The 70,286-nt window shown below is 41.6% G+C and overlaps 5 protein-coding genes across 16 annotated transcripts; 2 read left to right on the top strand and 3 right to left on the bottom strand.

The window, feature by feature from the left end:
• Positions 1-10,734: 10,734 nt before the first annotated feature.
• Positions 10,735-21,499, bottom strand: slc46a3 (solute carrier family 46 member 3). The gene is made up of 6 exons (XM_050040475.1): positions 21,373-21,499; positions 19,761-19,970; positions 15,999-16,878; positions 14,160-14,243; positions 13,754-13,910; positions 10,735-12,770 (listed from the first exon to the last, which is right to left on the bottom strand). The coding sequence occupies exons 2-6, from the start codon at positions 19,947-19,949 to the stop codon at positions 12,650-12,652; spliced, it is 1,431 nt and encodes a 476-aa protein (XP_049896432.1). The 5' UTR covers positions 19,950-19,970; positions 21,373-21,499; the 3' UTR covers positions 10,735-12,649.
• A 302-nt stretch (positions 21,500-21,801) lies between these two features.
• synj1 (synaptojanin 1) lies at positions 21,802-48,745 on the top strand. 8 transcript variants are annotated; one of them, XM_050038596.1, is made up of 31 exons: positions 21,802-21,870; positions 22,880-23,036; positions 23,212-23,298; positions 23,738-24,005; positions 24,268-24,493; positions 25,693-25,776; positions 28,495-28,556; positions 30,717-30,813; positions 31,322-31,497; positions 31,577-31,658; positions 31,782-31,934; positions 33,299-33,455; positions 33,853-33,876; positions 34,370-34,561; positions 35,162-35,246; positions 35,767-35,907; positions 35,996-36,188; positions 36,272-36,430; positions 36,559-36,715; positions 36,855-36,981; positions 37,165-37,377; positions 37,460-37,538; positions 37,754-37,919; positions 38,046-38,228; positions 38,361-38,396; positions 39,096-39,218; positions 41,126-41,167; positions 41,966-42,018; positions 42,121-42,310; positions 42,680-42,990; positions 45,004-48,745. In XM_050038596.1, the coding sequence occupies exons 2-31, from the start codon at positions 22,913-22,915 to the stop codon at positions 46,021-46,023; spliced, it is 5,010 nt and encodes a 1,669-aa protein (XP_049894553.1). In that variant the 5' UTR covers positions 21,802-21,870; positions 22,880-22,912; the 3' UTR covers positions 46,024-48,745. The 8 variants fall into 8 exon arrangements, with proteins under 8 accessions (XP_049894553.1, XP_049894545.1, XP_049894561.1 ...); XM_050038588.1 differs by having other exon boundaries at positions 33,290-33,455; XM_050038604.1 differs by lacking the exon at positions 33,853-33,876 and having other exon boundaries at positions 33,290-33,455.
• Positions 48,746-50,224: 1,479 nt separating this feature from the next.
• cfap298 (cilia and flagella associated protein 298) lies at positions 50,225-55,189 on the top strand. 2 transcript variants are annotated; one of them, XM_050041216.1, is made up of 8 exons: positions 50,225-50,364; positions 50,588-50,754; positions 51,044-51,211; positions 51,856-51,923; positions 52,016-52,174; positions 52,399-52,530; positions 52,628-52,723; positions 52,811-55,189. In XM_050041216.1, the coding sequence occupies exons 2-8, from the start codon at positions 50,616-50,618 to the stop codon at positions 52,919-52,921; spliced, it is 873 nt and encodes a 290-aa protein (XP_049897173.1). In that variant the 5' UTR covers positions 50,225-50,364; positions 50,588-50,615; the 3' UTR covers positions 52,922-55,189. The 2 variants fall into 2 exon arrangements, with proteins under 2 accessions (XP_049897173.1, XP_049897172.1); XM_050041215.1 differs by having other exon boundaries at positions 50,585-50,754.
• Positions 55,190-55,306: 117 nt separating this feature from the next.
• On the bottom strand, positions 55,307-62,818 carry eva1c (eva-1 homolog C (C. elegans)). Of its 4 annotated transcripts, none has more exons than XM_050041210.1 (8): positions 62,323-62,818; positions 59,809-60,008; positions 59,389-59,512; positions 59,004-59,156; positions 56,975-57,118; positions 56,240-56,320; positions 56,054-56,161; positions 55,307-55,939 (listed from the first exon to the last, which is right to left on the bottom strand). In XM_050041210.1, exons 1-8 carry the CDS (start codon positions 62,435-62,437, stop codon positions 55,560-55,562), a joined length of 1,305 nt encoding a protein of 434 aa, XP_049897167.1. In that variant the 5' UTR covers positions 62,438-62,818; the 3' UTR covers positions 55,307-55,559. The 4 variants fall into 4 exon arrangements, with proteins under 4 accessions (XP_049897167.1, XP_049897170.1, XP_049897168.1 ...); XM_050041213.1 differs by having other exon boundaries at positions 56,054-56,158; XM_050041211.1 differs by having other exon boundaries at positions 56,240-56,317.
• Positions 62,819-65,317: 2,499 nt separating this feature from the next.
• On the bottom strand, positions 65,318-69,629 carry haus1 (HAUS augmin-like complex, subunit 1). The gene is made up of 9 exons (XM_050040451.1): positions 69,472-69,629; positions 69,210-69,384; positions 68,136-68,271; positions 67,896-68,030; positions 67,583-67,706; positions 66,328-66,393; positions 66,153-66,224; positions 65,906-65,953; positions 65,318-65,449 (listed from the first exon to the last, which is right to left on the bottom strand). The coding sequence occupies exons 1-9, from the start codon at positions 69,490-69,492 to the stop codon at positions 65,405-65,407; spliced, it is 822 nt and encodes a 273-aa protein (XP_049896408.1). The 5' UTR covers positions 69,493-69,629; the 3' UTR covers positions 65,318-65,404.
• Between the last annotated feature and the right edge of the window lie 657 nt (positions 69,630-70,286).

Below are 70,286 nucleotides of genomic sequence, written 5' to 3'. Positions count from 1 at the left end.
TGTATGATTTGCTGAAATGTCAGCTTTTTAGTGCCCATCTCTGTTTCCCTTTTTACGACAAAGCAGTAGGTAGGCCAAGCTGATGAAGGGATAATCAATAAGGTCAAATGAGGGTTAACTACCCCTCTCTGCATCACTGCTAAAAATCACAGTCAGCACCACGCAAGCTGTATCACAAAAATTGCATCTGGTACTGGTAAGATTACAGAGTCCGCCGCCAGATAATTTGGGTCACAGAAGTTCAATTTTTAAAATGGCAACACATGTAACATCTGAAACTGACAAGTAGCCAGCTTCTTTTTGAGTAAAAATATTTCACTGTAATTGGAGGAAACACCAAAAGATCTCTTCAAACAAGACATTTAGTCCAAAAACAGTTAGATGCCATGAATGTATTAGGATTTCTGAAAAGATTAGTTTATTAAGGTCTCTTGGCCTCATCCAGAGTGGTCATTTCCATTTTTATCAAGAAGTGCAGTGGAAGAAAAGGATTAAATTGCCCTGCTTAAAGCATCTGGTTTCACCCCCTAGTGTGGCAGTTAGCATGTAACAGCTGAAATCCAGGAAACGTCTTGGCAGAGTTTGTACATTTCCAGGTGCAGGGAAGTTAAAAGCACCCTCAACTCCATTTTTTTATCTCTTGCTGGGAAGGGAAAGAAAGATTTAGATATTGTCTTGAAATACAGCATTAAACAGGGAAGAGTAGACCCTCACCTGACACTTTCATACCTCCGTAAGGACTCACAGTCCAAGGATAAGGATGGTTTTCATTAACTTTCAAAACTGCCACACTTATTTTTACAGGGTACAATAGGCGTGCCCTTCTCAGTGATATTTACTTCCAAGTGGTCTGTGTTAGTTGGATAGTTTGTAGCAAGGGTGAAGGTTTCATTTCAACACCAGGGGGACACATGAAACAGGGATTTGGGAGAACTTAGCCAGAAATCTGTGAGCATCAAACACTTAATTTCCTGTTTTGGTGAATATTTATGCACCAATTTGTGCATTTTCTGCATCATATCTTTCATTTTGTAAAAAATAAAACTCCTCTGCTACTTTAATGTTTTTACTGAGACATGTCCTGTGCCTCACCCCTGAAAACTACACCTATGGTTTACATACTTCTTTCAAAAAAAAAAATCCTTGAATTTTTAACGTGTCTCACATCATACTGTGTGTATCAGATTATCAACATCATTTATGAATACCAAACTTCGAACATATTCTCTTAGAATTTCATTAAATCATCGCACCCCATATGGGATTGAAGACTGAGAGTTACGACAGTAGTGTGTGAAGGGTTGTGAAGGGTTAGCTTGTGATTACATTTCAGCAAGTAAAATAACTTTGAGGCAGATTTCGATTAGACAACTTGAACAACTTTATTTAAGGTCAGAGTTAAGGTTACAGTTTTGTTTGGGCAAGTAAAACAAGGAAAATAATTGGAAATAATTAGAAATTTGATCGCCTTGGCTATTGTTTTGGATTCAATGAGTAAAAAAGCGAGCAAAAAATGTTAAATATATAATACATTCCCACATTGCCAGGCGCATACAGTTTGTCTTGTCTGTTTTCATTCATGTTGTCCTTATGATGACAGAATATATCTACGCACTTTAAGTGCACAGACAGATGCATTTCAGTCATCACGCTGTGAATACTGGCTGCAGAGATTGAAAATATGCTAAAATAAGAGCTTTAACGGTGGAGGTGACAGCCAATAAAGCTATCATGTGCACATGTCTGGTTGTCATGCATATGGGCCCATGTGTTTTCTGTACTGCAGATGCATTGTGCTCATGTTCATGTGTGTTTGTGATTGCTGATATCACTCACACGGCTGACATCAATCACTGGCAGACATGGGACAGATGTTAGCAGTGTTCTAATAGACACAAATAAGTCTAAACAGCTGGAAGAGGAGACCTCTGAGCAGACGATAAGGTCAAAACAGCCCTCGGGATATTATTTGTGTCTTTAGACTTTCCCTGCTGGTAGGAAGGGGATCTGCTTCTGCAAATGTCTCTGCTACGCTCCAGGAGGATTCTGTCCCAGTCCTTCCCTACTGGAGATGACAGCGAGAACAAAGAAGGCTCAAGGACGTTGCAGTTAGTCTCACTCTTGCTGTGAGTTTTCCTTCCAAAGAAAATTCTTATTGTCGAGGAGGAAGAGAGGAGAGAAGGAGGGAGTCCTTAGGGCTGTACTCACTATAAATCCACTGCAATACCTCCTTCACTCCAACCCCCACCCATCTACTATCATCTACTACAAATGTGATGGAGACTTCCTCTCTCATGTTTGGGTTCATGGCACTGGCTTGATAGACAAAATACAATCTATCTCAAATATCTGCCTTCATTAAAACGTGGTCCAGATGTATCATTTGACTCCACTGTTGAACATCGAGGGATTTGCTAATTCAGACAAATGAAAGCAAAACAATAATATTTAAAGAGTGGGTGACAGGAGGGCTTCCAGCCAGCGATTGTTGGTTGTGGAACTTTTGACACAAATCTGAGTTTATACAGCAATCATAGAAATACTCCCAACTTGCTTCTGATGAATTGCAGGAGGGCCTGAAGTTGATCATCTTTATTGTTTTCTTATTGTCAACAAATCACATGGAAAGAAAAGTGAATTGATCCCTTACAACAAGTATTGTCTATTGGAGTTTATTTGTCTGTGCTGTAAAGCTCAATTGATGCCCCCAAAATATTAAAACCACATCAACAAGCCATAAGTTGCAGGGGGTGAAATGTTCCTTCATTACCTAAACCACAACCATTTTAGTTTATTATGAGTCATTCCCACTCTCACAGTGTGTTGCAGGAAATACTCACTAGTGAATCAAATGTATATTAATCCACTGCTGAAAATAGTCCCTCACAAGCACAATGTTTACTCCTGTTTGAGTTACATTTGTGGAAAACGACAGTGTGAGAACTTTTGAAAAACTAACTTCTTCAGTATAGGAAACAATGGGCTTGCAGCTGAGAGCCAAAGACAGTGTAGAGACAGCGTAATCCCATCTGCAGCTACAAAGTAGTGGACAGAGCAAAAAAAGTCTGAGTAGGCTGGGAGGGAGCGGTGGTGGGTGGCTCAAACACACACTCGACTTTCACGCAGGAGACCTGTGATCATGTTCCATGTGAAAACAAAAGTCAATTTGAGTTTTTTTAACAACATAATGAAGTTACTGGCTTATGTCACACATGAAATGGTAATCAAGTGACATACTCGTTAAGTTACCGTAAGAACTGTAGTTATTTCAACCCAAACCATCCTTGTTTTTCTAAACCTGACTAAATAGTTGTGCTACCTAAACCTAAAGTAGTTTTGGTGTCAAAACCTCCATTTCATGTGAAGACTGTTTATCAGAAATTGACCTTTCGCTAAACTCCGCCCCTTTGTGGTGGTCCAACAAGCTGTTGGAGTAAGCATGGAGCCTACACTGTAACTAACTGCACTCCCTAAAGAAATATTATCATATTTTTGGAACAATGAAAGAGTGATTCCAGAGAGAAGCAGACAGAGGGGTCTACAGTCTGTGTTTGAAGGATATATCCAGGATGTCAAACTGACTCAGCAGCAACAACAGGTTAAAAAGACAAAGATAGTTAGAAGCTAAAGCCGAACTATAAGCTACAGATCACAGTGTAAAAGTGAACCAACACATCACTGCTGATCGCCACAGAAGACAAAGAATATAAAGGGAAACTTTGCTGATACTGAACCAGCTGTGTGGCGTCACAGTGTGTGCAGATGAACAGTGTTTGGCTTCGCCCCCGTGCTGCTGCCAGCACCCAGACCTCCACTGCCGCCCAACAGGCAGGGATCTCTGGGGAAGTCAAACAACATTCAGCTGCGCACAATGCAATGACACACAGCTGGTTGAATATCAGCAGTTTCCCTGCTTCCCTTCACTGGTTCCTGTACAGCAGGGTCTGTCTTTGTTTCACTGTTATAATCATTAAAAAGCAAAAGCAGCATGTGTATACATTCAGTAGGCTATATCTTCAGTAGCTAGCTAGCTAACCCTACACTTTTCAGGGTTTGATTCTGGTTCTGGAACAGTACATATTTTTTCCAAACTCTCCAGGTAACGAGTATCATTAATACACGACGTGCCCCAGACACAACATTTAGCTCAAAATCCACAAAACCGGCCTGAAAATAAAGGTAATCTGAAAGGATTGCATTAAAGTCAATGGAGCACAGCTGTGTTGTTGTTGGACTCTTGTCCCTGGACACTACATCATGACTGGCCAGTGTGCGTCTGGGGGCAGGACTTAGCAAAGGGTCAATTGACACAAAAACTGACACGTCCAAAACTGACACAAGAGCAGTACCTATAGAGCATCATAGTATGAAGCTTAAGGCCACTGACCAAGCTACGGTATCTAAAGAGATGGGAGTGAGAATGCCTTGACAGAGAGGCTGGTTTTGGTCTTTGAAAAACACCAGATTGGTTCTTTGTTATATGACCAGCCAGTTTTAATTTTATGCATTCATAACCTAAATTGTGTTCTGCGTTGGTCCTGGGGACATCACTTATTTGACGACACATACACAGCATCAATTTGACATGTTCTGTGCAGTTGCATTTCTGGATATCTGTAAATTGAGGTCATGAAATGGGTTTTGCAGGTGTGGTTTGCCACAGCTATATAGCCTCCTACATGGGTGATCTATAGCAGCAAAACACTGTATACTGTCTTGGGGTCTAAAATCTCTGGCGGCAGCCCTGTCTGTAAGATAATAGCTTGACATATCATTTGCTGCTTATACTGATTTTGAACTTTTTTTGCGGACAATTTCCACTCCAAGACCAATAATTAGAAACCTGATGCTTGGGAGCGCTGCGGAAACAGTGCTAATGCGAACTGAAATGAAAATGCCTATTAATAGACCAGTGAAAACCAGACGTAGCCAAATGCAGGCTGTAAAAATGAGCTCATTGCAAAGAACAGAGACATGGGTTGGGTCAGAGAAAATCTGATAAATACAGTTGTGACTGTGTGCTCACACATCACTCCACAGCATGTCGGCTTACTGTTTGCCAGTGTGGGTAAACAGAAGGCTTACTCGCTCTGTGGTTCCTGTAATGTCAGAGTGAAACTGGAGAGCTTCTGATTTGACCAGAGATACCTCTCTCTGTCAGTTTGTGTGCTTGTGTTTGTGTGTGTTTAAGAGCACGCCCCAACCAAATGCAATTAGTGTGAAGCCACTTAAGACACATGTTGCTGTTAATATACCCAGAGAGACAATCAAACCTTCACAAGGAAAATTGAGACCAGAGAAAAGAGACTGGAGACCAGAAGAAAGAAGAGTCATCAACTGTGAGGATGATTGCGAAGAGATCATGACAAGGGCAATGATGACAATACCAGCGTCAGTCATCAGTTATGCTCACTGTAATCCCTTAATAGTACAGACACTGAATGTGGCCCATATATCCCTGTTAGTCAAGCCCTTTTCTTTCAGTTCCTCCCTGATTATCAAGTCTTGACGTCTCCTCCAATCCGGGCAGCAGGCTGATTAGTCTGACGCACTGAAGCAGAACCAAGCAAACGGAGAGAGGCAGTGTATTGATTGTCACAGTGACCTTTCCTTTGCAACTGTTCTAGAGATGTGGGGGGTTGCCATTCTTTAAGACTGGTTCACCACCAGCCAACACAGCTAAAGACATTGCTCTGCACAAATGACATTCATAGCTTTCACACACTAAATTGTAATCATTGTGGTCTCAGTAGGGTGGCACGACCGCACTACAACCTTCAGCTCCTAAGAAGTGGGATGATAATCAACATAACACACCATGTTCATAGAAATGACCGCCTGTGGCCATGAAAGGGAGCCTGAAGATGCTGACATTTGGCTGAGGCTGTTTTTGTGTGTCTGTGGACGGGGCTGGAGACAAATACAGTAGATATGCAGGGTGGGGGAGGTGAAGATTTGACTGTGAAACTACTTCTGGAGTCTGAAGCATGTTTGGTAGGATGATTGGAAATGGCAAAGAAGAGAAGAGGGGTCTGCGGTTGAGGCGTGTGCCAATAATGGCAGATCTATATTTGAAACAGATCATAAAAAGCCAAGCAATACCCTTAAGTGAAGCAGTGGAGAGAAAATAAGGAGGATGTGGAGGAGGGAGGTAGAAGGACCGACAGGGGAATAGACATTATTGGCGGTTAAGACGGGGAAAAGACATCTGTGGAGGGAGTGGGTAACCACATGAAGCCATGGGATCCAGATGGGACAGAAACAGGTATGCAAATTTGTTGATCTCAGTGATGTGAACAGATCCAAGAAGAATAAGAAGAATCAAAGGGCAGCCGCGCAATAGGATTGAGGGGGAAGTTGAAAATCCATGTGAAGATGAAGCTGACAAGTGATTATAACCCTTCGTAGAAAAAACACAGCAGGGAATGGCAGTAATTACGAGTCAGGGCCAGAGCTCCGAGACTCTGACAAACATCCAGCTCAGCACACACACACAAACTACAGCACACCCGCAGATAGCATGTGGGGAGCATGAAATGATCAGACCATCATTTAACTAACATACATCATCCGTTGCAGTGCATGGCAGGCCTGCCAGCAGGAGAAAACCAACACAGCAGTGCCGTGACCTTTGCAGAGGGAACAAGGGGTGGAAGAGAAATGGAAAGATGAATGACCTCCAGCTGATGCTTTAGATGACAATAGTGGAACTGACTGTCCTGGATACATTTATACTGCCAGCTCTGTAACTGTACATCCACATCCATTAAAACTGAAATCACAGCTTGAAAGTGGATGGTCAGGTTTGTTAATCTATGATACATACACACAGAAATACACAAAAGGAGTTAAAGGCAACTACTGGTACGGTTGTGATTCGTTAAAATGCAATGCCTCGTCTTATTAAGAGCGCAGAGAAGCAGACATGCAACCATAAAGTTCATAACCTGCCTGGGAAGTGTGTCGATAATACTCTGCACTGCCTGAACTGCCAAGATGCCTAAAGGGAAGCGTTTACAGGGGACCTATTATGATTTTATATAATGTTACCATGTCAGATATTCAAATTAAACTTGGCCATAGTTTTATATAATGAGGTAAACATATGTAAATATAAAGTCCAATGAGCAATAACCGCAGGCTTCAAACTGGTCGGAATACTGTTTCCAACCAGACAATCTGACATCAGCTTGTGACAGATTTCGTCTTGTGGTCATTAGCTCCAGGCACATGACTACAAGTGTTTATATTACATATAGCACTACATTACATGCTAACATCAGGGAATGTAATCTAAGTTGCTGATGTTGTTAATTTCTCCCTGATTTCAAATCATATTCTGATGGAGATGCCAAGAGTGCACATGTGGAAGACCTGGAGACACTGACCAATCACTGGACTTTTTTGGGAGGGGACAGGCACTAAAACAGAGCGTCTAAGACAGAGGTTGGATAGAGGTGGTCCAGCACGGACAGCATGAAGAAAATAAAGTGTTTTTTGAACATATAAGCATCTAACCATGTTCTTGTAGGAGCCCAAAGTGCAAGTATGAACCTGAAAATGAGCATAACAGGTCTTACGTTAGCTGCATCTGCTCCGGCGATGCTGCTCGCTTGAAACTCTAAAACAATATAGAAGATGTTGTCATTTTACATGTTCCATACCCTCTGGTTTTCAACTCAAGTCCCTATGGACCGAGCTACTGCTGCAGTTTCTCTGCATGTAAGAGTCAACTCACGTGTAGAAAATAGTTCAGTTTTTGTGGTCAGCAAAATCAACCCACATTCATATTAACTGTCAATCTCACCATGTAGTTAATTCCCTGTGCCATTGTGCCTGTTTACTTTATGAAAATAGATATGCAGTGGATCCTGGTGTGATTAAATCATCCTCAAATGATCAAATCACTCCAGCCTGGGAAGTCTCTCTATTGCCCCCTTAGCTTCAGTCACGCAAACCACCTCAAATGGGTTTTTATATTATACTGAATTATCTCCTCCCGGGAAGCAGAAGGTTGAGATAAAGAGAGGGTCTGTTAGCAACTTATTGGCTCAACATCAGAGATAGAGCTATTGGTGATGTGATGTGGTGCGGTGCAGATGATCGTGCTGCTGAATCAGCCAGTTTGGAAACCAGAAACCAAAGACCCTCAATCCCCTGCCTCCATGCTCAACCAGAGTTCCCTTTAATCCTTAGCGACCCCGTGCATGCCAGACACACACAAGCCACCACCAAGACTGTCTCCCCCAGCCGGGCTCCTAACCCCTGGGAAAACCGTCTCCTCGCCTGCAAACTATCGTCACTCTTCACCACACCTCCATCTCTAATTTAACCAGAAACCTCATGTGTGGTGCCAAGCGAGCCCTGCCTCAGATGATCCCTCGTGTAACCTCCAGCACTGAGAGCTTAATTCGAACTCAGTGTTAACATTACCTTACAATCAAGCTACAGTCACGGTTCTAAAGACTTGAGCATGGAAATCAAATAACTGCACATTATGATCAGACGTCATTTGGGTTTCCGTGAATGAAGCCAATTCAAACTGGCGTGCCAATTATGAATTTGAAAAAAGGAAACACACTTTCGCTGGCACGTCTCTACTCCAACAGGGTTCAAAAGCAACAAGATTTTGTTTTCACGCTGAACTAGCTCGGGCCTCGTGTTAAACAAGCATATCCAAGTTGTGTTTGTGCTGCCTTTTTAAAACCTTTTTCACAGCAAGTGTCTGTCCTTTGATTCTCATGGGGGGTTTCCCATCCTGTGTAAATCACATCTCCCAGGTCAGTTTAGATCGAATCAATGTGCAGACAAAAAATCCCAACAACAAACCCAATTTAAAGCTGAGCTTACACCCGTGATGCATCATGTGTACGTCTAATCTGGTGATATACAGCATATTCAATGCAGATTCACGTGAGGATACTGTATTACATCGCCGCCATCTCATTCATCTTTTGTGGTTGTGGATATTATTTACATGCTTCTCTGTTTCCACACTAACCCAATGGTGCAGTAACCAAGCATGCAATCTGATGGGATCCCTGCCAGGGTTTCTGACGTCCATTCATCATCCATAAGACACACACCGTTTGCATGCTTACATGCTTTTACTTGAATCTCACGTCTCTCCCAGAGATGGAGCACGTCTGAGGAAAATAGGTTTTACACATGAGCATGTACGCACAATGACGACCCTTCTCTGTAGAGGACAAAGACACGAGGTGGGAACTTTGGAAAATTCAGTACAGGAAAATCAAATACAATAACTTTGAGGTGTCAGACGAATGAGGAAACATATCGAGTTAAAATCTGAAGTGTTGGGAGCGTAAATTGGTGGAAAAAAGGGCTGACTCTATTTCTCCCCGTTATAATTAGTCATATTATTGCCTTTAATCAACGGCAATTGGGCACCAACGTGATTTTTTATATGTTAATTGCACTTGTATAAAGTTTCTTTACTTAACAGGGACACCAGACGGTCATTGATTGTCCCAGAGTTAGCTACTAGCTAAATTACATCAGCAGTCCATGGAAAATCCACAAAAGAATAGTGGCTTGACATGGTATAATTCAGACAGGGGAACGGAGAATAAACATTGAATCATACAAAACTAAAAGCATTTTCTATTTAAAAACATTACATCAAACAAAAAGAGAAATAGAATACTGCATGCTTAGTACTTTGTGGTGACTGATCACATGATTGGTTAAGCTTTAGCCATGGTTTCAATTGTGATTTTAAGCCAGAGAGAGACAATGAGCATCAGACAATGCCAATACATGTGTGAGCATCGATGACTTATCCTCAAAAATGGCAGTTTGTATTGGGAACATGACATTATGGGGAGACATCTATAACTATCAGACCATTAAATTACACCGTGGCTGCACTGAGAATATAGGCTAATCAGGTTTGCTATGGTTAAACCTAGGGTCATCAGGAGTTCCTTTGTAGCCTTTGAAATACAGGGAATCCAGAGCGGAGTACACTTTAGTGTGCACAGTGAAAAGGAGTGTATATTCAGAGAAGATTTACACTCACATTTATGAGTGTTTAACATTGTCATTTATTGTTAGACGACATAGAGGATAAAAAGATAAACCCCTCCCTTATTTCCATGCTGTACTTCAGGTACACCTTTATATGTCTATGGTGTTGGCTCAAGATACTGTAGGGGCACAATATGCCTGTAAACCTGGTTCAAGAGTGACACCTAGTGGACAAAGGCAGTATCACTATAAAGTTGGATCAGTTGTTTTTTGTTATTCTCTTGAACACAGACTTGTTAAAATATGCGAGTACTATGACTCAGGCCCACACCCAAACTTTACAGATGACCTCAGAAAACGAGCACAAATTGGTATCAAATGGTTTTTAGTACAGGTCTTCCTGATCAAAGCAGAATTTCCTTCACTGCTTGTAGGCACTTTGTTTTGTTGCTGCTGACACGTGAATCTGTGGCTAGGGACAACATGTAGTGAAGAGTATTTAAGATTTAAGTTGATACTTAGTTTTCAAGGTTTAATTTAACTTCCTGATGGTTTTCTTTTTCTCTATTTCTACATTCCAAACCCAATATTACACATGATAACACAGTCTGTGTATTTTTACTGGCTGGATGTCTGATTCCTGAGGATTTCCAACAAAGATAAAGAGCTTCAAAAACACCTGTTTCTTACGAGGAAAGAGTTTGTGCTTATATTTGAGAATTGAGCTTTTTAAGACACAGAACGTAATTATCCATTGGTTGTTATTTCAGCAACAGCAAGACTTAAAGTGAAGAGAGCATGTTCTCACATAGACAATAAAACCTAATAGTCATCTTTGAGACTCAGAGAAAACCATTTCTTTGTTTTCTTTTTTTTTCTTTTTTTTTACATTGTACCTACACAAAGACATAAACACACATAAAAGAAAATGATCACATAAGTAAGTACCACAGGTGAAAAACACACAAAATAACAAAAACTTTGGCGTTAGATTTCCTCAGTTATTTGCACTTGAAAATAACATTTTAAAAAAAGGGCAAAAACACTAACTACATCCCTGCATTTCCAGTCATACCTAGGTGGTCCACCTAAAACCATTCCTGAAATGACTTTGTGGCACAAGGTGGTTGATAAACCAGCATCATTTTTCATGTTATATTTAACTCCATCCTTCATCCTGGCTCAGAGAACCCACTGATAAATTGTTGTTTTAAATAAATATGCTTTTCCCATCATAATACAGTTTTTGGGGTCTTTTCCTGTCTTATAATCTCTTAAATAACCAAACATTATGACCAGAGGACAACCATAAAAATCTCCTATTCTCTGTGAAAACTCCTTCCACCTTCTGGGGGTTCCTTGACATTCCTTATACAATCACAATGTATACTTAAATATTTGCTTACTCATAACGCTTAATGTGGGTTTTTAGAAAAAAATAAACTTTACATAGTAAAATAGGTTTGTGTTGTATTGCACATTTGGTGTGTTGCATGAAATTTCGTCTTGGAAACAAGTGACAGTAGAGCTCTTTGTAAAGCTAACATTACCCTAAAAAGGAGGCAAAACATGGTACAGATCTGAATCAGTTTACCTAACTGAAAGTCTGAAAACAGGTATTTTAAAATTGCAAGTCATAGCACACTCAGCAAGCATGTTGCATTCATGCTTTTTCTGCTTAGTTTCACAAGAAACACTGTGCTGCTACACTATATTGTGATACTACATGATACAGTTTTGACCTGTGATATTTCATGTGAGGGCAGTTTTTTTTGTCTCTGTATGCCATAATTATACCTTCCTCTGAGTGTTTTATATTGTTGTTATGTCTTTGTATATGAATTATTGAGGGCTATCCATTCTGAGTAGTTTCATGTTGTAGGGCCCTGTGAGGTTGCCATTTATCCGCATTATTGTATTCCTCTGCCAGATTGTCCTTGATTTACTTATTTGTTATTGTATATTTCCTTTCTGCTTTAATATGTGTGGGTTTGCTATGGTTCATATTTACATTTACACCTCTTGATTAGTTCCAATTGAACAGATGGCCTCAATGTATTTTATACCATAATGACAACATTTTAAGTGGAAATACGCTGGTTATCCATGAATTAATGCAGGATTTTTAACTTACAGAGAGCCTCGGATGCTTTTCAGACTGCCAATCAGTACCATGGACTTTCATTATCAGTAATCTGGACTGTTTTGTTCTTATTTTAACAATCGGAATCCTCTTGAATCTGTTAGTAATGTCACTGTCAGGCCATTTTGGAGGTAGAAATAATGTGTGAGGATTCTTACCATTCTTCATGGAAGACCTCTGAGATTGGATGCACATTAACAGCCCATCCCTGCTTTATATCTTATTAATGCTACCATTTTAACATGTAACTATCTCAACAAGGTTCTTGTAAAAAAAAACAGATCCACTGTTTCTGAACCTGTTTGCCTACAATTCCCTGTTGTATCTTTATATCATTCAAGTTCAATAGTACAAACTACCACAGCAATAAGACATGAGAGATGAATCTGAAAACTGCATTATTAGCTTGAAACTTAAAAGAAGAGTCACTGAGGTTCTCAGGAGAATAAAAGTGTCTTAGAATAAATGACTTCAAAGAAAAATATGTGCTGGTAAGGCTTTGGCAGTCCACGTGGCTCAGTTGAGAAGAAGAGGACTGTTGTCGTTTTGATCTTCAACATGATCCTCCTCAACTGGGACAACAAGGTCTGGCTTTCTGTCCTCTTCAGCAACATCCACTCCGATCACACCCACCACCCTGAAACAGGGAAAAAACAAGGTATAAGAGGAGCAGAATAACTATGGGATACATTACTGTCTCTACCAACTCCAAATAAACTGGGCAACTGTTTAACAAAGCTTCTCTCTGCAACCACAGCACAGGTTTTCATTTACCAAAGTCACTGTTACAAGACATAAACCCCAATAAGTGTGCTACGAGCCAGACTTGACAATCTGTACATGACCCACTGAAAAAATAGATTTTTTTGTAAGTGGAGCCCTTGTTGTTCTTGGCTGTAAGACTAAGATTGCTGAACCAGTGGCTTTGTTATTCTATAACTACACAGAATTGAACAGAAGAAGCAGCACATGTGACAGAGATGGATTCACTCAAGGAGTTTCATGTTTCATGCTACGCCTCCCAGACTGACTCAGCAGTACTACACTGCCAGCTCAGTGTTACAGAGCAAATGTAAGAACACAGTGTACCACAGATAGATATGCATTAATAGCATTTCTTTCATTCCTATATATAGCACAGCATCAATGTTGATGGTGTATTAGTCAAAATGCAAAGGGAAAGACATAATGTTCATGCCAGAGATTTCCATAACTATGTGAAGCAGGAAACAGTTGGGTGATGGAACTTAGATGTGATACGCAGGAATGACGAACTGATTTTTCTTGTTTTCTGAAGGGCCAAACCAAGCAATGCATTTTTCTTTTTCTAGTCGAGCAAAACTGGCCAACAGTGACTCAGCAGAAAAAAGGGTGATTGTAATGTAACCCACAGAGTGCAGCTCTACACCTGAAGCATATCTGCTTGCATTACCTGCTGTTTTTATCATTGTATGACCTAATCACTTTGGACTGAATACTCTCTGAACACCTTAAGGTTGGAAATACATGATTGTATGCCTTAGTTATGTTAAGCATTTGCACTATGTAGTGAAACATGCAAAGGCGCTGGTACAAGCCTCTAATGTTCTGTTATCTACTTTGGCAACTTGATGAACTTACCCTAGAACAAACAGGGGGATGGCACAGAGTCCTGCAGACAACAGGAAGGCGAAGCCGGGGTACCATGCCACTGTAGCAGCATAGACGCTGTTGAAGACAGCGCTCGATACATTCCCAGTTAAACTCTCCAGGAAGGAAAGAAAGGCAAACAGGGCTCCTGTCGAAACACACCCAGGAGAGAAGAAAAACAAATATTTTAAAAAGTGATAGGCTGACTGATAACAGGAAATGCCTAAAGTCAGTTGAATTTTAAGATTGCCCTTTGCTCTAAGGAACAGAAACTAGGAGTGTTTTGTTTTCAAGTGCATCATGAAGTTGCCTGGACAGGCAACCCTTCAGTGGACTCTGACTCTGCAAACACACAGTCATGGGTCCATGGCTCCTGCAAAGCTTTCAAAACACTCACCCTGTTCAGATTTTGGGATGATCTTTGACATCATGGAGCGCAGAACGGGGAAAGGCATTATAGCCAGTAGCATTGGCAGCCTCACTGTGGCAAACATGTAACAAAAGACAGATTATATTTCACATCATAACGCAGGGACTATAATGTAACCTCATCAACCTGTAAAATACACACATAATTAAATTCATTTTTCACACTGGTTATATAAATGTCAATTTAAATAAACAATGCAGTGATAACAGATCATAATGACACTGTTTTATCTACTTGCAATGCAATAATCTAATAAAATACAGAGGATACTGAATCCCTGGTAACGTTTCTATAGCTTGTAAAGGCTGAAGGAAAGGCAGGATCTGTTAATCAGTAACCTTTGAGACACGCTTGTGTTGTTTATTGATGTAATTTTCTGGTTTTTATCACTCTCCACTGTGCCATTTTTCCAGTAGCTTCAGTGTGTCTTTTTTAATATAATATGTGCTGTCACCATATTTTAAGTAAAGCATGCCATGTAATATATTGGAGAATAGACTATCTAAACATAGATATTACCCATTTCTCATATGTATGACAGTAGGCACACAGAGACATATTAGTTAGTTATTAACATGAATCCTTTGCATAATCTCACAGTACAATTTTGTAATCTATATTTTGCTTAACAGAAAAAAATAAGATGTAATTTATCACAAAATACTTCCAGAGCTTGTATTTGTGTATTTGAAATACTTAGAATACATTAATGTGTCATTTTATTCTCAAATAAGACACATCACAACACAACACAACTTTTTAATTTCTTTTCATTTGTTTTTTTTTGTGTGTGTCTTTTGCACTCTTTCAATCTGTCGCTTATAAAGGTGGAGATTTTACACTTACATTTATCACTCCTGAAAAAGGGCATCTGCTAAATGTCCAGTCTTACTGTTGTCTGAAAGAACTAGTGCATCACCGTGGATTAACTGTTCAGATTCAGCAATTGTATTTCAATTGCCAGTGCACTCAGTCAGTCAGTGGTCGCTGCGACTGACAGAAACCACCCAGAATGCACCCTGAATTCACATCATCCGATCTCCAAGATATCCCATTAGGCCACTTTAAATGTATGATGTGGGAAATTGGGAGTGCTCATCTTTTCAGTGTAGGGAGGTTATGTCAGACCCATATTGAGGCTACTAAATGCCTAAAATGTGATATTATCAGTTTGTTTAAAATGTATATTTGTATTTTCAAATTTTTAATGTTAAACACAGGTTCCATACCTGTGTTTGTATTTTATTTTTGATTCATTTGATGAGCAAGGTTTTTTTTTCTTTCTTTTTTTCTTAAGATATTTTTTGGGGCATTTTGCCTTTAATTGATAGGACAGTCATGTATGAAGGGGGGAGAGAGAGGGGGAGTGAGATGCAGCAAAGGGCCACAGGCTGGAGTCGAAGAGAGAGGGGGAGTGAGATGCAGCAAAGGGCCACAGGCTGGAGTCGAACCCGGGCTGGTGCGGCAACAGCCTTGTATATGGGGCGCCTGCTCTATCCCCTAAGCCACCGAGGCCCCGATGAGCAAGTATTTGTAATTTTTCACAAGATACTTTTAGATGTATTTGTGCCCATCTCTGAGTCAAGGGTGAATCCAATTAATATTATTCCACTGTCTTCATCAAACTATTCAACATCACTGAATTTCTCTGAAAACAGGGCAAGTAAATACAAAACCAGGTCCAGGTTTGTAAACCTTGTTAACAACTGACAGACAAGGCCTTGGTGATTTCTCCCCTAAACAGGAGATTCAAACTATTGTACATTAGTGGTTTTAGCAGAACAGTGTTGTGGAAGGTTTACTCACCTAAAAACATCAGTAGCGTGGTCTTCACAAATGGCAGCAGGACCATGCCTGATACAACGGAGAGGATCCCCAGCAGGATAATGAGCAGCTGTGGCACACCGCAGCATGTGAATACTGACACTCCCACGAAGCTGACAAAGAACACAGCGGTGGACAGTGCTGAGCCGTAGCCAATCAAAATCTCAGTCCAGCACAGTGGCTCATCCAGCTCATATAGCACCAACAAGGAGAATCCACCCCAGGCGAAAGAGAAGCTGGTGAAGATGAGCATCAGGAGGACCAGGACAGTTTTACACCTTTGGCTAGTCCCTGCAAACATCTGGTAGACTCCATAGAGCATCTGTTTCATGGCTGAGCTCTGAGGAGACCCATCTAGAATAATGGTATCAGTAGGGGCTTGCTTCACAGTCTCTTCTAGGATGAAAATTGCATAGAGCAGGATCACACACTGACAAAGTGCAGCGGTTAGGAAAGGCCAGTTAAAGCCTGCAGCTCTCAAAAAGTAGCCTGTTGATATTGAAGCCACCCCAGACAACAGGCCAATCATCATGTCCACTCCAGCAATGCGCAGCGTCTTCTGCCGATCATCCTCACACAAGTCTGCTATGTAGGCGAAAACGCCGCCCAGGAACGTCCCCAAGCCGCCAAACAGAGAACTGAGAAGCGAGGAGCCGACGAGCAGGTATATGTTGAGCTCGAAGTAAGACACTGTCAGGAAGGACAATGCGTAGATTAACGAGCCAATCAGCGGCATGATGATTGTAATCTTGCGTCCTCCCCGGTCACTATAAGCCACAAGCATTAGGGTGACGATCAAAGAGGGGACTGTGGACAGGAGGTCTGAGTAAAGGGAGAAGAGAGACGCATGTCTCTGTACCTCCTGGAAAACAGAAAGAGAGAGCATGGTTAGGTCAAAAATAAACTTCATGTTAAGACTTTCTGCATTCAAGTGTAAAAGCAAGCCATAGAGAGCGTAATAAATACTCTCAAGTTGGGAACTATCATACAAATGATACAAGTTAAAATCAGAATCAGGAAAGGATTTATTGCCAAGTAGGTTTTTTCTGCCAAGGAATTTTTTGGTGCAACCATAAAACAGACATTAAACATAATAAGAGGAATATAAATGTTCCCAGTGGTGCAAATATGGGAGCTGATGTTGAGGTCCTGGGTGATGAAGGAGTCCAGACTCCACAGCGTCGACTGCTGAGTCACACAGGGTGACAGGGCCAGAAATCCACAATCATCTCCACTGTCTTATGAGGGGGGAGCTCCAAGTTCTTTTCGCTGCACCAGGTCACTAGCTGGTCAATCTCACACCTATAAGCGCACTCATCCCCGCCAGAGATGAGCCAAGTGAGGGTGGTTTCATCTGCTAACTTCAGGAGCTTGACAGACTGGTGACTGGAGGTACAGTTCCAGATGTACAGCAGTTGCAGATGTACAGGAAGAAGAGCAGAGGCGAGAAACGATGCAGCCTTGAGGGGAACTGGTGCTGATAGTTCGGGAGTCAGAGACTTGTTTCCTTAGCTTCATGTGCTGCTTCCTGTCAGACAGGAAGTCTGTGATCCGTCTGCAGATGGAGTCAGGCACGTGCAGCTGGGAGAGCTTGTCCTGCAGCAGAGCCAGGATGATGGTACTGAAGGCAGAGCTGAAATCAAACAGGATCCTGGTGTAGGTTCCTGGGAAGTCCAGGTGCTGGGGGATGAACTGGAGGGCCATGTTGACTGTGTCGTCCACAGACCTGTTGGCTCTGTAGGCGAACTGCAGGGGGTCCAGGAGTGGGTCATTGATGTTTTTGGGGGTGGAAGAGAACAAGGCTCTCAAAGAACATTATGAGCACAGAGGCCAGGGCAACCGGTTTGAAGTCGTTATTTCCTGTGAATCTTGTTTTTTGAGGACAGGGAAGATAGTGGAGGTTCTGAAGCAGGCTAGAACTTGCCGTGTCTCCAGTAAGGTGTTAAAGATGTCTGTGAACACTGGAGACAGCTGATCGGCACAGTGTTTCCAGCCCAGCTGCTCTGCAGGGGTTCTGCCTCCTGAAGAGTCTGCTGACGTTGCTTGCCAGAAGAGAGAGAGCAGTCATTGTGGAGTGGGGCGGTGGAGCTCTGGGATTGGCCCCAGGGGTCTGGAATCATGGGGGATGGTGTCAGGACTGTGCCATTGTCTTTCAAATTGACAGTAGAACTCATTCAGCTGGTTTGCCAGGCGCAGGTTGCAAATGGAGTGGGGGACTTGAAGTTTGGTGACCTGTGTTAGGAGAGTCATTTGGCTGAGAACTGTTGTTGGAGTTTCTCAAAGTACAGTCCTTACGCCTCTCTCACCGCCCTGTTAAGCTTGCACTTAGCCTCTTTAAACCTGTCCTTGTTCCCACTCCTGAATGCATCTTCCTTTTGCAACCTCAGCTGTCTGAGTTTAGCTGTGAACCAGGGTTTGTCATTGTTATAACTCCTCATTTGTATGGGAACATAGCCGTCCTCACATAAGCTGATCTAGGATGTCACAGCCTCTGTGTACAACATTCCAGTCTGTACAGTCCAAATACACAGGCTTACAGAGTTTTAATTTCCGCCTGTACGCAGGAATCAGGTGCACCATGACGTGGGCACCACTGATCATTGTGTAACAACAATCGAAAACATTCTCCTCACTGGTCGGGCATTTAATAAACTGTCTGTATTTTGGGAGTTCATGGGTGAGATTACCTTTGTCAAAGTTACCAAGGACAATAACAAAGAGTCTGGGTATATTCGCTCCACACTCAGAGGTACAGAGATAGTGACAATTCAATTTCATAAAACCAACACAGAATGAAAGCACTTAAGCATCATGTGAGGTATTTTCTATTTATGGCCAAAAGGAACAAAGCTTTTTACCGTGCAACAGGTGCCGTAAAGGGTATTTCAGAACACTAACAGGCTCTTCCAGATCAGTCTGTTTGTTCTCACTTCTCCACTGTATGTCAGTCTCCTTCTATAATTACACAGTTGCTGATACTTTCGTGGGAGAATATTTCCTGTAAATCCTTCCTACAATGTCGTATACCTTGATCTGCTTAAGACTTAATTGCTGTAAATTCATAGGTGGCAATGTGCTTTGAAATAATAAGTGATTAAGGTCCCTGTAAACGTAAATGTAAGATTATCACTCTTTTGAAAATGTGTTGCTGCTGCAGCACATCAGTCAGTGTCTGTCCGAGTAAACTTTAGTCACAGGTCTCCCTTATGGCGCAGTAGCTGAATCGGTTCTTTTTTTTCTGAGCAGTGCAAGATGGCATCTGAGAGGGTTATAGGAAAATTTATGCTGTGTCATGACAGTAAAGGTTGAACATAGACACAGTTTCTCTGGCCAATGCCTAAAGTGCTATTGTTTCTTGAGCTCCAGGTCACTTAAGGAAGCCTGACTTGTTTTCCGGTAGTGAGACATTTCTTTTTGTCAACACAAAGAAACCCTCACACAACATTGATTGAGTCAGTGTCACATGCATTACAATGTGAAAGGCAGAACACACAAGGGAAAGCAGCAGCATTTTTCCCCTGAGATTAGTATTGACAGTATTGATATCATTACACACTATCAGTAAACTGAAAGTGTTACACAGGTGGACAGTAGAGAGGTTAATCCAGTGCATTCATTCTTAGTGTGCTTTAAGAGGAAGGTAAAAAGGGACAACTTGTTCCAGACTTTGGCAGTTGTGAATCCTCCTTTGGCCACGAGTTAATTAAATGCATGCGTTCTTTCATCCAGTGAGAAGTGACTAACCTCAAAGTAGCTGGACTGGTTGCTGCCGTTTCCTACACATCTGGAGGAGTTGTCAGAGATGGGGTAGGTGGTGTTTGTCAGCTCCTGCCAGAGCCTCCTGTACACATACTGCTGCACAAGAGGGTAGATGAGAAAACTGGAGAAAGCATACAGTGCAACCACGGGCTCCACGAGGTAAAGACCCTTCATTTTGAGCGGCTGCAATTTTCCCTGAAAAAGATATGAAGAGAGAATACATAAGAATATAGCCACAGGCGGCAATTCTGGGGTTCAAGCCAGCATGGACCGTTAGAAGTTGAAAGCTATGACAGATCAAGTTCTTTGACAGTTTACGACACCTGCATTAAAGATAAATTACAGGCTTTATAATGATCGGACAAAGGTTTATTCATTTAGCGCAAAATCTGTGCCCAAGCTTCTGCAGCAATGCAGGGACCCCTTGTTGGTCATTTGCAGAAACATTCTGGGAACATGTTTTACCAGATAAACAAATAAACATGTTTGGAAATGAACAATTTCCAAATAATTTCATACACGTATTTCAACATTATTATTTAAGGTATCCTGCCAGTTTTGGAATGATTAGACAAACAATTTTTGATTTATAGTATGATTTTCACATATGTAGCGCCTCCTAGTGATCCCTTTGAATGCATCTTTCAGGATATGTTTATGGTACTGATGACACATAACCTACAAGTCTCGTGACTACTGGCCCATCAGCTTTGGAGTTATGTGCCCATTTTAAAGTTCATGCATCACCATCCCCAAAACCCAAAGAGTTATCAGAAAGCTTTTGATAACTTTTGACCTGCTTGGTCCAATAATAATAATACACCTTAATGGTTGTTGAGGCTTTTTGTATATCAAATTTAGCTGGACTTGTGTGTCAAATTTCAATTCAATCCGACTTATGATGTGAGGGGCATGGCCTTTCCAAAACTGAATTTTTGGCCCCTAATTATAGCGCCCCATCACACCGACTGGCATCATATTAAGCAGTATTTGCACACATATTCCAATCATTGCTGAAAATTCCACGTGTCTACGATGTAACATTTCTGAAGAATGATACAGGTAAAGTCACACAATAACAACAGGGTTTCAGCCCTCGGGCTTGACCCCCTAATTATCATGAAGACAGATAACAGGGTAAAATAACAGGTTAACAATGCATGTCTGCGCAGACATGAGGTTGGATCTTTAAAACACGTGACGGCAATGTCATTTATAAAATACTGCCATTTATACTACAGTTAAAAATGTCCTTAGAACTTCTGAATAGCTTAGAAGATTATCATTATTTGGTTGACTGCACGTTGCAACCTTCAACCTCAAAGTTCAGATAGCTAATATTTTGCTTATGCATTTTGATGATCGTCGATGAGAGAGTTGACACGACATTATAGATCCAATATTAGCTGCGAGTTTAAAACATAAAGTGGAATAAACGATAATAACCATGTAATGCACCGCTTGTTTGTTTGTTCCTGTGAATGCTGAAGGATGAGCTGTGCTATGTCGTTGTTTAGATAGCAAACAAAGAAAGACAGCTTAGCCGTTAGCCTATTTTCTCATAAGACATTGACAAGTACATGCTGTACAAACGTACCTTTTAGACAGACGTCTGGATCATATCATAACCAACCAATTAACCCCTGCAAAGCATTCTGTTTACGAAGTCGGTCTGTGCTCCTCTTTTATACAAAAATGTACGGTGTTATTAAAAAGGCAGAAGTCCCGCCCCTTACCGTATACGATTGGCCAACAGTCTTTCAAGGCTGCGTTCATTCGATGGATGGAACTGTCACTCAACTGTAAAACCGGGCGAGAACATTCTGTGACTTCCTGTAACAAGCTCTTCGTTTCACATAAACATTTATTTTAAATGCCTCGACGTAACGTTAATTTGATACATTTAGAAAAAAATGTTTCAATTCAAGTACTCTAAATGCTCACGTCGTCAGTACATAAAAGCGCACGGTACCTTTTCACGAGGTATTACGGTAACGTGAGGTAGGCGTGCTTTGCGTTGGAATGTACCATTCTGCCAACACACCGGGAAGGATTTTGTTGTGACAGCGGAGTAACAACCCGGCGGGGGTAGACGGTAAGGCGAAATCCTCAGCCCTTCCTCTTTCTAATTTAAATCAAACCTACAACTATAAGATAGAGCTAAAATTCAAATATATGCACAGGTGTTACGTTTTATAAAAGCCGAGTCGCCCGGATTTATGTAATAGTACATGTCAGTTTATCATCCCGGACGCACAGGTAGTACCACCATCAAAATATCGCCAGCTAGCGAATCATAGCTACCGCTGTGATTAATTTAGCCAACTTAGCTAGCTTTACCAGCTAGCCGTAGACAGGTGAAGGACAGCAAGCTGTTTTCGCTGTATCAGTTTACATCACTCGATATTTCAGTTGCTTTTCCACCTCATAAAATCCGACGTTAAAGCTAACTGGCGGGTAAGCGTTAGCGTTAGCTTCCCCTGCTGCAGTTGCATTGGAAAGTCGTGACTGTCCGTGTGAGGATGGATGATATTTCAGTCTCCCGGCCTAACGTTATCGTTCACAGTGCTACCAGTCAGCCAGTGCTGCTCATAATCTCCAGCTACCTGCTATACCCAGTTTAAAAGATTAGTTTGTGATATATTTGGGCCTTTAGCTAACATTATATCCGCAATTGGTACTGTGACAGGCGTCTGGTTTCGCAATGAAAGTTTATGCATCACGCAGTTTGTAATGTCATTGCCTAATAATCAGGTATATTTCCATAATGTGTCGGGGATTCATCAATAAATAAAAAAAATAAACCACATAAAATGTGTTACCCACAGTCAGAGTGGTGTACACGTATATTTGTTTAGTTTAGAAACATCTTAATACTCAGCTCAGACTCCGAACATTAGCTACACAAAATCTATAACAACAGTAACTCAGTTTTAACCAGACTTCCTAAACAGCATGCAATGTACGATCATATCATAGGTCAAATCTCCACCAACAATCAATAGACCATCAGATGCTCCAGTAGCTCTCTAATTACAGATGTTGTGTGTGACTGGGAGTGTCTCTTATTTGGCCTGCTCTGATTCACTCTTTTTGGCTTCCAGGTAATAACGTAGGTTTTTCACCTTGCATCAACAATGGCCTTCAGCAAGGGATATCGCATTTACCACAAGCTGGATCCACCCCCCTACAGTGTCATAGTGGAAACCAGGACCAGGGAAGAATGCCTCATGTTTGAATCAGGGGCTGTTGCTGTTCTGTGTAAGACATCTTGTTTGATTGATTTAAATTCCCTAAATTCTTAACCCCAAATAAGGATGCTACAATGAGAATACAACTGTACTATATTTAAGTCACAAGCTACAATTACTTAAGGTTTAAAGGAGAGTATTACCAGTATTTTCCTTACATTGTGTTGCTTTTGTTTGTCTTCTAGCGGCAGCAGAGAAGGAGGCCATTAAAAACACATATGCCAAGATTGTTGATGCCTATGGCATCCTGGGCGTCCTCCGCCTAAACTTGGGTAAGCTAAAGACACACCTTCTCTGTGCATTGCTCCTTGTTGAAGAAATTTCCTGGATTCAGTCCAGATCCTGACCCCAGGTTCCTGTGTGACTGTGAGGGACCTCAGTTTGTAGTCCTGTCGCTGCTTACTTATAAGCTGCTTTCTCCTGCCCTCTACATGACCTTGAGGGCTCTTGTTATCACAACAAGGGAAAAAGCTGCGTAAAAGATTAAAGCTCAGTCTTATAGATGGCTGAGATTTGTCTGCCTGGTGATTTCCTCTAAAGGAATGGCACCAACATTTTTTACCATTTCTTGTCCAGTCTCTTAATGCTGAATAATTTACTGTGTATTTTCTTAATACATCAACGTACAGCTTGCTTCTTTACAATTCACCATAGATAATGTTTCATACGCATGTCCCTTTGTTTTAACCATAATCCCTTTTGCTTTTTCAGGTGATTCCATGCTCCACAGTCTGGTGGTTGTGACAGGATGCAGCTCTGTGGGGAAGGTGCAGGATTCTGAGGTTTTCAGGGTCACACAGACAGACTTTATATCGCTGAAGAATGACCCAGCAGATGAGGACCGCATAGCTGAGGTACGAAAGGTCCTGAACTCAGGACACTTTTACTTTGCCTGGTCTGCCACTGGAGTCAGCATGGACCTGAGTCTCAATGCACATCGCAGGACCCTGGAAGACACTACAGATAACCGCTTCTTCTGGTAAGCACATGAAATTATTACTGTTCCAAGGTTACAGTAGGTGAGACTAGTAGGCAGGTGTTTGGCTTTAACTCTCTGAAGTAGTAGATATGTACAACGATAAGTGTGTGTTCTGCTATCTGCAAAGTCTTTCTGGTGAAAGAGTTCCTTCTGAATGTGTGATATGGGGGCAGTGTGATTTGCAACTAAGGTGTGAAAATTTACTGTTCACACTGAATTTGTTTGTGTGTTTGCTGTTGTGTCTGTCTCACTTAATCAATAGGAACCAATCTCTGCACCTGCACCTGAAACACTACGGAGTTAACTGTGATGACTGGCTGTTGAGGCTGATGTGTGGTGGTGTGGAGATCAGGACCATTTATGCAGGGCACAAACAGGCCAAGGCCTGCATCTTCTCACGCCTCAGCTCAGAACGAGCAGGCACACGATTCAACGTCAGAGGAACAAATGATGACGGACAGGTGGCCAACTTTGTGGAGACTGAACAGGTGAATCAGATGTTTGACAGTCTTAATGAATCTCTCTTCTTGTTTGGGAAGTGGTATGATAAAAGCTGCCTAACAGAAATCAGTTTGACAGCGTAGTTGCATCATTTTCCATATGCTCTGTGCTTGGTCACATGACTTTGGTTAATACAGCCTGTTTAAACACTGGTTATCTATTGACTGTTGAAGAGCAAACCTAATGCTGCCTGACAATGAAACACTATTGCTCCAGCATTTTGTGCTGTCACTGCATTTTGTTCAACAAAAATTATTATAGATGCACAGATAAAATTAAAACGTAACAGGAAAATCAGCAGAAAGATGATGATTATGATAATATATCAGCATATTGATGTATTGGTCAAGCTCCTGCCTGAAGCCTTTTACTCTGCAGTAGTTTAACTTCCTCAACTGAGTAAACTTCAGTCCAGTAAGTATTTTGCCTTTATTGCTGAGTCAGCACATTGTCAGTAGACGTGAATATTTGAATATGTAAGCTTACTTCTCAGCTCGTCATTGTGGGGAAACAACTCGATTTGCATTTTCACTTTTTGTGGTTCCTGTTTCAGGAAACAAACACAAAGATATATATTGGACTGAATAACAGAAACCACCACGATTGTAATGCAACGTAATGCAGAACAACTACACCAATATTTGCTGCCTCAAAAATTACTGTAGAGATAATTCAACATCTCTCTGTCAAAGTCTGAATAAAAATTGAACATGAGAAGCTTCAGATGTGCAGTGGTAATTGCAGGGATCTGCAAGATTACATTGTCAGTTCTGCTTATTTTGGGTAGCCGCTGTAGTGTTGACAGCTATGCTAACAGTCATGTTGCTTAATGACTTGGGTTTCAAAGATATGTCATCAATATAGCCATAAAAATGTTGCGCCTCTACATACTACATGGTTTCACCTTTATGTTTCCTTTGTGTCCTGACAAAGCAGCCACAGACACACATGCTGGTATTGTCTATACCAATGCAGTGACGTCATTTGTCTGCATTGTACAGTCATAGAACAATTAAAGTATTGTCGCTCCCTGTGGTCTTAAAAGTTTGTGAAGGCTGTATTACTTTCCATGTTTTCTTTTCATCCTCCCATAGGTTTTATCAATGTGTTTTTAATTTTTATGATCTGGTTTTTTTTTTTCATATTGCAAATAAACTTAACCAAACTTTCCTCTTGCTCTGAACAGGTTATTTTCCTGGATGACAAGGTCTCATCCTTCATACAGATCCGTGGGTCCATTCCTCTTTTCTGGGAACAGCCAGGAATCCAGGTAATTGGAGTTAAACCTATCCTATAAAGCCAGCCTAGAATCGTGATTGTGAGGTTTTCATATGTCAAACCAGATTATATGAAAAATATATAGCAGCCCTCATGTTTGTGTAAAAGCCATGTCCATTTTGTAAATGCTTTAGTTTTAGATAAAGCTCAGATAAGCTCTGTTGAGTGCACAGTGCTAAGTGTAAACACTGAACTCTGATGAAGCCTTTGTGGTGCTCTTGCAAAATAAGAAAAATCACTTTCATTGAAATACATTGTTTTCAGCATTCGTTGGGAATGATACATCTCCTTGTAATTACACTGGATATCTTTATCCCGGTTTTAACACATTTTGTCCATGCTGTGTTCAGAAAAAGTCCATTAAGGGTGTTTTGTTGCACCTGAATGAGAATCGGCACCCTAATGGGATGGATGAGAACCCCCACCTGGTATACTTTTTTTTTTTTTGGCTCTTGCTGGTGTTGGCGCTTTCATACTGCAGATAGGGATTACTCTGTGCATTGCCAAAGGGTAAGGGTGAAAACCAAGGCAATCCCATTGTGGAATTTTATCCAGATCCCATACAAGGTTCCTGTCCAAGAACTGCAGTTTTGAAGATCTAAAGCAGGAACTAGAATCACCCATTAAACACACAACATAAATAACATCACTGGGATTCTCCTGCCCTTGTCCTGACACTGCACAGACTGGTGGAGGAGATCAGGTGTGGGGGAGGTTAATGATAGATATAGTGGATGGTAAAGGGCGTTTTTCTGTTTTCCTCAGCTCCCAGACTTCTTTGGTCAGGTGAGAGCCTGGTCTGAAAACATCCCCTAACCACATGCCTTTCACATAGTTTGCTGATATTCCCCAGGCAGCTGGATAGGTGTTAATTGATAATATGGAAGAACGAGCTGCAAAATCTTAGAGGGCCAAGAGAAGCCAAGACCATATAAGTCACCTATTCAGTCCACATGGTCTGTGGTTTGGTCAGAACACAGGGTAGTGGGCTCGGGGTTGTTTTCAGACGAAACTGTAGTCCTCCTGCTTTTTAAGCATTGTGTTAGCTTAGTCCCCTCTACCGATTGTGGCTTTGTAGGCTTACTTTCTCCTCCCCATACTCTCCAATCCATTCCCTGAACAGATGGGATAGTTTCAGCTTTATCTTGAAGAAGAGTTATCGATCTTTCAGTAAGTTTACATTAGAAATAGTTATAAAGTAGTCTTGGAATCATACTTGTAGCATAGTGTCATAAAACCCTGCTGGGAGAGATGTAGATCAGTATAGTGGAAGGGCTGCCCCCTCTTAGTGGATTAGCTGTTATGAGTTCTGGTTAATGAAAAACTTGTAGTTAATCATTTTTTATGGGGAAAGAGTCATTCGTGGAATTAGTCATTTGTGGCAAATGATCACATGTGGCATTCACCAGTATACTTTGTAATTTAAGAAGCTCTAGTTTTCAAGATATCCTTCCTCAGCTGGATGCATTCAAACATCTAATCAATCAATTCCTTGTTTAAATATCGAATGAATTGATTGAGGACATCCTATGACTAATAGTCAACTAACAGTCAAGGATAAACCTTGTAAGTGGCACGACATACAGTGTGTAACCATGAAATATATTGTGGACATTACATGCCTTTAGAGCAATCAAAATGAATTTAGAACTTGTTTGACCAATTACATTCCAGGTGTTATCTGATATCTGTTGAGTTGCAGTAACATGTGAAGAGGTTTTGGTCTAAGGTGTACAGCTGTAACCCGAGTCCTTTCAGATGCTATCTTAGGAAGTTATTAAATATGCATAGCAAAGACCTGCATGACAGTAGAGAGAGGAAGGAGTGACAAAATGGCAGCAGCATGGAGCAAAAATATCTAACCCTAGCAGACACAGGCCTAGCCAAAAAAAGGCACATGTAAACTGACATTCAAGCAAATAATGTCCCCAGCAACAATGCAGTGGTAATAATATTTATTGACTGGTTTATGTCCAGAATGCTTGTATGTTGCTTGTGACCAGGACTGAGTAAACAATAGGAGACAGAGGAGGCAGAAATGAAAAGTGCAAGGGGGTGATGGCATTTAATCTTTTTTTTAAGTTGATGAGGCCATTAGAGACAGGAAGAGAAGGTATTTTATAAACAAAAGAAGATAAGAGTAGATAAAGTTCATGCACTAGCAGAGATAGGTAGGGAACAGCGAGGGAACAAGTAGGGACCTGCAGTGCACAGTGAGTAGATTTCCATCGAACAGCTACTGTGCAAGGGTCATGTCAAGGTGTGGTCATGTGTGGTCATGTCTGCTTTTAATCTGTAAGGCTCTTTGGTGTTTCTTGTGATTCAGTCAGCACCAGGATAATCGGTGATACAAATTTGCAAGCAGAGTCAAAAGAAAAAAATGTAATAAAAGTTTTAATAAAGGTGTTGGAGAGATGACAGGCAACAAAATTTCTCTGCTGTGTCTTAGTCTCTGTATGAACAAATCTCTCTATGCTGCCCCTGTGTTGCTGTTGTCCTGTGACATTCTTTTTTTCTCCACTGTAAAGGTCTTGTTTCCTCTGTTCAAATGTTATCCAAAATTTCCATTCCAAATTCACCACCAGGTTTTCTGATCACCTGCAACATGTGTGTGTGTGCCCAACTTTCCTTTGAAGTATTGATTTTAAGTAAAGAAGAACACTGTGACTCGCGTCTTTCTTTGTCTTTTCTTGCTCTCTCTGAACTGCAGGTTGGATCTCATCGTGTCAAACTCTCGAGGGGATTTGAGGCAAATGCGCCAGCATTTGAAAGGTAATTAAGATGTTCTGTGTGTGTAGTGTGTGTATACACAGGTGCGGGTGTGTGTGTAGTTTTCAGCTGCTTTATCTGGCCTCAAAGGAGCAGAGCAGAGGAGACACTATAATACTATGTCTCCTGCAGTCATTGCCTGAGCCACAATAGAGACAAGCCCTCTAGACTCTTGAAGGAGAAGATGTTAATTGAAGTGTGTCCTGAGAGGCCGGTTTATTGCTGGGTACAGAAAGGACACATTAGTAACCCTTAATCAGCTGTCGACCGGAATACTGTGTTTTATGTTTATTGCAGACAGTTTCTTTGCAAAAGTCCTTCCCTGACTTTTTGCACATCTCCTTGAAAATTGTTTCAAAGAACATTTAATTAAATGTGTGTGTGCATTGAAGGCTTTTATGAATCAACATTAAACAAATAAAAGTATAGATAGTCTTCACTTTTGCCTGATGTTCAGGTCCATTGACTGTTCTGTCATTGTATTCCAATTTTGGCTTCCCAGTAGTATCTTTCCCAATTCTAAAAGCTTTACTGCAACAATGGATTGGGCCTTTGATTACTCATCTTGTCTTAACTGGCAGTGAATAGTGGAGAACAGGTGGGCAGTGAGAAATACATGCCTCCAAAAATGGAATCACCCACTTTTAAAAAAATGGATCACAACGTTTGTCTAGTTTCTTTAGAGAGGGTACATCAGTGTTTGCAAATATCACAACATACATTTAAGTGTGAACACTCATGAAGCTGTCAGTCTGATACCAAAAAAAGATTTCTATATATATGTGTACCCTATTTTTGGCATCATTAACAAGATGCTACTGGAGATTTTCTCCAAATCATGGTAACTTTACCTTAAACATTTAATCCTAATTGCGGAGCCTTGAAAGAGAAATGTGTCCTTTGCTTTCCCCAATCTACAGACACATTACAGATGCAGGTTTAGCAACAGAGCAGCACCCATTAGAGTTGCTACTTTGTTCAGGACACTTAAGCCAGACGGCTTGTCACTAGGCCTAAATACCGAGATCATCACCCTAATCACTGTGTCACACCTTGATAGCACTGTGCCTGGCTCCATCCCTATCAACTTTCCTTATCAGTCCCGGAGCAGACATGCTGTTCACTCAGTTTAAGGCAACATGATGCTGATAAGCTTTGAAGACCACCAGTGGGTCTTTTATTTCTCCTGACTTTAGAGGATGGACTGAGCCCAGCTAAGCATTCATGACAAGTTTCCTTTGCTTATTAGTGTCTTCAGCATGCAAGACAAGCATGTCAGATGGTACACCAGTTGTAACAAATTATTATTTTTCACAAGAAGTGGTTGGCAGGCAGCTAGTCTTTGTCAGTATCTGTCCAGATCGGGACTTGACTCACTCTCTGTTATATGTAGGCAGTTTTCTGCTGTGACAGTCTAGTATGTTCGTGTTGAGATTCCTTAAATAGCACAAGGCCTACAAGAACATCTTTTTATAAACATGGTAACAGTAGCAGAATGTAGCCTAGGTCTGCTGTTCTCTCTGCTGGACAGTGCTGCTGCTCCATCCATTATCTGTAATATATTAAATCAATTTGATAGAGAAGCCTGAGGTTGTTTAAGTGTCTCCTCTTGGCTCTGTCCCTTCCTTTGTCCCTCCAGTTTTTACAACTTTGCAAAAACACATACTATAATCTTCTTAGTAAGTGCAACCCGGGATTAATCTCCATCATATATGTCATTGTATTCCCTCTTCTTAGGGAGCAAGTGTCTCAGCTGAAGAAAGATGCATTGAAATACAAATAAGCAATGAGATGTGCAGCTTTTGAACTCATTGCACATTAATATTTCACTTTTGACTCTAAAAGTGAAGCTTAAATCCACATTTACATGCCCTTGTTGCGTCCCTTTACCGCACACATACAAGTAACAGTTTAAAAAAACATGATGCAGGCTTGTCAGTATTGTGCCTCTGTGCAGTAGAGATGTGGAGCATGTGTCGAGATGTTTGTGTTGCTGTGCTGCTGCAGCCCTGATTTATTAATCTGAGAGATATTGTGTGCATTTATCAAGATTAAGCAAAGCGTGGAGACTTTAATAGGTTATGATAAATGCTGGAATAGGTGCACTATTATATATAGTCTGTGATGTTATTTCAGACCTTAACAATGCTGTGTTCTGTCTAGACACTTCACTGCACTGCGGAGGTTGTACGGTAAACAGGTGATCATCAATCTGCTTGGGAGCAAGGAAGGGGAACACATGCTCAGCAAAGCGTTCCAGGTGAGAGGAACAGTTCTCTGACAAAACACATTGGCAGCAAATGAAATGCATTTAAATAGATGCTGACTTTATTCTTTTTGGAAACCAACACATGACCGACAGCAAGAAATTCTGTCTTTTTCCATTTACTGTACCTTCAACTGTCAGGTCACATTTTCTTTTGTGGTCTTGTAGCTGTCACAGAACCACAAAGAAAACTTACTGCATACACTATATAGAATTGAATTACATTGATTTATATTAAAGGCATTTACCGGTTAGCCGTAGCTTAGTTGAAGTTATATTTGTCAAATGTTAATCTTTTCTATTAAGGAGGAAGTAAAGTCAATAGTATTGCCAGCTGTCAACTGAGCTGTAGTTCCTAAAACGTGACCTGCATGTTTATAGATTACAATCAAAGGTTTCCGAAGAAATCAAGCTATTGGTTTTGCATTAATGAATGGAAACTAACTTTTACATTCCATTTGTGGGAATAACTCCACTTCCTCTCTCTTTCTCTGTCACTCAGAGTCACTTGAAGGCATCAGAGCATGCGACAGCAGTGAAAATGGTGAACTTTGACTACCATCAAAATGTGAAGGGGGGCAAGGCAGACAAACTCCACAGTGTCCTCAAACCCTACCTCAGCAAGTTTTTAGAGGAGTGTGGGTTCTTCTACTACTCGGGAGAGACGGGCATCGCAAAGTGAGAAATTAATACATTTATTAAGTAGTACTGAATGTCATTTTTGTTATTGCTTCTTAACATTATAGCATCTTTTTAGGACTCAGGGTGGGACCATTAGGACCAACTGCTTGGACTGTCTGGACAGAACCAACAGTGTTCAGGCCTTCTTTGCCCTTGAGGTAGGAGTCTGAGGCCATTGTTTTGTTCTAAACTAGGATTTGCTATTCTTCCGGCAGAGTTCATTGTCTTTAATGTTGATTCTTATAATCTTAACCCTCTGTTTCTAACCCTCACCACACCAGATGTTGCCAAAGCAGCTGGAGGACATGAGTCTGACAGAGAAACCCCAGCTGGTGGCCCGGTTCCAGGAGGTTTTTAGGACCATGTGGTCAGCCAATGGAGACTCCGTCAGTAAGATCTATGCAGGCACCGGTGCCCTGGATGGCAAGGCCAAGGTACACAAAATGGACACAATAAATACACATGAGCATACAAGTTCACGGTAATTTACATTTACAATTTTTAATGCAGAACAGGTTGTAAGAGCTGTGTTTAATGTCGTGGTCAGGGTTTATGAATTTTAGCTCAGCCTGTTATAATAATCGTTGATTAGTTGAAAACCAAATTATGTACTATGTTATATTTTCATTATTGTTTGATCTTAAAAGCTGTAAAATGTAGACATTTAATTAGCAACCCTGGAATAGACAACCTTATTAAAAGTGTCATACATTACTAAAGACTATTCCAACTAAAGGGAAAGTGCAACTTTGAATGAGACAAGATTTCCAAAGATAAGTAAGGTTTGCATAAAAGTTTTGAATAAAATTTGCAGGCTCCTTATTGTTAGCTTGAGAGAGGATCACAAAGACTCATTTTACTCTTTTATAGTCTACTTTTTGCGAACACGTCACACTTTATCTCAGTTTAAGCATGATAATAGCAGCCTAGTAGATGAGCAAGTCATGGAAGGGGAAACATAAATATACACTAAGCAATGGCACCAGTGCTGGCACTGTGCAGTAAGGGCAAAAGCCCTGCTCGTTTACAGAACTGAGGACTTAAATTATTACCTTTTGACTTTGATCTTTAACCATAAATAGCACTTTATAAAATAATATCTAGCTGTGCGTTGTGCATGTAGTGACAGAGTTGATCCTCTCTGTGTGTAGACCTGTGTGCTTCAGTTTCTTAACTCTTGTGTGCCATCTCTTTCTGCTGTCCTCTGGACCTCTCTACCTGTGTGGTAAGTTAACGAGCCAGTCGATGTTGTTTTTGAGCTGTGGGTCTGTATCTGGTGCATTGATTCAAGTGTCTGTGGGTTAAATGATGATGATGATGATGATGATGATGATGATGAAGGTTGGGGTAGGTGGGACCTCTTTATTTAAACCTGATTTTATTTCCCCTTGAGGTATCCATGTGATGCATACTGTCTTGACCTAGCAACTCTCAAAGCCACATAGAGATTTCTGTTGAGCTACAGAAATCTAGCACAAAAGAAAACAAGAAAAAAACCATTGCCCTGGCATGTTGAGTGAGGTTGCCTACATCATCTGGCAACATCTGCTGTCTTGATTGGATGAACTCATGGACATGTTCTATTAAATCAAACCATGTTGCACATCAATCAGTGAAATTTCGAAGGTTTGATCCTTCACGGTCAGTTCACAAATCTACTTGGATCTCTCTGATGTGTTCCTCCTTTTCTTTTCTTCTGTGGTTGGAGTGGGAAGTACAGACTTTATGTCACACCAAGCGAGCTAATGATTAAGGTGGTTTTTAATTTTTTGTGTGTGTCTGTTTGTAGGCGGGAAAGCTAAAAGATGGCGCTCGTTCCGTGACAAGGACCATCCAGAACAACTTCTTTGACAGCTCCAAGCAGGAGGCTATAGACATCCTGAGGCTGGGCTCCACACTCAACAGCGATTTGGCGGACAAAGCTCGTGCCTTGCTCACCACGTCCAGTCTATATGGTAATTCTTTACAACATGTGACGTATTATTTTATTGAGGTAACAGGTCCCTTCTCTAAAATGTACTTACGAATAGTTTAACAATTTTTTTTGCTTCATATTATATGTTGCAGCTTCTATGGGATGTAATTTTTAGAAAATATCCCTTTCTGCTCCCTCAGGGAAGCATTGTTTAAATATTTTGACAAGTTTTGTCCTGTATTTGTTGTAGCCTTTTTAGCCAGAAGCTACTCTGCACAATAGAGGGGTTTGTCTGTGCTGCGTTAAGTGTAATCTCCATGGGTCAGCTCTCTGTGCCAGTTAGATTAATGCTGACCGACTGCTCTGCTAGAATTATCTATTAAAGCACTGGTTAACCCGCCCTTCTCTCCCTTCTCTCCCCCTGCCCACAATCTTAGTCACTGAGCCCGTCTTACAATCAGGTATAGTAACTGACGGATTACCCCCAGTGGATGGATCTTTTCATCCCATCCCATATTTGTCCCATCATTTGTGTTTGTTACTTTTTATCGTTCATTCATTTGTTATCTAATGTTGGTAGCGGTTTAACCCTCTGTCTGTTGCACATCATCAGGCTGTTGCAATAGTGGTTAAAGAAAAGAGGATGCTGAATTTTGTTATGAAATTTAACATCCCTTTGAGTGGGAAACTTACAGACAGAAATGAACCATTACCAAGGCTGATTATTTGAATGCTATCTGTATTCCAATCAGAGTTGGTGTGTATATCCTTTCTCCCATGCCCCATGTTTAAGAATATTGTTTCAGTCTTCCCTCCCTGTATTTGGATGTTCTCCCATTGGTTTTTATTAGATTTTTCCCTTTTCCGTTTCGTTTCCCTGAATGCCGCCCTTCCTGCAGACCCACACATACTCAGCATTTTTACACTCTAATCCTACTCTCCTCCCTTACACAGCTTCCCCAAGAGTATTGCTGGGAATGTGTCAGAACTACCATAAATACACGAGGCCCAAGCAGATCCGGGTGTGTGTCGGCACCTGGAATGTTAACGGCGGTAAACAGTTTCGCAGCATTGCTTTCCGCAACCAGACGCTCAACGACTGGCTGTTGGATGCTCCAAAGAAGGCAGGGCATCCTGAGTTCCAGGGTATGTTGGGGTCATTTATCTGCACTCACCAGTGGTTCATGCCATATCTGGAAATTATATTTAATAGGGCCACCAGCACCTCTGAAGCTCACTATTTGATGTTATATCTCATTTGTTTTCTGTGGTTTAAAGGAGCTTCCTAAGACTTCAGGAAGTGACTGATATATCTTTATCTCTACAATTTATCTTCTTAGTTTTGCTGACAGGGTTTTCACGATACCATAATTTTAAACTAGACAATACTAGTTTTAAAAAAAGATATTCGATACGACAAAAATGGGAAAAATAAGTCCCAGGTGAACAAAATAGGATTTTTTAAATCAACAACCTGCTTACATTGCTGGTACAGAAAACTCATTAAATACACGCCTCCAGTCACATGGAGGGTTTGTTGCTGGAAGAATGCAACAAGCAGTTGATTTTATTTCCTGTTATTTCACCTGTGCAGCCCGGGCTTGAAAAGTTGTAGCTCTTTACTACTATTGAATGTTTAAGTAACAGAGATTGTATCATTTGAAACAGGTATATAAAATATAGAAATATAGAGATAGATATAGATAAGGCACGTGTGTTGAACACTGTGTATGTTTCTCTTCACAGACAGCAAAGCCAACCCCATAGATATCTTTGCCATTGGCTTTGAAGAAATGGTTGAACTGAATGCTGGCAATATTGTCAGTGCGAGGTATGTGTGCAAGATTCCAGCCTCAGATAACTGACAAGTTTTGTTTGTTTTCTTTCCCTTTCTTTTTCTGTGGTCTATACAGCCTACTTTTTAGGTACTGTCAAGAACACTAATGCTGTTTTTTCTTTCAAAGATTCAAGTGATGGAGCTTTTAAATGTATTAACTACATCAAAGAGGGTATGGAACATAGAGTATATAACATCCTGAAAGAAGAAGCTGATTTCAAAGTGGCCATGATTTTTCTTTCTGAGATCCTGATTTTGCTCTTGACATAATAAGATTATTAAGCTGAGCTGGACTGCTCAGGCCTGAGCTGACAAGGCTAAAATGACTTATCCAGATGTGAATTCTTTTGGTTCTTGATGAAGAGCAAAGAGGATTTTATAACATCTTAAGATTTAACTTAATAAAACGTTAATGATCCCTCTCTGACTCACTTGATGTTTTTGGCTGATCTGGGTATTATTTTTGCTTTGTTCTTTTTCTGCACTCTGACACATCTTTCTGTTTTTGTCACAGCACTACAAACCAGAAACTATGGGCAGCTGAGCTACAAAAAAACATATCGCGGGACCACAAGTATGTGCTGCTTGCTTCAGAGCAGCTGGTGGGAGTGTGTCTGTTTGTTTTCATCCGCCCACAGCACGCACCCTTCATCAGGTGAGCACATTTTTACAAGAGACTTATCTAGTTACACTGTAATCACAGTGATGGTAACTGTAATTTTGTCATTCAATATTTTTTCCAGGGATGTTGCCGTAGATACTGTAAAAACTGGGATGGGCGGGGCTACAGGCAATAAAGGAGGTGTGGCCATCCGCCTGCTCTTCCACACCACCAGCATCTGCTTTGTCTGCTCCCACTTTGCTGCCGGCCAGTCACAGGTCAAGGAGAGGAACGATGACTACAATGAGATCACACGCAGACTCAGCTTCCCCATGGTAATAACCATGACATTAACAAGTTATTTTTTCAAGCACATTGTTGCACAATGTAAGCATAAATGCATCCATCTTGTTGCCAGGGTCGTCTGCTGTACTCGCATGACTACGTCTTCTGGTGTGGAGACTTTAATTATCGAATCAGTATGCCCAATGAGGAAGTGAAAGACCTGATCAAACAGCAGAGCTGGGACTCCCTGACAGCTGGGGACCAGTTGTTGGACCAGAAGAATGCTGGTTTGGTATGATCTGCAACACATTTGCATGTTTACAGCACAAATAACTTTCACTTCCTCTCAGTAGAAAACAGTGTACCATAACACTGAGCACATTTTTTTAGTGCGTACTAATGCAGAAGTGTCTTTAACAGGTGTTCCGAGGTTTTATCGAGGGGAAGTTAGATTTCGCCCCCACCTATAAGTATGACCTCTTCTCAGAAGACTATGACACCAGCGAGAAGTGCCGAACACCAGCCTGGACTGACCGCATCCTCTGGAAGAGGAGGAAGTGGAACTTTAACAAAACGGGTAAGATGCAGAGCTACTGCAGATAAGTAACTCTGACCTGAATGAGCTCCTTCCTCTCAACCTTAGACCTTTTGACAGAAGACAACATTATGTTACTGGCAAAAATAGTCTTATATATGCATTTATGCATGTTTTGCAGCTGAGGAGATGAATGTAGTAGGGGCACCTTCCACATCTGGGGAGAATGAGGACGATCCAGACAACCCCTGGAGCTCTGGAACTCTGAAGTACTATGGCAGGGCTGAGCTTAAGACCTCAGACCACAGGTAATAATATCTGTAAGAGCAGCAGCGGTATGATTTGCTGTATTTCCTTCTTATGTCACATCAATGTTGTGTTGTCAAGTGGAATCAACTGATTACAATGACTCTGTAACGTAACAATGGTGCAAACAAGTATGTAGCATTTCTCTTCATCACTGACTTCAAGGATCCCCTGTCTTTCTTTAGACCCGTGGTGGCTGTAATAGACGTGGACATCCTGGAAGTCGACCCAGAGGCGCGTCACCAGGTCTACAAAGACGTCATCGCCCTGCAGGGGCCCCCAGATGGCACCATCCTGGTGTCACTCTGCTCCTCCGGCCCTGATGACTACTTTGACGATGCGCTCATAGACGAGCTGCTGGACAAGTTTTCTAATTTCGGAGAGGTCATCCTCATCAGGTGAGCGGGACATCCTAACACAGACAGACATGTATCACCTTAAGACAGTGAGACGGCATTGACAATGTGCTTGTTTATGCAGGTTTGTGGAGGAGAAGATGTGGGTGACATTCCTGGAAGGTTACTCTGCGCTTGCTGCTCTGTCTCTCAGCGCTTCCACTGTAAGTCATCACTGATTATATTACTTACTTGTAAGTTGAAGCCTTAACATTAATAATATAAGATGTATGTCCATCTCTATTGTTTAAATTCAAAGTTGCATAATTTTTACCACCCTCACACTGCATTCAAACACAAACAGCAATTGCTTTCCTATAACATGCCTGGTAACCTCTGCCTAGCGCCTTCTTAACCTTGTCTGCTGGATACACTGTAGGTCCTTGGCAAAGTGATTGACATCCGTTTGAAGAGTCCAGGCTGGATCAAGAGCCTGGAAGAGGAGATGAGTGTGGAGAGGATCTGTGGAAGCATCCCCACCTCGGCCAGCTCCACCCTGCTTGCTGAGGACACAGACATGGGCGATGATGATTACGATATGGAAGGTGAGGAGTGACAGCCAAGCAATCCCAATTGTTATCCTCAAAAACGTAGATGGATGGACGTTAGATGGATGTATGGATTACCAGCTTCAAGTAAATGAATCCCTGCCCTCTCGTCTCATTTACTAGGTGAAGTGGATGAGGAGGTCGAGGAGATCCTTCCCCAACACCTTCAGCCTGGAGCAGGCTCTGGCCCTGGATCCTCCCCTCTCCCCTCCCCTCGCAGTAGTCCCTGTCCCTCCCCCACCCACGGAGAACCTGCTGCCCCCAGCAGGCCTAGTCGTGGAGGGCAACCTGCCCGACCATCACAAGGTAAATATAACGTGCAGCATGACACACACCTGGAATCAGGTTGATGAAAGTACAGTCATCAGCTCAGACCCCAGTCTCTGCCTGCTGGAGTATAAACTGTAATTCTGTTCTGTTTGTAACGCACTGAAACAGATTTAAGCCCATCATTACTGAGGAGAGAATTTCCAGGTAAAAAGTTACGTGTGGTGATTTGCTGTGTGATGTTTAGAGATAGAGGGCTTGCAGTGTGTCTTCCACTTAACTACTTGTTTCCATCTGCGACATAATTTAAGCTGCTGTATGAAATGTGTGCAGTGTTAGCTTCTTCTTTTCTTTGGTCAACACTGAATCACAGCTGTGCACAAAGAGCACATCGCAGAATGGCACAGAGCCCTATCTTACACCAAGCGCAAAGCGGTGCACTGCACAACCCAACTGTCTTTGCTAGTTTCAGACCGATGCAGTTGTTTTTTCCACAGCCAGTGGCCAGGTTGTGTAAGAAGCAAATGTACTTGCGTGCATCCTGTGTGTCTATGTAAAGGGCATGGGGGATGACACTCTGATTAGTTGATTTCATAGTGTCCCCAAAACAAACCTGTGGTTGATGAATAGACTAAATACAACCCCATTGCCCCCCATGTTCTGACTGTACTTGGCCATGCACTTTAGGCAACGCTCTATAGATCGAGATTAGACTTTCAGAAACAGGGCTAATGGCTTGACATGTTTGACCAGTGTGATTTGTCAAAGAAAATAACTTTTTTTATGATGACATTTTTACACTTGAGGCATTAAACCACGCTCTGTCACGAATTTTCTGGATACAAATATGCTGTTCCTCAGTTAAACCACTCTGTTTTCATTCGCACCTCTTTTTATTTCTTCCAGGGCCTCCTGTTGACTTCCAGCCTGGTGCCCCCACATCTCTAGAGCCCAAACGCCTACCTCCCCCTCGTCCCCAAGCTCCCCCAGCCAGACCAGCACCCCCTCAACGCCCACCACCACCATCAGGTGAAGTATCATCCTACCCCTCTCGTATACAGTGGTTAAAGCTTGCAACCTAAGTTAGAGCAACTAAATAAAATCCTCAGTGGAAGTGTGGATATTTAATTTTTCATGTTACAGTCTGAGATACTTTAGGCAGGTGTTAATATTTTCACTTTTATCCCACTGCTTCGCCTCATTCCTGAAGGAGGCATGAGCCCTCTGCCTATTAGAAAGGAATCTGGAGGTAAAGTAATAAGTTTGCAACTGTGTGTTTATCTGCTTAAATTGCTGAAGCATTTAAAGTAGTGGCTGCTATTTTCCATCTGATGCTACACACAGAAAAGCACACTGCTTAAGCGTTGACTCAGTAAGCTGTCATCAGTTTTGATGCTTGTTTCTGTTTGGCATAGAATAAAGTGAGGTTGCAGATGACTGTATGATGCTTCAACAAAAAAAAGAGTAATTATTCACTGAACCACCAGCATCACATGAACCCTCTTCTAAACCTGACTGGATGTACACACCACCGGGCTGTCCTTGGGCTTAGTTTCAGCTTTTCAGCTTGTTAAAACATAGAATGTTGCCGAAACAATCTATCTACATGTCATAATCAAATGTGAGTTGAAAATAGGCTGTGAGGTTGCTGAGTCATGCTTGATTTTAATGAGCAACTCTTAGATTGAGGTGTTGTCAGTTGAGAAATTGTGATTGACTTCTTAGGTCAAGTTTTGCAGTGCTCCTTGTGCATCATCCAGTCACTCTCCATACTGTGTGATTTTGGTTGATGTAAATCCTTACAGAGAAAATGAGTCTAGCTTTACAGTAATATCCCTCCTCTGTGGTACATCTGTACTGTGGAAGTGTTGTTGTTATATAGCCTAGACATTGTCCTGGGTATTGTTGCCCTTATTTTAAGTTTTCCGTGTGGTAGTAGCTGGTAAGTCATGATATGTAATTTTCATAATGAAATACTGTTTCCCCTCTTTGACTTTAAGACTGTGGCGAATGTCCCAGCCCATTGCTTGGTAGGAGAGGCAGTGAAGGTAACTGGCCAGGCAGTGTGTCTTTAAATGTCATCTGATCCATGTAGTCTTACACCCTGTCATCAATGCTTCTTTGACATTGATGGTTCTTCTTTGGCCGATTCTTCATCATTGTAGGCCAACTTAGTCTTGTGCATGTGACAGAGAGAGAGACGTGTTTGGTAGCCTGTAACTGTAGACCAAAATATTTGGCTTATTTTAATGCAAAATAAGCAGGCAATGAAAAAAACAAAGGTTAAAGAGCTAGCAGGACCAAATACGCTCTCGCAGACTTTTCTACCCAGGAGACAAACTTTCTCCTTTGTCATTTAATATTCAGTGGTGGTTACAAGTGTAATACACCCCTGCTGATTAGTTTTGAAAATCTACAAATATCCCAGATAAGACTTTTTCCTGCAAACATTTGTGATGAACTTTGAAAGTAAATATCAGGACTCGTGCAAGAGCTCAGGATATGCATCAATACACATTCACATTATATATTCAGGAGTCATTGTAGGAGACCATCTGACTGACATGGTTACACACAATAGGGAACTGGATACATCACAGTTGTGCACTCTTATCATTGTGGACTAAACAAGTTAGTCTTTTTATTACCCGGAAGATAATGTGAGCTAAAGGACAATCCCTTCAGTCCGCACCTAAACTGGTTTTAAAGTCAGTTTGGCAGTAGTACTCCACTATAATTGCAGGGATATCCTCATCAGGGAGGTTAAGACTCACAGCATCTCAGGCTTCACTGCTCTGCTGCATTTATACCACCACACGCTATTTATTCTTAGCACTTCTTGTCAAGTGTTGTCATCGGGAACACTTGCTTCCTGTGACCAGCATTCCACTTTGTGTATAACAGTAATGTGGTTTGGTTTCCTTTGTGCTGCAAAGGACCAAAAAGCCCCGCTCTTCCTCGGCCAGATGCTGCTGCAGGTGAGTGCCACAAAGCATGACGTAGCCTCACTTAGCATTAGTGAAGACATGGGATTGTTACTTAGTTATGCAGGGTTGTATTTGTCCCATGAACACTCATCTATATATGGAGATTTCTTGACTCACAGGGAGTGATACAGGGCTGGTGTTATCCCCGTCTATAATCCTGTGTTGTGTGTTTATACCTTGACACAAATTAAGCCTTTCCCAGGGTGGAGGATAGGGTTTGGTTGCTTAGCCTGTCAGTGACTTGGCCTGTATTCACCTGACCCATTTGTATGGTGTGTGTGTGTGGTTAGTTGAACCCCTCAGTCACAGTAAGGGTGTGTTTGTGATTAGCAGGGTTGACTTTCATTTGGTAACTGCACAGTGAAGCATTACGCAGTAGCAGACATCTAAGTCGCGTGGGAACATGTTCGCAGGCACCGAGAGGGGTTCAGCAAGAGAATAGTGAAAGAAGAGGTGTGTGCTTGCGAGCTGTGTGGTAAGCAGTTGGCTCACAGAACAAGGTCTGCCTCTCCTCCAGACCTCCTGCAGCTCTGGAATGACTGAGTCATCATTTGTAATGAAGTCAGCCATGGGGAATTTGGTCTGTCATAGGCTGGGGTGGGTTTGCTTGTGGTGATTTAGTACAGTGCTTGTAAAAGTTATAGTTCATTCACTTGAACCATCTACCTAAATGCTCATGCTGTTCCTTACATCTCTCCCTAGGGGGCGCAGTCCACATGCTAGATATGAAAATTAAGATTCTTTTATGTTGCTAATGTAGCTGTTTTTTTTCCGTCTTAACTCTTTCAGGTCGAGGCCAGGTAGCAGTGGGAGCTCCTGGACCTGGAGGTGCTTCCAGACCGGTGAGTTTACAGCTTTGAACAGTCTTCACAAAAGGAGTCTGACCAATCATACTGATTTTGACTAATTTAATTTCTCCCTGTTCTCTATTCATCGTCATCCAGAATATCCCTCCTCGAGCTGGAGTCATCAGTATGCCCCCCCAGTCTCGCCCACCACCTCCCGCTCACCCTGGAGCACCTAGACCCATCCCAGAAGTGCATCCCGGGGCCCCTCGGCCAATCCCAGACACCCACCCTGGAGCTCCACGACCTGTGCCCAGCGGCCAGGCAAAACCGTCTGACCTGCCTCTGGGTAAGGGAGCGTATTTTCACAATGGGCAGAATACTAGATCAGAAGTTCCCTAATTTTTCTACGTCAATGCTCCCAAATTTAATTTATTGGTTTATTTAAGTCAAGAACAGTGTACAATATGTATTGCACCAGATAGCGCACATTGCTAATTATCTTCTGTCGTCCCTAGGCATGGATATACTGCACATATAACTATATAAAATTGACAATTTCACGTAAAATGAATAGCATTAGCTTCTGACCAGGGCCCCCCTTTGGCAAGATGTCTTTAAAACCCATTGACAGTACTACAGCGAATGTTAAAACTATAACATTATTAATGTGATACAGTGATTTTAAGCCTTAACTCTGTCCTGTTTCCTCACTCAGGTCCCTCTCCCTCAGGTCCTCCTCTTGCAGAGCCCCCTGCAGGGAGACCCCAGGTTCCATCACCCATGCAGCCACCCATGCAGCCCCAACAGGCTGCACCTGCAGCTCAGTCCCAACTCCCACCACCGATGCAGCCCACACTTGCAGCTCCACTCCAACCACAGCAAGCTCCTAAAGCAGGGCCCCCTCCTGCTGCTGCCCCTGCTGGGCCTCCACAGGGTCTAGCCTCTCCTAAACCCCCACCACGTTCCCGCTCCTCTCACGCTCTGCCACCTGATGCTGCCAAGTCTGAGACAGCCCCAGCTGCACAGGTTGGTGCCAACTCCCTTTTTCATTACATTACTGGAATTTCAGCAACTGAACAAAGAGCACTAACATAATTATCTATTGAGTTCACTGAGATTTTTCTGCTTACATGTAGTTAAAAAATGTACCACAGATTCATGCTCAAGTTGTGCTCATTAGACACGATATTTTATGCTATATTATGACAAATGTTGGAGGTGGAGACTGCGACAGTAGCCTCTTTCTGCTTCTTTGTCTCGCATCAGATGAGCTTAGTTGTCTGTGTCATTCTTCCTGCTTTTGTCTCTCTGATACATTTGTCTCTTTTTCACAAGCTGGAGAAGCCCTCAGGGTGACAGGTACTTTATATTAAACCACCTCTTTGTCTCATCCTCCATAGCACAACAGTCCTCTGCTCTGATGTTATTACCTCTCATACATTACACCCAGTAACCTCCCCCTCTCTCATTTTGTAATAAATTTTCCTTCCTTGTATGTCTTCTCCTGAGTTATTTTAACTTGGATGTTTTAGTCCACTGCAAGGCCATGCATTGTTTTGTGTTAGGCTCAGAATATGGAGCATTCTTTGTCTTCTTTTTGTCGGTCAACATATCAAACCATAAATGACGTGGGGAAAAAAAAAGATGAAAATGTGATGTTTTGTTGTTGGCCATTTTCTCCTCCTTCACTAGTCCTTTCATATCTGCTCACTGTTCATGTGTTGAGAGTGAGCACATATGCAATGACTTCATATTTTGATTTGACATGTTGTTTAATTTGTATTATTTCATTCATTTGTATTAGAGTTAGTGATTGTATATGGACTGTGATACATACATCAGCAGTAGTCAGTGTATTTCAGTCGGCCAGATTAAAGGTACCCTGTGGAGTTTTGACTGAGTGGCGCTATGGATCAAGTAATTCCCATCATACACCAACAGACTTTAAAAATACTTTTAAAAGTCTAAAGATGTGAAACCTTCTCACATCTCAAGACAATGTGAGCTTTTAGTCACACACTAAAAGATTTTAAAAAGACTGGCAATCTGACAGGGTTCATCTTTGCAAGACTACAACTGGATTCCTTTTGAGATTATTTCCCATCCTGCAACTGCAGAAAAATAGTACGCCAGACTTCTTTGAAGAAATATGACATATTGGGGCAACCTTTAGTTCAACAGGTAGAGTGTGTGCCCCATATAGGCTGAGTCCTTTGCAGCAGTTTGGGTTTGATTCTTAAACCCATCATCCCCTTCTCACTCCCTCTTTCCTGTCACTCTCCAGCTGAACCGTAATAAAGTAAAAAAAAAAAAAAGCCTGAAAAATAATCATTAAAATGATGTCTGTATTTGCGTACACACTTTAGATTTTGATTTTGTCACCTCAACTTGCTACCAGCCCTTGATGGTTAGCTGCACTAATTTAGTGGCAGGAGACTGTGGAAATGAGAGGCAAACAGTTTAAAAAAATTACGATTTTTCACTAAAAATAAGTGCTAGTTGGTCAGATACATGCCAGATTAAACACAGACTCTTGATCACTCCACAGCTCCACCACTTTCTCCTCCTTTTCTACAGTCCAAGAGAGCCAAGACTTGTTCACGTTCTTGACAAGACTTACGATAATATTAAACATGTTTGATTTTGTCGTCACATCAAGATGAGAAAACGACTAACTTAAGACAGCTTGGTCTGAGTTTTATGGCCACCTCACACCAAATGATCAAGATCGTGGGTGCGCACGCGAACTGAGATAAAACTCATGACTTTCCTCCGACGTTGGAGGTTTGTCTGCAACAGTGGAATCGCTTAAAAGGTCATTTGGTGTAAAGTTAGCATAAGAAACACTGGATGTAAATATATAACTGTTTCTTTACAAGAAAGCTCCAGTGGGTATCTTTAAACTTTGTTCTGAGTTGATGAAAGAAGATTATATCATGGGCCATTAGTAAGTTAAACACATTAGCTCATGGTTCATATTTCCACACAGCATTTGTTGTGACAGCTGAATGGCATTTTCTTTGTTTTGTTCCTCCTTAGACTAATGGACTGAACGGAATCCAAAGAGAAGCACAATGGAAGCCCGACCCCTTCGACACACTTGCTTCTGATTTCCTCACCTCCTCCTCATCCTCCTGGCAAACCACCCAATCCCTGACCAGAGGCTCCTCTCTGCGTGCTCCCCCCGCAGTTCCTGTGTCGAAGATGTCCAATACTCTCCCGACGTCCCTCTCCTTCCAGTCCTCCGCTCTGTCAGACCTGCAGGCACTTGATTCATCTTCCTCTTCCTCGCTCTCCACCCCGTCACCATTCGCCTCCTCCCTGCTCCCGCCTCCTCCGGTACCATCTCGTAGCCGCTCCCACGAGACACTGCGTGCCTCCCCTGGCCCCCTCCCGACTGACCCACTTCCTGTGCGACCCAGCAGCACTAATCCCTTCACAGGCCCACTGGCGCAGCAGCATCAGCAGCGCCGCGCATTGACCCCGGACTTCAGCATCCAGCACCCCGCCCCAACGCCAAACATTCAAAGGACCATGTCCGCTCTCACTCAGCCACTTATCCCCACCCCTGCTCCAGCAGCAGCCCCTACTGCCACACCCAACTCCCAGCTGCAAAGGACAACGTCCCTGTTTGGACCATCGTCCACTTTAAATCCAACACCTGCTCCTCTGCTCCCCCTCACGCCATCTCCTGCCCCCTCCCTGCCTCTGGCACCACCCTCCTCCCTTCCACCTTCCCTCGCACCTCGTCGCCAGCCACCTCCCCCAGGAGGGAAACCAACTCAGCAGTGGGTCACGTTTGATGATGATTTGGATTTTAAACCTCCAACCAAAACACAACAAGCCCCCGTCTTCCCTTCCAGTTCTCTAGTGCCCCAAACTCAGACTCAGCCCTCCCGCTCTGTGTTTGACTCAGAGCCCGACTGGTTATCCTCGACCCCTTCAGTATTCCCAACCCTCCCTCCTCCCATCCCATCTAGAACTGTAACCAGTAACCCAAAGCTCCCAGAGGGACCCAGCGACGACTGCTTCTTCCCCAGGGAGTCGACAGAAAGATAGGATCACTCATAATATGTAAAGGGCATATCCAGATATGTATAGATCTATGATAAATGTGTATATGTGTGTGTGTATGTACAAAAGAGACAGTATTTAAGAAGTATAGACCAATCCCCTTCTGAATCACAGGAAAGGATTTATATCTCGAGCAGTAACACGAGAAGTGTATGAGCCTAAATGTGTGTTCTAACTTTACCACAGAGATGTTTGCCTGTTCCCTGATATTAACATTTATTTTAATACAAATCATTCTGATGTTTATTTTTATTCACGGCAGCAAACATGTGCCTGCGTCTACAGTATAGAGTTATATAAAGTACATCTATACGCACAAATCACGTGTTTAACCACCTGTGCAATATCAAGACATTTCTGTGTGGTCGTGCAGCACACTGCATTCGCCTGTGAGGTTCAGTGTTACCTTGGCATTTGCTACATTCACAGACACACAGCGGTTCATATCCATTATTCTGACTGAACTAAACATCAGAGCAGGGTACTCAAGTTAGAGGGTAATCTTCTACCTTGTCGGTTCACGTGTGGCAGAAGGCTATGCACTGCAGGTTTTACATTTGCCCCACAAACAAGAGTTGTTGTTGTACGTTTTAATTCTTTTCTTTGTCTGTGAGGGGTGCACATTTAAAAGTCTTATCGTGCGCTTGCTTTTATCATGAATGTACTTTACGTTGCACTGGGTTTTGTCATTGCCTCCTTGCTGACACCGCAGCGCGAACGACAGCACGAGTCAGTGTCATAATCAGTCAAACTGTTCACTGCCGCAGGACTGATGCTCTGTAATGTCATCCAATCCTCTTGATAGAAAACATTTTGTTCTCTCTCTCTTCAGCCATTGTTCTTTGTCTATGGGCTGTTACGCTTAGCTGGATATATTTTGTAGCTCTATATCAAAACCTATACATAGTGATTATGTATAAATGTATGTTTTCAACATGGGAACTACTCGCTAAATGTGCGTACGTGTGTTTGTGATGACCGTATCAGTGATTTGCACAATATAACTGATATGCACTGAAAGGCTGTATGTGCTCTCTTGGTTGTATTCTTGCTGATGGCAGAGTGGTAGAAATGAGAGCCTGCGGATTGAACAGACATCCTGTAGTGTTTTAACCCCTCTTGATTTATCCAAAGCATTTAACCACACTATTGTAAATTCAGAGAATGTGGCGCGTGTGTGTATACTTCTCTTACTCTCAAGTATGAAGCTGGTGTGATTTGGGTTTGAGGACATGGCAGCAAGGACGAGCCATGCTTAATAATAAGAGGGCACTTTTTTTTACTTCAACTTTTGTTCACTGCAAAAGTCATGCTTTTAATTTCTAAGAACATTTACTCTAAATAACCTATTGTTGATACCGTGGTGAGAAGTAACGTGTTGTGTTTGAGGTGCATATCGTCCGTTGTCGTGTTTGACAGTGTTTGTGTTTGGATGTGAGTGCGTGTACAGAGTTTAGAGTGGAATATCGGAGCTTTTCCCCAAGGACGTCTTCTCTTTTGAGTGCACACAGTGTATTTGCGAACAGGTTCTGATGTAACAGCCACTGTATTTATTTACCCATGGCTGTCACTGTATTTCTGCTTCCAGCCTGCCACAGGCTGCGGAGTGGTGTCACTGTATGCGAAGATGTTAACAATACAAGACTTGAGAATTCCCCCGTAGCAACACTAATAGACGATTGTTCACCACCTTGACTGAAGAGACTCACTGTATGCTCAAGTGCATAACCAGATTATAATTTCCAGTTGACTGTTTGTTGTGTCCTTTCTCAGGCGCAGTGCGGCCCACATTCCAGACAGTAGTGCGATTTGAGTGTAGGTGTCAAGCTCTCCCGAGCGTTTGCAGGTCCACTTGTGATATCTAACCCACAGCTGTTTCCTCCAGAGCCTCGCTGATTTCGTAAACATTCATGAGGTGTGTGTGGTGTTCTCAGAGGTGATGTGTCAGTATTTTTTCCCCTGTGCTACCTTATTTCACTTTCACTGCTATTGAGTTTCATAGGTCAGCGTTAATGTTGACAGTGATGACGAGCAATAGTTTTGCAAAAGGATCAGTGAGAGTACAATCCTCCCTAAATTGACACATGCCAGCTGTTGTAATCTAATCAGATGTTGTTCCCCCCCCCCCAACCTTCAGAAATTATATAACCGGCCGACATGTCTTAAAAGAATTTCGATGGTTCACGGAGGATAAAACATCTGACCCAAGTACCAGCTTACTAACGCTTCTGCACTTTGTTAAAACACAATGTAAAAACAAGTAAAAAATAATCTTTGTTCACTGCGCCTAAAGCAGTCGCTATCAATGTAAGCAAGTGTATCAGGTTGCCTTTGCTTACATGTCGATGTCATCTCTAAAATGCATTTATTGTGTTATCCAAATGTGTGCGGTAGATACTGTATCTGCATTAACAGTAGGTGACTAGCCAGCGCTTTGTGTCATGTCATGTTCAAGATGAGATTTTATAGGAAACAAAATTGCTCCTTTTGTGAGGTTGGTGTCCCCTTTTTATGGCTATAATCCATAGTAAATAACGAGTCTGTGTTGTTGAACATATTCCGTATGTGTTAAAGAGAAACATGAAGCTGCGATTCGTGTTAATATCTGACGTTCCATATTTTAAGTGCACAGCTGATTGCACCTTTATGTATGAAGCAGTTTATGTTGTATGTATGTATGCAAAAATAAATGTAAGTTGACGCTGAATGGTGTTTGTCTTCTCTGAGTGAAGGCTGGATTGTCATCTCACATCATAAAGAATTAAACATCATATAACGATCACACCTCTACTCAAAATTCAGTTGTACAGAGATTACATGTACAACCCCGATTCTGGAGAAGTTGGGAATGCAATGATTTGCAAATCCTTTTTGACCTATATTCAACAAAATATTTCATGTTCAAACTGATAAACTTTTTTTCTTTTTAGTGAATATACACTCATTCTGAATTTGATGTCTGCAACATGTTCCAAAAAATTTGGTACAGGTGCATGTTTACCCCTGTGTTACATCACCCTTTCTGTTTACAACACTCAGTAAGTGTTTGGGAGCTGAGGACACTATCTCTTGAAGTTTTGGAAGTGAAATTCTTTCCTATTCTTGCTTAATATATGACTTAAGTTGCTCAACAGTCCAGAGTCTCCATTGTAGCCTTTTTTGATTCATAATGCGCCACACTGAATGTTAGCGTATGTTGCTTCAAACTTTCCATCCCATCATCTTTAAGTGACGTCTTCAAACTTAATTCTCAAACATATTATAATAATACTAGACAGGTTGACAATCTTCACCTTTCTTGTAGTAAAACCAGACCGACCTAAAATATTTTAGAGTTCCATTTAATTTTAATTCATTATATTGTAATAATGTTAATAATAATATCTCTTTATTCATCAGTCAATATAAGGTAAATTCACACAAGGCCATTGCAATTAATGTCTTCTCATATTCCTCTTTTTACACACACTGCACATGCATTTCAGAGGGGGTCATAGTGTAGGGTAAGCCATAGAACAGCACCCTTGGAGCAGTTTGGGGGTTTGGTACCTTGCTCAAGGGAACACCAGCAGTGCCTCAGAGGTGACCTGGCACCTGTGCAACTCCCAGTTCACACTCCATACTTGGTCCATATGGGGGCATTGAACCTACAACCCTCCACCTCCCAAGCCAAGTCCCTGCAGACTGAGCTACCTTGTCGATCCCTTACTTTTTTAAGATAGTGTTAGCTGATTGGTGCTGCATTGCTGTTTATTTTGCGTGTTGTTTTGTAATGTTCTTTATTTTGTTTGTACTTTTGTGTAGTATTTTAATATGCCAATTTTATGCAAAGAAGCAGATATTTAGGTGAACGGATGAATTGTTCTCTAGTGTAGTAGCAGGACAATCTACTCAATAAAGATGTTTCAATAAGATTACCTACAGTAAATTAATTGCAGGAATGCCTTTAAGCAAAGCACACCATGGGGAAAATTAATTTTTGTGCACCAGTTTGTGCCTTTTACACATCAATTTATGGTGTAAATATCTTAAATTTTGTCACAATAAAAGACCTCTCTTACATTCATTTTATACTGTAGAGAACACATGTAATTACACCCTTGTGGCAGCAGTGTTACCAGTATACACCATTAGAGGGCAGTAATACTGGCTGGATTGTTCTAACCTGCCGCAAATTCTTCCCAAAAAGAAGAACTGCGCCGCTGAATCTTCTCGATGAATCCCTATCAGGCAGTTTTAGCTAGTAATGTTACCGGTTTTAAACAAAGTGTGACCTCAGTCTGAACATTTTATGTATCGCCTTGTGTTTGTCGTTTCACCACATAGGTAAGTGTCGCCATTATCAGTCACTGTAGAGAAATTAACCCGTGCCATTGCATGTAAACAGCAAATGCTAGCTAGTACCGGCTAGCACCTGACTGTTGCTATGGTTACACTGTTGTCCTAGAGACCCTGGACATTGCGTGTGCAGGACAAACCGTCGTCTTTTTGCTGTGGGTTTATTCAGCTATAAAGTCGCGTTTTTATCCCTAAACGTGTCTTGTAGCAGGTAAACAGGTGGTGGGCCTCTTTGCGAGATGGTGCAGTTGCATGTGAAGCGTGGAGATGAGAGCCAGTTTCTTTTCAACACCAGTGTGGACGCACCCCTGGAGACGGTGATCCAGCAGATTACAGCCATTTACAACGGGAGACTCAGAGTGGAAAGAATATGTTCAGGTGAAAATGACATAACCAGTGCTTTCTGTGCACACTGTAGTATGTGCTGCACTAACACTTGCTTTACTACTATTTAAGCTGGCTGCTGACTGCCAACATAACCACTAACCTGGTTTAACTGATATAAAGCAGTACTTATTCACGTTTACTGGGGTGTTAACTTAATGTGTTTGTATTTTTGAATAACTGACATTTAGATTTCAACAACATGTCAGCACTAATGGCTAGTAGATAAGATCTTTCAGTCTAGTAGGATATTGACAGTGCTAATTTATTTCTTAACCCACAGAGATCCCAGAGCTGGCAGACCATGGCATCACACTGCCACCCAACATGCAGGGGCTGACAGAGGAGCAGATTGAGGAGCTGAAACTGGAGGATGAATGGGAAGACAAATGCATGCCCAGCGGAGGGCCAGTATTTAGGAAGGATGAGATTGGAAGGAGGAACGGACACGGTGAGACGGTAGCTCTTGACTGTAGGCTATCTAACAGGGGTCAGCAACCCTTACTATTAAAAGAGCCATTATTGGCACACACATTTCAGTTGATAAAATGTTAAAACATTTTTTTAATTCGATGTATAGGCTACACATTTTTACAGTTGTAGAATGAAATAATCACTTTAGCCCTATAACAATGACAAATGGAAATCTGAATGTGTATTTGTTTCCATATAAGCTATGTCAAAGCCAGAGGGAGCCATTGACGAGGGTATAAAGAGCTGCATGTGGCACTGGAGATGCATGTTGCCTACCCCTGGCTATGTAGTTTAACAGATATTCTAAAAGCATGTCTAACATTGCCAGGAGGACAGGTCAAACTGTGACACATGACAGAGATTTATCCTCCTAATATCTCTGGTATTAAATCCCTCTTGTGACATGTAAACTCTGCTGTTAAAGAATGCTAAACATTATATGTTATGTCCTTGCCCCAGATGATTGTGCATCCCTACCTTGAATCACTCACGGTTTTGTGAAGAGGCTAATTTGCCAAGCTTATTTGTATCAAAATATGTTGTCAAAAAGTAAATTAATTTCTGTACAAGAAGGAAAAATATGTTGATAATCTAACCATCCACCTCTTTGCCTTCTACCAGCTCCAAATGATAAAATGAAAGCGGTGTTGATGAAAACAGTGGAGGAGGCAAAGGCACTGATCTCCAAAGTGAGTATAAGTATAGACACTATACCTTTGATTGTCTTATCCACTAAGGGTCAGTGCTTTTGATTTAATATATCTTTCTCTTCATCTTTCAGAAACAAGTTCAAGCTAATATTTGTGTCACCATGGAGATGGTGAAAGAAGCCCTGGATCCTCTAAGAGGTGCGGTGATGATCGTGTACCCCATGGGGCTGCCTCCTCATGACCCTATCAGGATGGAGTTTGAGGACCGGGAAGACCTATCAGGAACACAGGTAAACAGCTTGACCTGTGTCAGTAATCCGTTTTCTAGCTGTTATTGGCTGGTGGCCACAAGAAATCAGTTGTCAGTCAATAATAAGGGCATAAGTTACTATGTTGGTATTTGGTTTGGTACATTTGGAGGTGAATCCGTCTTCACTGCCTCCTTGATAATCCTTTTTTTTTTTTTCCAACTCCATTACTTTGCATCTGCCCTCTCCATCTGTTCGTACCTCAGGCATCTCTGCAGGTGATGACAGAGGACGAGTGCCAGCTATGGTGGGCTGGGAAAGAGATGCAGCGGGGGAAAAAACTACAGGACTACGTGGGCAAGAATGAAAAGACGAAGCTTGTGGTCAAAATCCAAAAGGTGAGAGCCATTTCAGCCAATTTGAAGAGAGAATATTTGTTCTTTCATGCTTTTGTTTTGAGAATAACTGGAATCCATTTGTTGCAATTCCCTTCAGAGAGGGGAGGGGGCGCCAGCGAGAGAGCCTCTGATTACTGAGGAGCAGCAGAAACAGATGATGATGCATCACTACAGGAGGCAGGAGGAGCTCAAGGTGAGGAAAAGCTAAAGAGACACACATTAAAAACCATGGTTTTTTTGTACTGAATGTGTCTTTCTAACCTTCTGTTAACATTTTCAGAAACTGGAGGAGGCAGACGATGATAGCCACCTGGACTCAGAGTGGTCAGACAGACAGGCCCTTAAAAAACAGTTTCAAGGCCTCACCAACATCAAATGGGGACCAAGATAAAGACCACTCCCACTCAGATTCTCACCTTGAAGCTGCTGCACTGACCTGGTCCTCTACTGCTCTGTATGCAACCGACTATGATGCCTTATTATCACAATCCTGAAGTCAGTTTACTGTCTGTTATTTGAGGTCTTCCAGTGATTATTATACACACCAGATGTGCTTATGCCTTGGAGTCGTAACTGGACTGAAATGTGAAGAAGACAGCTGGATACAGTTGCATGAAAGAACAGGTAATGATGTCACATGGAGGCTGATGTCATGATAAACCTGATTTATTTTAATTTAAATCAGATCCTTGTATTCTTTTACTGATTGTTTTCACCCTGTTGTAAAGTTTTATATGTTCTGTGAAAATAATTAAAGTTAAATCTAAATTTACTGAACATTGTAACTGTGTGTGACAAAATCCACTAGAATGGTTTTATGTGTTAACATTCAACAAAGTTTCAGAGGTAGTGATTCAGCTGGAACACAGTTTAACATCCTTTTGGGTCCAAGGACAAGGATGCTACACCTTTCCTCTCTTTGTCTCCCGTCACTGACGCACATACACACACCTCTATGAGTCAGTGTTGCTCTGAGGCAGGAAGTTGCCACATCGTAGATGGTCGTTCCAGCTCTTGTCCCAGCAGGGATGAGGAAGCTGTAAAGTTCAGAGTGTTTTATTCGCTGTGTGGATGTGGACAGAGCAGATGCAGTGATTCAGAGAGGAGTGGCCGGTTTCAAGGAGCACTGCATTCAGAAAAACATCCTGGATGTAATGTGTGCAGATTTAAAGGATAATAATGCCACCTTTTTTTTTGCACTCAATTCAGATGCCTTTTTGAAGAGACAATAGTGACGGGTGAAACTGGAACACATACCTTGTGTCTGTGGCGTGAACAGCTGGCAATTTTAACAACCACTAATGTAGTTATACTGTTGGGAAAACACTGTAATGTGCCTATTTTTGTAAGGACAGAGAACACTTGACACTTATTAAGCCACGCATTTGTCCATGACTAAAAGGCTTCATTCTGGAGTTAAAACCCCGAGGGAGTTAGGGGATGAAAGCTTGTGTGTGTCATGGTTCATTTAGACAAACTGGAGGTGTTAAGACAGATCACGTTCCCTGACATGTTCTTTGGTTTATGGTGATTCATCAGTCTCACTGATACAACTGCTCTGAGTCCCCTTAAGGATTAATTAGTACAGTAATAGTACCTTAAATTACCGTAGGTGTTGAAACAAAAATACTGAAGGTAATCACAATTGTATCTCCACACTGTTACATGCAGGCCCAACACATTTTCTAATAATAGCACAAGGTGTATTATGTATTGACATCTACTTGCAGCTCCATAGATTGGCCCTGTAATTTGGTTTGACATGTATCAGATCAGTCTATTCATTCTTAAGCATAGTCTGGATATGATTGGTTTATGTGAAACATGGTGTAAACCATTGAAGCTTCCCCCTCCACCAAACAAGGTGGGCCTGAATCTATAAATCTGTTTCATTTAACCTCCAAGCTTTATATTACATTCAACCAATTTGAAGCGGTTATATTAAAACCCTAATATAAGACTTGCTTTGTCCAGGTCAACACTCTGATCGTTCCACCCTTTGGTACAGATCATTTTGTTATTAAATTTGAAGCAACACTAGCCAGTCCTAGTGATGCTGTTGTTGATGTATTCACCACTCGCCACATTGGTCCGTCAACTTCAGTTGGTGAGCGATTGCCCGTGGCTCCTTTCACTGCAGCAACAGGCCCTGTTGAAAACTACACCAGCCTTTTTTAGTCTCCTGGATGCTGTGGCTAAACCTCTAGATTTCTCTCTCCCTCTGTGTGTTTATCTCCCTTCTACCCATGTGTATGGTGTGCTTGAGTTTTGCCTCGTGAGTGGGGGTAGTCTTTCCTCTCTGCAGGTTTCCATGGTGTAGAGGAGGTCGTGTATCTCAGGTCCATCTGCTTATCTGTTTGGCAGCAGCTGGAAGTTGCTTTATTCCCTCCCGGATCCATGTTTACAATCTATCATTTTGTGATTCTGATTATCCAAACTGTAATTTTACTATGTTGGTCTATTCTGTACACACATCTATTGCATGTCTATCTGCGCTGGAAGAGGGATCCCTCCTCTGTTGTTTTTCCTAAGGTTTGTTCCATTTTTTTCCAGTTAAGGGGGTTTTAGGGGAGTTTGCTGTACAGACTGTAAAGCCTCGAAAGGCAATTTTTCAACACTGGCAATTTAAATAAAAACTGAATTAACTTAAATGAACATGACAGTTGTGTCTCTCCTGTCAAGACCAGTGATTTCAGCCTTTTTTTAGTATTTCAACCTGAAACTCAAGCTTCATTTGGTGGTGAATGTGAATAAACACAACTTTTAAACAATTACAGAATTTATGTGATCACACATTTTACTGCATTAAATCCTGCTGATCCTTTAAAAACGGCTAATGCTGCAGTTTCACCCAAACATCCTTACATTCTTCACAAACAGCTGCAAAAATGGCAAAACACACAATAAACTGCTTTACAGTGTATAAAAAAAGTGTCTTGTTTTGTTAATAATCAAAGGCTGAGAGCTGCTGCGGAGAATCCTGAAAAAATCCCCACGGTGCTGAGCAGCACCCATGGGTCATAGTTGAGTTAACATGAGCTGCCATTCAGATAGGCGTTCATCCGTATCTCCTGTATGATCATATCCCTGCGCTCAATCCTCTCAGCCCGTTCGGCTGCCTCGCTCACATAAGTCACTTCCTCCCAGTTGTGTATCGCCTTCCTGTCTGCAGCTGAGATTAAAGAGCTTTCTGTTCCCTCTTCATCATCATCATCTTCGTCCTCATCATCCTCATCATCATCATCCTCCTCCTGGCTGTTGGCAGCCTGGCTTCGAGACTTGGGTGCGAGTCTGTGATCTCTGAGCCGACGCCCTCTGCAGGTCACTCTGACTGATACAGCCAGCAGTGTGAGCAGGAGACCAACACACACGCTGGAGGTGAAGAGCAGCGCTGCCATTTCTGGATGCTCTGTGTAGGAAATGAAGACAGGAGATGTATAAACCATAGATTAGATGTGCAGTCTTCGGTCTGGGTCTGTCTTTCCATTGTTTAAACAACTGTTTGTGGTACAATAATGTCTACCTTTAATGTAGGCATAGGTCAGGAGAGAGTTGCTCATCATCGCTCCTGAGTTGTCTGGTCGTCTTGACCCTTTGGGGAAAGGCTCCTCTGGATCTGCAGGAGTAGCTGCTGCAAAAATTAGAATTATGATGTCAGATAACATGGCACAGAAAACCCGGAATTATACAGATGGCATGATGCGGTTACCTTTTTCTGTTTCCACAGTAGGAGATGAGGTGGACCTGAATATGTAAGGGTCTGCTTCCCTTAGTAAAGTTTTCGGTACTACTAGAAGAAGGAGAGAAGAGTCATTATATCACTGCTGGCAAATTGATACAGATTCAGTGACTGTGTACTGGTGAATCTACAGTAAACCACATCAGCACACCATTTCCCACATCCAAAAATTTGTGAAAACTAGATCCACGATGAAGTGATGCTCTAAAATTAAACATATAGTACATTTAATTCTGTTCAATTGTGTTTATAACCGGTCTGCAAGGTTAACACACATTGTTTTGTGCTTGCTCGAGCCAACAGAGTTAGTGAGAAGAATTCTGTCAACATCAGGCTGAAGTCAAATCTCCAAACTTTGTGACATGAACAATGTTGCCGTATGACCTCACTGGCATTTGTGCCAATTGCAGGAAGTTTATCAGGATGCCAGCCTCAACCCACAAATCTGAGCTCACAGTCTATTATTTCCCGCTACTGTGTTGCTGGGTGTGATATGATGAGAACAGCCGATCAGCTGATAAGGATCCACAGTAGGAAACTACAAATGTTCACTCAAACATAATGAATAAGGCAAAAACAAAACCAGACATGACGTGAACTATGTATAGAATATTATCACACGAGCCTGTTCCTATTTTAAAACCTCTCATTTATCACCAGGCTAGTAATTGTATCTTGTGAATGAGGAAGCAGAGAGAGTCCTACCACAAGAATAGACCACACTGAGGTACTTCCTGGTTCCTGGAAAGCAGGGGTCCCTAAAGGTCTGGTTGCTGACAGGAACAGCACACTTCTGTTTGCTGTAGCAGGACTTAGACACCAAGTGTACAGCCTCGTGGTTCAGACACTCTGTGGGGAACAGCGAAAAGAAACTCAGAGAGCAAGTCAGTGAATAAGAAACACTGAGTTTGTGTGTGTGTAATGCCCACTCAAAGCTCACTGAGGAGTACTTTATTTGCACCAATGAATTCAGTGTTTTGCAGGAGTTTGGTTGTAGTTTAACTACAATGAAATCACCTGTCTGGTAGCTATGTGATGTTTTTTTTTTCAGCAAAGCAAATAGTTAACTTGTGCATCTAAGCTAGATTAATTAATTAATTACTCTAAAGCAGTGGTTCCTGACTGTTGCAGCCATGGGGTCCAGATTTTTCCTTAGTCATTAGTTCAAGGTCCACAAAGTTTAATATATTCAGTATCATACTAACTTAGTACTGTGTTAATCACTCACTCTATAGCAGGAAACTGCACTTCAAAATAAGAACTCTGTGCCAGAAATTCACTGTACTTAGAACTAAAGTGTGTTTTTTGCGAGACACTTGCGGTCCATTTCGAATGGGCCCATGACCCACTTTTGGAGCACAACCCACCAGTTGGGAACCACTGTTTTAAAGCAAGAAATGACAGTGGAATATAGCCTTTATCTAACACCATTCCTGTTGGCCTTATTCACAGCAGACACTTTTCCAGGAGAAGCACAGGTGTACTCAGTAACGTTAATGATGGCTGTGGCACACCCAAATGGAATGCAGCAATTACTGACGTTATTAGTGACACCTGTGCTTTCTCTGCAATGACATGCCAAAATATATGCTGTGAAAACACCCACTGTATGTCTTTTGCTTCTGTTTCTGTATAAGTAAGGCCACGTTTTCCTCTTTATGTTGTAAAGCAAATTTCTGATTTTACTGAACAGCTTTTCCATATAACTTTCACTCATGTCACCATCTGCTGCAGGCCTTTAACACAAAAGATAACTTGGCATGACAGAGTAGGAAAAGTACATTTGTAGGTAATAAAGTTAATGATGGCTAAATTCCATTTAGCTGCTTTGGTCTAAGGTTCCTGGTGTTGTTGCTGCTGACTCACAGTCAGACTATCATGGCTTATGCTGCATTCATGTGCTCCTTGGATGGTCCCATTTCCTGAGATGGGAAGACGCCCTTCGGACTTCAGTGTGTTCCTGAGCTTTTAAGTTGTAATGTGGAGACAACATGAACGCTACAAAGATGATATGCTGTTTTTAATTCCTCAGAGCGTTTAAACAACACATTTATAACAGTTTGATGCTTTATATTATTCATTTTATCCAAAACGGATTTCTGTTCCGACTTGAGGGGGCATTCGCTTGAATTTTCCCAGTCAGGAACTAATTTTTATGATAACCCCGACACCACATGAACGCAAGGTTACTGGAACACTTCAATGTAAAAGAGCCATCGTTAATGTTATTAGTAACACCTGTGATTTTCCTACTATGACAAGTCCAAGTGTCTGCTGAGCCAGGGACACTACGTATTTTAGAGAGCACTACTTAGTGGATAAATTTACACACAGAATTCAGACACTCAAATAACATAAATATAGTGCACTTAGTAAAGATGGTGTGATTGTGGAAGCAGCCCCTTCGCCTCATAGATGCTGCTTATTAAAATAGTGATGGTCTGACTTCATTCAAGTAATTATACCAAGTTTTCAAAAGCAATGTGAAAATAATTAAATGATATTAAAATGCTATATATTGCCTGTTTAAAATGTCAGAGTAGTGAAACCTGTTACTCAAAGCTGATTTCTTGTTGGGCATGCAAAAACTTCCTCTTCCTAAAACTTTCCTCTCTGACTTTGTAAAGTTATTTCTAAAAACATTATATTCCTGGTTTCACTGTTCCCCTTGTGTGAGGCCTTGTCCTCTGTTAGTTACCACCATGTGGGAACACTGAATATACCGTTGACTCACCAAATGGGGGTGGTCTCGTCAGGTGTGAGGGGCAGGTGTCAGTCTGGCCCAGACTTCTCCCATAGACAGCTGCATAGATGTTCAGAACCTTGGGGGGCTTACAGCGCAGGACCATCTTCTCCCCCTCACACACCACATGTCTTTTGTGTTCAGCTGAGTGAGGGGAAAAACAATAAGGATGAAGAGGTGAAGGGGGTGACGATAGTGGGAAACTGATGGGTAAGGCTTGGGGGAAGGGGTGAGATATTTGTGTATAGCTATGTAGCTATTTCATGCTAATGCACCTGTAAATGTGTGAGAGAAACTGATGCTGAAACATGGAGCATAAGTTGAGTGGGACAGCAGAAAAAGTAGGGATGAATGGGAATAGAGCTACTGGACTCACTTGGTTTACACTTGTAGTCCACATGGAGGTATTTGGTAGTGCCAGGGCAGGGGTCCTTCCCAAACAGCAGGTGGTTGACAGACAGCTGGCAGTCTCTGTGGCTCTGACACTCTGACAGAAGCTTCTGCACAGCAAACACCACGGACAGTCAGCATTTAACCAGTACACAGGATTTGATGTTACAGTCCACAGTGAGCACAAATCAGATGCACATAGAATGAAACTACAACTGGCTGACAAATAGAAAATGGCGGTCTTTATAAATCTACATCAACTATTAGGCAGCATTCACCAGCCAGCTCATCTAAAGGTGGTGTACAAAACTACAACACATATCGAAGAAAATCAGCTAAAGCCCACCTATGCACACGTGACCCAGTGAGAGTGAAAAGTGCTGCATATCCCACACATAAAATGCACCTGTAGAGCAGTAAAAGCTGAACAGCTGTGGTTGTGAGCTCTGAGCGAAGGGTCCGGGTCTGCTCTGCACAGCCGCGCCGCGCCGTCCCCGTAGAAGGCAGACTGGATGGAGATGGTGGAGTGGCGTGGACAGTGGAGTCGCAGAGGCTGTCCATCACACGCCTGAGCAGAGTGACTGGTGATGATCCTGGACAAGTAGTCTTTAACATAAAAGACACTGGTGAGGCTGGAATGCACGAGGAAACATACAGATGCATTTAAGGGACACTAATTTTTACACATGAAGTCATGAGGAGCACTGCTTAGCCTGTGAAAGTAGTGGTCATCAGAGTTATCTCAGCATGGGTGTCACAGAGAGTCTACATCACAGATTGGAGGTGTGGGGTTTGAAAGATGCTATTAAATTACATACTAGAGACTCAATGTCAGGCCATCTTCACCATTCCTTTTTTTAATATCTGTGTTTTGTGAGCCCAAGAACTTTATGGAAGTGCAACGCAAAATCGCTGGAGTGCTTCTTTAAATCCACTTAATCATGTAAGGGACAGACAACGACAGGAACCCTCTAAGGGAGGGTTTGCTTCAAAGGGGCCCCACTAAATCCACTTACTTACAAGGGTAGAAATAGACACAACAACTAAAATCCTTAATTGAAAAGGATTTTGACTTTGAGGTGACTTAATACCTCTGAAAAACAATTTTGTTTGTGAATATTGTTTCTTTCATCTGTGGTTTCGGATCAGTTTATTTGACCTCTTTGGAGCTCTGTTAATGTCTCATGTTGCTTTGAAACTCACCCATCAAACTACTGACTGCCAGATCTCTTTCCCGGGTGGCACACTCCGCCAACTGGCGTTCAACTCAATATGACCTACCTTTGTTGCTGCATGGTGTGTAGATGTGATTAAGTTACTTCTGATTCAAAGTCTTGAGGTGTCTACGTTAGTTGTATTATTTAAAAAAGATTCTTGCAAGCATGGGTGGATTATGAGAGACTGGGCCCGTGGGCACAGAAATTCAAAAGGCCCAACGACCTCTCCTACAAAGGAGCAAGAGACAGAGTTTGTGTTGGTTTTGCCTCTTTTTTTTTGGGTTGTTTTGCATGTCTTTGTAGTCATATCTCTTTGTGATTTTGTGTCTCTGTGGTAATGTCGTGTCTCCTTGGTTATTTTGCATCTCTTTGTAGTGGTTTGTGTCTATTTGAGGTCATCTTGTGTCTTTTTTGGTCGTTTTGTGTCTCTTTGTGGTTGTTGTGCCCTTTTTGTAGTTATTTTGTCTCTTTGCAGTTCCCTTGCATCTCTTTGTCGTTCAGTAGTCCATCCATGCTTGCAAGACTCAGAAGTGATTGAAATAAATCAGATGTTCAGTTTGGACAATAACTGCAGTGACAAAACATAAAAAGGACTTCTATTTTACTCCTCACACTGTGTCTTTTACATTACCCCTTCTCAGACAGGCAGACAGTTCCACGCTAAATCTCAAGTGGGATTTTTTTGGACAAATGGCAATGTGGGGAAAAAGGCTATAACCACCTCATCTTTTACACCATACATCAACTGTACAAATATTTTCACTCCCCCACCATAGCTATTATCACTTCAGATGGATTAGTGAACGGGCCTACCAGGCACAGGCCAAGGGGCCCAAAGTGTCAGGGGCCCAGTTGGCTTTCTCCTGTAAAAATGTTGCTCTAATTAACACAAACTAACAGAGAAGAGACACAGAATGACCACAAAGAGATGCAAAGGAACTGCATAGAGACACAAAACCACAAAAAGATGTTGAACAATGACAAAAAAAAGAGGCAACACCACCACAAAGTCTGTGTCTTGCTCCTATATAGGTGAGGTAGTAGGCCCTGGTGTGCTCCAGCTAATTAAGAATGCCGCCACGAGAGTGCTAACTGGGACTAAGAAAACATAGTACACCTGTACTGAAAACACTCCACTGGCTAATGGTACAGAACAGACTTGGTTTCAAAGTATTGCTGCTTGTTTACATGGCCTTAAATGGTTTGGCTCCTGCTTGCTATAGCTCAACCAGAACCCCCAGATCTTAAAGCATGTGTCTCCTGAATGTACCTAGGATTAAGACTAAATCAGGCGAAGGCGCAATTAGTCACTATGGTGCTGTTCTCTGGAACAAACTGCCTGACAACCTGAGATGTGCTACAGCTGTATCATACTGTAAAAGCAGTCTCAAAACATTGCTTTTCTCTCAGGCTAACGGTTGTTAGTATTTCATATTTTCTCTACCTCATTGTTTAATGTTTTCTATGTGTTACTGTGTATAAAATGTGCTGTACAAATAAAATTGACATGACTTGACTTTGCATATATGTGCCCAGGGGCCCATTGTCTCATAATCTGCCCATGATTATCACATCACTTATAGCAGACCCACATCAAACCCACAGTAACAACAGCACTTTCTGTGATCTTTAATCATCCAGGTCTGGTTTATCCCCCTCTTCCCCCCACTGCACCACCACCATCATCATTATCATCATCTTACTTGAAAAGTCAGCCAGTCCACTCACGCGTCTGGTCCACAGGAGTAAAACCAGGTACAAGAGGCTGTGGCTCCAGTCTAGTCCGTGGCAAGGACGCGTCCAGCTCATGACTCGCATCACCTGTCTCTGAGATCATATTAAACACACTCCGAAATCCACTGCAGGCTACAGGACTTCACAAAAACCCACACAAAAGCTTCATCTTCCTACAGCCACGCTCCTTCAAAAATCCACCGCTTCACCCATCTGTCTTTCTCCACAGAAAATATCAGCGATGAAGCAGAAAACAAACCAGCGGCTGTGTGCTGGTGAATAAGAGCAGCGCCTGTCCCCTCGCAGCAGCAATGGACCACAGAGGAGGTTAGAAATAGCAGCTGCGCAACAAGTTGCTCAAAACTGACAGACGAGGTGATTAATCCGACGCGTGGCCCGACTTTTCCTACTGTTCGACACCGCAGATTTGTGAATAGATGCATGTGGAAACTGAAAGCGACTTACAGTAACAGCTGAGTGGGAATTATAGCGTGGGCGTGGTAGATAAAACTATTTTAAAAGGGAAGAGGGGCGACACTCTGAATGGTATGACGCACTGGCACCACCTTTTATTTTTTTCTCCCCCCATGAGGCACATGTTTACTTTTTGGATTATGGCAAAATGCTTTCACTCTGTGAGGTTTGCTTGTTTCTTTCCCACTACTGCAGACTGACAGGTGCAAATGGGAATGTTGTGCACTTTCATAATGTAATGTGTAATGTTACAACCTATATACTATATACTATATAGTACTATGCTACCTTGTTTTTATTATTTGGTTAGAGGTCTTCAACAGGCGCTTCAGGGTGTTTTTCCTCTCTCTACATGTTCATTGTCATTATTATTTCTGTCATTTGTTTAATATTAATATGTGCAAATCAATAAATCTATCTGTGTATTTATCTAAGTATCTATATATCTACGTATCTATGTAGCATTGTGTCCATCTATGTATGTATCAGTCTATCCATTTATCTATCTGTCTGTGTGTACCTATAAGCCTATAGTCTACCTATCTTTGTGTCTATCTAGGCATCTATTTATCTATCTATCCATCTACGCACCTATCCATCTACCTACCTACCTACGCACCTATCCATCTATATCCATCTACCTACCTACCTACGCACCTATCCATCTACCTACCTACCTACGCACCTATCCATCTATCTATCCATCTACGCATCTGTCTGTCTGTCTATGTGTGGATCTATGTATCTATCTATGTATCCACGTATCTATCTGTCTATGTGTCTATGTATATGTGTATGTATGTATCTATCTACACATCTATCTATCTATCTATGCATCTGTCTGTCTGTCTATGTGTGGATCTATGTATCCACTTATCTATGTATCTATGTGTCTGTGTATGTATGTATGTATGTATGTATGTATGTATCTATCTACCTATGCATCTGTCTGTCTATGTGTGGTTCTATGTATCTGTCTATGTATCCATGTATGTATCTATCTGTCTATGTGTCTGTGTGTATCTATCTATCTATATACTAAGTGGAAAAGTTACAGGGATACTTAACATACACTTGGAACACAAAGAAAAATACTGGCCCAGCATATTGGTAAATCTTGTGATAAAAAAAACCCAAACCCAGACAACATGGTGTTAATGATGCTTTGCGCAGCTCTGTGTATGTGTGTCCCAAGTTGACTTCAGCGGAATGATATTTTGATTCTGTTCCTTTTCATAAACTGTCGATGCCCTAACCATGGTGCCTTTGAATGAAGCAGGGGGCCTACTGGGTAAATTGCTTCCCCGGCCCACATCCATGACCCACTCCATGGTAACCGGTCAATCTACATGTCAGACTGCAGCGCAGACCTACAACAGTCAGAGTGACAGAGACGTTGGGGTCTCCACGCTCGGCTCCACGGGGGGAGAGACTGGCAGGGGGGAGGAACTGAGAGGTGATATTTTGCATACAAAGTTGCATACTACTTGGTCCCATTCTCTGTACGTTAGCTTTAGGCACCAAGGGAGTGGCTCCGAAACCCCTTTCATGTGCTGTTATCCCTCCAAAGCCTGAGGAATTTTGTTGTCCAACTCAAATGGCTTCCTGCACTTTGTTTTTAAGGCAAGATTCAACCATGTAGGTCCAAAAAGGGAGGAAAGTTGCAGAGTAAATGTGGTACTCATAACATAAAAAATGTAAAATACATAAACCTGTAGAAATAAGAATTAGAAAAACTACATGACATTTTGTCCCATTGTGAGGCAGGCTCATGTCAGCTATCTACAACTCTAGTTAATGACATAAAAGTCTCTACAATATGATTAAAAAATGACCAAAGCCAAAGTTACCATAAAGATAATCTTAAACATATTGCTGTTAATTCCTTAAAAATACTTCCAATATACTGACACCATCTAAATAAAACCACCTCTCGGTGTCTGGGCAGACAGATGCATAATCAATATGCCTCTGGAAGAAAAACTGATCAAAGAGAAATTCTCACGTTGTTGAAACTTGTTCAAATTGGGAACACAACCCCTCGATTAGATTGCAGAGACTTACAAACAAAAGACAAAACATTTGATTAGTGTTAATGATGTTTTGTAACAAACAGGAAGAGGAGATAAACCAAATAGGTCCAACCAAAGGGAAGATTTACATTTTTCCCTCGACTGTGGCTTTCTTATAAATCAAAATATTTTAGGTTTTCTGTTAAAGCACAATTCTTTCAAAGAAATCAGCTGAGGGAGAACGTAAATTTCCACTTTAGGGAGGTTGCTTTATTTACTTAGAAACATTCAAAAGAAAAACAGACAGTTATGTGATTTGTTTGAAGGGGACACAAATGTACGCATTAAAATACAAAAGGACAGATTGTCAGAGGCAACCATTTTGACTTTAACTCCCCACAATAATACCTCACGGCTCAGACAGTCTTTAGAGGCAGACAGGGGTTGGCTGCTGCAACACATTACAAAGAGTCCCAAAGACACGCAAACAATTAGTTTATTACTTTTTGAAAACACACAGAATATACACCTCAAAACAGACATGATTTTAACATCGCAAACATATTCACTTGAAATCCATATTCATCTCAAACTGGGAATCAAGTGCAGCCTGTAAGTGAGGAAACAAAATGGCATTAAAATAAAAAAGTAAGCAACCATATCTCAACCAAGTTAAATTTTCAAGTAAATTTAAGACTTTTTAAGACCTTTGTAACACCACCTTACATGAAATTTAAGACCAAAACTGCAATGGAAATACCCATTATATATATATTTGTGTGTTGGTGTTTAAGTACTCTTTCCAAGTAAACACACTGATGTCAGTTCAAAATGAACAGTAAGGAAAAATGACAACAATTGGGTGAGTTTAAGTTTAATGTGTTTAATGTAAAAAGAAAACAAAACCTCAGGCTAGAGAAATTTTCCCACTAATGTGACCGAAAATATTTACGACCCATTGACTCTCAATTTAAGACAGTTAAAGACCTTTTAAGGCCTTACATGAAGCAAACTTCATTTTAAGGCTTTTTAAGAACCTGTAGACACCCTGTATTAAGATACTCACCAATTCTCTTTTTGCTTCTTCGACTTTCACTTGAGCGAGAGAAGGGCTCTGTGGTGGATTAGAAGGTAAAAACATTTCGTAAAGTCAAATACAGAAACATAATACTGTTTTAAAATCTCTGTCAAGCTGGTTTAGTTAAATTGAAATTAAAATCTCTCCAACAAGGCCATCACAAAAATATATATATGATGTGAAAGCACTTTTGGTTGCTGGACTGTTACAAGACAAACTAAAAAAACAAACTCACAGGGCTTAAGTCCATGTAAGGCTCCAGTTTCTTTTTCAAGGGGATTACTTCTTGTTTCAGCGTGGCTGCTTCCTACAGAGAGAGAAATAAAATGACGCATTTCAAACCCTGACAGCAGAAAGTGTTATATATTCACTAGCATGTTGTATGTTGTATGTGCAGCAGCTGAAATTACCTCAGAGAGCTGCACAATAGCCTGATGGGTGAGAGACTTGTCCATGTTCCTGGACACAAGTTGAGCCTGCAGGATTGATAGAAGAGGATAAAACGGCAAACCAAGCTCCATGACAGCTCCGGCATGGCTGCTGCTGCTGTGTGACTGATATTTAGAATATCTAGTGTCTCCTGACAATGATACCAAGGGCGTTAACTGCTGGACCTGTCTGCAGCATCATCCCTGTGCTCCAAACCAGAGTCAGTAACTTGATGCCCACATTATACCCGGGTCAGACTACACTGTGTCTTTCTTAACTAAATAAAAGTGCTAACTCCACAGAGGAAAGAGCTGTGCCACGCCAGGAGGCCATTTCCTATTTTTCAGAGAGCCATTTCTTCACCTTTGGCATGTTTTTTTTCTGCTGCAACATTATTAAGCTATGAATTAATATATCTGCATAGCATGTTAGCTATCACACCCTAAAATTTGTCTTTGTTCCCATTTGTTAGATATTGTCAGTTTTCTAGAGGACTCTCTTCATCCTCTCCATCTGTCACCCTACTAATTTTGTATTCTCATGCCATTGGTTGATTGATATTTCTGGCAGTTTTTTATACTCGTAGCCGAGGACACCAATATTAATGCATCTTCAGGCTGCATAGCAAGTTGTCATTAGTACAGTTTTTCTTAATTTTCTCACCCAGTGCAACCCTCCCACTAAGATATGAATACATGAAATAAAAAAGGGTGAAATGAGAAAGGAGCACTCTTTAATTCCTGGGCATTTTCTGTCTGATCATTTACAACAGCAGCATATTGTTCCTTAATACATGACTTAACTTTCACTATGCAGCTAATGGGGATGTGACAGTAAGTATATTTGTCCCAAGTGTTCGATACAGGATGTTTGGTTCAGTATGCAGCATAAGCTCGATACATCCTGTGCCCCAACAGTCAAATGTTCTCTACTACTGCCACCACACTGGCATAAAGTGTAACTTACATCACAGAGAGAATACTGAATTAAAGCGTATGTTCTAGGAAGCTGAACCCTGCTTATGATGGAGCATTACATTACATTACACTACAGACATGTGATACTTATCTTTTTAAATAAATGAAAAATAAAATACATTTTCTGCATTGTTTTGTTTTCCCTGCTGTACTGAAAATGTGCCAAACTGCGACCCCAAAACAGAGGTGCATACCAAACTGTAAATGTGTATACCGTTTCACCCATAGCAGCTATTACAGATATAACGCCACAGCATACCTCTGCCCTCTCCCGTCTGCTGCCAAGCTCTTTAGCCTTTGCCGTCACAAAATCCATGTTGAGCAGTCTCTCCTCTGCTTTAGCGCTCTCCACTGCCTGAGATTTAACAGTTTTGTTGATATCCCTGAAGACAATAAAGAACACTGATCAGACATGAGATACAGTATCTTGTAAATGGTTTATGTCTGTTGGATTTTGGCACATGTCAGCACACGGGATGTGATAGCCCAAGGGGGTTTGCTTTATTTCAACTATGCTACAAAGCAATAATAATGTTAATATGCCAAAGTCATCCTCAGGATCCACGTCTTACTCTTGTAAGTTGCTCCGCAGCACTAGAGTGGCACCAAGTCTCTTTCTGAGGGCCTTGAGTTCCCTCTCAAGTCTCCTGTTTGACTTCTCTGCATCCAGAAGGTCGTTGGTGAGGTTGTTCAGTGCTGGCATAAAGCTAGGCAAGAAGTAAAGCTGTTTATGTGACATCTCTCAATGGAAACTTTCCATCAAGGAAAATACTGATGAGAAAAGAAACACCAAGAGTGCAACAGCAGCGTACCTGCCCAGTGATGTGTCTCTGACTCCAAGCACCATGGCATTGTCCACCAAAGCAGACAAGTAGTCAGCAGCAGGCTTTGACAAGCTTGCACAGGAGAGGCCAACACCTTGTAGGAGAACATCACGGAAATGAGCACCTAGACGGAGGAAACACGGTTAAGTTGTGTGGAAATGCGGTGAAGACATTATGGTGTGAATCAATAGACAGTCTTACATTTGACAGAACTGAATACAGAAACATAAAAAGACACAGAATCAACCCATTAAGGGAACAATGTTGAAGATTTAGGGAGATATAGTGGTGTTTAGTGGTACGGATTGCAGAATGCAACCAGCTGAAACTTCTCTGATTAGAACTCCTTCAGTGTTCATTGTTCAGGAGGTTTTTACCCCAAGCCGAATTATCCACAGAGGTCCCATCCTCTCCAAAACAAATGGACCCAGTGATTAAAACCAGTAAAAACACTGAATAAAACAGTTTCACAATACAAATCAGTGTTTCTTCTAGGCTGTTTGGCATGTCGTAGACGGGCTGCTCACACAGTGCCTGCTATGTGTGCTCACTTTATCTCTGATCATTCTGACATTCAGGAGGTTTTCACTGGGAGCCAATTTATCCGCAGAGGTCTCTTTCTCTCCAAAACAAATGGACCCAGTGATTTAAATGGTAAAAACACTGAATAAAGCAGTGTCACGTAAAAAAATAAAAACAAAATTGGTGTTTCTTTGATGCAACTCAGCACAGAGGGATTTCTAATAACAGTGGCCGATGAGAAAACGCGAATGGCCATATCTAGAGACAGTGTTTTGTTTGTCCCTTCTAGGCTATTGTAGAATCATGGCAGTGCAACACAGTGATCTCTGTAGATGAGGACCTGCTCCCTATGTAGATATAAATGGCTCATTTTATGGTAACGAAAACACAACAATTCTTGTTTTAAGGTGATTATACACCAAAGGAAACACACTTATTTTATTGTATTCAATTTGTGACATTATATTCACCACATTAATTACTGAGATGTGTGAGGCAACATTGCTAAAAATAAGTCTCTGCTAACTGTCAGTGCCTCACCTTCAGCCTGATATTCTGCCGCTTTCTGTTTGAGGTCCTCTGTGAGGAGAGCTGTGTCACTGCACCGGGCTTCACTGGACTGTGCCAGCTGGTACAGGATGTCCACTGTCCTTGTGTTGACCTCAAAGTGTGGCACCGGCTGATCTCCAAACACCGTGCTGAGCCAGCTGTTCACCTGAGGAGGCACATGAAACAGGACGGTAAACAAAAGCCAACGGTTATCACTGCATTAACTTATAAAGTCATGTTAGAAAGGCATTACCTTCTTGATCTTTTCACACATGGCGGAGGAGAAGGCAACAGAAACCACAACGACTAACTTCTAATAACTTTAAGGTGGTCCAGCGGTCCTAACAACACAACAACAGTTTAGTTTTTCCTTTCTGGATTCGCGCCCCCAAAATCATTCTGATAACTTCCGGGTTATCAGCCAATGAGAAGACGGGGCTCTTTTTTAGTAACAAACCGATTTACATTTTTTTTTTTAAATTGAATTATAAAAAGACGAAAATTAGTGACAACATGAAATAAATGCAATAAAAGTTAAATAAAGAGTAAAATAAATACAAGAAAGTCAAGTGACGAATTACATAAATGCAAGATATGAAAAAAGTGTTTCCGGTTGACGTCCTTAGCCTCACAAAGATGAAAAAGAGATCAAGATAGTTCACGTCAGTTCCTATGATATATAACCTTTCCCCACTCAACTGGAAAAACTAAGAGGAATTCTCACACTTGTAAACACTTACGAGAAACGTATGCAATAATAATAACTAAATGAATAGTCAGTGCTTCTTTGTGATGATAATCTTTTTATTTTTTTATTTAGCACAACAGAAAAAAAGACGAAAACATCTGCTCATCAGTGCAACATTAATGTACAGACCTCATGTAACATCTGTGATGAGTATATCTGAACAAATATATATCCATCAGAATTCATGGCTCACAGGTCTATTAAAAAAGAAGGAAAGAAAGAAAGAGGGAGGAAAATGTAGGGGGCAGAAAAACTACAATAATTATCACTAACACCAAAACGCTATCCACTGTATATATATGCACTGTTAGATCACAAAG

This window comes from Epinephelus moara, chromosome 3, assembly GCF_006386435.1.
Source record: "Epinephelus moara isolate mb chromosome 3, YSFRI_EMoa_1.0, whole genome shotgun sequence".
Classification (NCBI taxonomy): domain Eukaryota; kingdom Metazoa; phylum Chordata; class Actinopteri; order Perciformes; family Serranidae; genus Epinephelus; species Epinephelus moara.
The sequence above is the reverse complement of the archived record's forward strand: the minus strand, read 5'-3'. Positions and strand labels throughout refer to the sequence as shown.

Coding starts and splice junctions, on each gene's coding strand:
- eva1c (XM_050041210.1), bottom strand. CDS start 62,437: ATGCGAGTCATGAGCTGGACGCGTCCTTGCCACGGACTAGACTGGAGC. Junction 59,513..59,808: donor CAGCTTTTACTGCTCTACAG/GTGCATTTTATG, acceptor TTTGCTGTGCAG/AAGCTTCTGTCAGAGTGTCA. Junction 57,119..59,003: donor GACGAGACCACCCCCATTTG/GTGAGTCAACGG, acceptor TGTTCCCCACAG/AGTGTCTGAACCACGAGGCT.
- slc46a3 (XM_050040475.1), bottom strand. CDS start 19,949: ATGAAGGGTCTTTACCTCGTGGAGCCCGTGGTTGCACTGTATGCTTTC. Junction 16,879..19,760: donor ACCAGTCCAGCTACTTTGAG/GTTAGTCACTTC, acceptor TCTGTTTTCCAG/GAGGTACAGAGACATGCGTC. Junction 13,911..14,159: donor CATCCCAAAATCTGAACAGG/GTGAGTGTTTTG, acceptor GTGTTTCGACAG/GAGCCCTGTTTGCCTTTCTT.
- synj1 (XM_050038588.1), top strand. CDS start 22,913: ATGGCCTTCAGCAAGGGATATCGCATTTACCACAAGCTGGATCCACCC. Junction 33,877..34,369: donor TGAGCCCGTCTTACAATCAG/GTATAGTAACTG, acceptor TCCCTTACACAG/CTTCCCCAAGAGTATTGCTG. Junction 34,562..35,161: donor AGGGCATCCTGAGTTCCAGG/GTATGTTGGGGT, acceptor TTCTCTTCACAG/ACAGCAAAGCCAACCCCATA.
- cfap298 (XM_050041216.1), top strand. CDS start 50,616: ATGGTGCAGTTGCATGTGAAGCGTGGAGATGAGAGCCAGTTTCTTTTC. Junction 50,755..51,043: donor AGTGGAAAGAATATGTTCAG/GTGAAAATGACA, acceptor CTTAACCCACAG/AGATCCCAGAGCTGGCAGAC. Junction 52,531..52,627: donor TTGTGGTCAAAATCCAAAAG/GTGAGAGCCATT, acceptor AATTCCCTTCAG/AGAGGGGAGGGGGCGCCAGC.
- haus1 (XM_050040451.1), bottom strand. CDS start 69,492: ATGTGTGAAAAGATCAAGAAG. Junction 68,272..69,209: donor GGCAGAATATCAGGCTGAAG/GTGAGGCACTGA, acceptor TCCTCCGTCTAG/GTGCTCATTTCCGTGATGTT. Junction 65,450..65,905: donor AAGAAGCAAAAAGAGAATTG/GTGAGTATCTTA, acceptor CCTCACTTACAG/GCTGCACTTGATTCCCAGTT.